The sequence below is a fragment of the Ceratotherium simum genome, chromosome 4 (assembly GCF_057802395.1).
Source record: "Ceratotherium simum simum isolate JZ-2026a chromosome 4, ASM5780239v1, whole genome shotgun sequence".
Lineage (NCBI taxonomy): Eukaryota > Metazoa > Chordata > Mammalia > Perissodactyla > Rhinocerotidae > Ceratotherium > Ceratotherium simum.
In genome coordinates, this window is record NC_141903.1 from 42,863,635 (window position 1) to 42,935,723 (window position 72,089).

Here is a 72,089-nt window from a genome sequence, read left to right on the forward strand (position 1 = left end):
ACCAGACGGCTTCCCTGGTGAATTCTACCAAACATTCAAAGAAGACTTAATACCTGTCCTTCTCAAACTCTTCCAAACAAGTGAGGAGGGGGGGAAGCTCCCTAACTCATTCTACGAAGCTGACATTACCCTGATACCAAAACCAGACAAGGACAACACAAAAAAAGAAAATTACAGGCCAATATCACTGATGAACATCGATGCGAAAATCCTCAACAAAATACTAGCAAATCGCATACAACAATACGTTAAAAAGATTATACACCATGATCAAGTGGGATTTATTCCAGGTATGCAGGGATGGTTTAACATTCGCAAATCAATCAACGTAATACACCACATTAATAAAATGAAGAATAAAAATCACATGATCATCTCAATAGATGCAGAGAAAGCATTTGACAAGATCCAGCATCCATTTATGATAAAAACTCTGAATAAAATGGGTATAGAAGGAAAGTACCTCAACATAATAAAGACCATATATGAGAAACCCACAGCTAATATCATCCTCAACGGTGAAAAACTGAAAGCTATCCCTCTAAGAACAGGAACCAGACAAGGATGCCCACTGTCACCACTCCTATTTAACATAGTATTGGAAGTCCTAGCCAGAGCAATCAGGCAAGAGAAAGAAATAAAAGGGATCCAAATTGGAAAGGAAGAAGTGAAACTGTCACTATTTGCAGATGACATGATTTTATATATAGAAAACCCTAAAGAATCCACCAGAAAACTTTTAGAAGTAATAAACGAATATGGTAAAGTTGCAGGATACAAAATCAACATACAAAAATCAGTTGCATTTCTGTACACTAACAACGAAGTAGCAGAAAGAGAAATTAAGAATACCATCCCATTTACAATTGCAACAAAAAGAATAAAATACCTAGGAATAAACTTAACCAAAGAGGTGAAAGATCTGTACACCGAAAACTATAAAACATTTCTGAAAGAAATTGAAGAAGACACAAAGAAATGGAAAGATATTCCGTGCTCTTGGATTGGAAGAATTAACATAGTTAAGATGTCCATACTTCCTAAAGCCATCTATAGATTCAATTCAATCCCTATCAAAGTTCCAACAACATTTTTCACAGAAATAGAACAAAGAATTCTAAAATTTATATGGAACAACAAAAGACCCCGAATAGCTAAAGGAGTCCTGAGAAAAAAGAACAAAGCTGGAGGTATCACACTCCCTGATTTCAAAATATACTACAAAGCTATAGTAACCAAAACAGCATGGTACTGGCACAAAAACAGACACACAGATCAATGGAATAGAATCGAAAGCCCAGAAATAAACCCACACATCTATGGACAGCTAATCTTTGACAAAGGAGCCAAGAACATACAATGGGGAAAAGAAAGTCTCTTCAACAAATGGTGTTGGGAAAACTGGATAGCCATACGCAAAAAAATGAAAGTAGATCCTTACCTTACACCATACACAAAAATTAACTCCAAATGGATTAAAGACTTGAATGTAAGACCTGAAACTGTGAAAGTTCTAGAAGAAAACATAGGCAGTACGCTCTTCGACATCGGTCTTAGCAACATCTTTTTAAACACCACATCTGACCGGGCAAGAGAAACAATAGAAAAAATAAACAAATGGGACTACATCAAACTAAAAATCTTCTGCACAGCAAAGGAAACCATCAACAAAACGAAAAGACAACCTAACAATTGGGAGAAGATATTTGCAAACCATACATCTGATAAGGGCTTAATCTCCAAAATATATAAAGAACTCATGCATCTCCACAACAAAAAAACTACCAACCCAATTAAAAAATGGGCAAAAGACCTGAACAGACCTTTCTCCAAAGAAGATATACAGATGGCCAACAGACACATGAAAAGATGTTCAAAATCACTAATTATCAGGGAAATGCAAATCAAAACTACAATGAGATATCACCTCACGCCCATCAGAATGGCTATAATTAACAAGACAGGAAACAACATGTGTTGGAGAGGATGTGGAGAGAAGGGAACTCTCATACACTGCTGGTGGGAGTGCAAACTGGTGCAGCCACTATGGAAAACAGTATGGAGATTCCTCAAAAAATCAACGATAGAACTACCATATGATCCAGCTATTCCACTGTTGGGTATTTATCCAAAGAACTTGAAAACACCAATTTGCAAAGGTACATGCACCCCTGTGTTCATTGCAGCCTTATTCACAATAGCCAAGACTTGGAAGCAACCTAAGTGCCCATCAAGGGACGAATGGATAAAGAAGATGTGGTATATATACACAATGGAATACTACTCAGCCATAAGAAACGACGAAATCCAGCCATTTGTGACATCATGGATGGACATTGAGGGTATTATGCAAAGTGAAATAAGTCAGAGGGAGAAGGTCAAATACCGTATGATTTCCTTCATTAAGTAGTAGATAATAAGAACAATAAACAAACACATAGAGACAGAGATTGGATTGGTGGTTACCAGAGGGGAAGGGGGGAGGGAGGAGGGTGAAAGGGATAATTCGGTACATGTGTGTGGTGATGGGTTGTAATTAGTATTTTGGTGGTGAACATGATGTAGTCCACGCAGAAGTAGAAGTACAATGATGTACACCTGAAATTTTTACAATGTTATAAACCAATGTTACTGCAATAAACAAAGAACTCAGTCCATCTGAAAAAAAAATAAATAAATAAAAATAAAAAAAATAAAAAGTTTTTAATATACATATAAATAGCTAATGAATCAGTAATGATATCATTATAGAAATTATAAAATATTTAGAATGGAATAAATATAATAAAAATATTATATATCAGATCTTGAGGGATGCATCTGGATTGTCCTGGAGGGACATTTATGGCCTTAAATGCCTAAATTACAAAGGAAGAAAGGCTGGAATTAATGAGCTAAGCTTTGCTAAGGTAAATGATAATTCTGCATTGTATTTTAGGGCTCAAATACTGCAATCACTTTATTTTTTAATTGTAAAATTGGTTTTACAAAGATGAATGTCTTATCTATGTTCTGAATGTTAAGAGAATCTTTACAATTCTTTTAAGCAGTTTTGTTGATTAGCACATGAAGACAATATCTTTATTATCAGGAAGATAACAAATCTCTTATGATAAATACAGTTGACATCTTTAATAAGCATACACCCTTTCTACAACAATTGTTTTTAAAATCTTCGTTTCCTATAGCAAACACTTATAGTCTCAAAGTTATAAATTAAACAAACTTTGGAATTATTAAAACAAATATTTCAACATTACTTAGAAACGTGGTTACATGTAATGACAAGATAAAGAATAAGTATAGATATAAATTAAACTTTGTATGAATAGGTATTGAAGATTTGGTAATCTTTTCCTTATCCATCTAACTAGTTGTAATGATAATAGTCTTTTCAAAATACCTTTAAGAGTCTTCTGTGCTTTCACAGTTTGTTCAAGCTGTTAACTGAGACTTGCCAACCCTTGACTTCATTTATACTTTTCTAGACAAATCAAGTTAGCAACTGTGGGGCTTACAGTTTTCTATTTCCATAGTGTCCAAGTTAAAGAGTTAGAAAAATAACAACAGAGGAAACCCCCAAGAAAGTAAAATAAAGGAAATAATTAAGATAAAGCAGAAATTACTGAAGTAGAAAAAAAAGATGCAATTTAGAGAATCATTAAAACCAGAAGTTTGTAATGTTTGTGAATATTAAGAAAATAATCCTCTGGCCAAGTTGCTCAAGAAAAAAAGAAAGAAAAAATACAAATAAATATTAGAAGTAAAAATTGGGCTATAACTATCCATACAGTGAGGTTAAAAATGAATAAACTGATTCAAAAATGGGCAAAGGACTTGAATAGACAAAGACTTCTTTCTTCAAAGAAGATATGCAAATGGCCAACAAGCATATGAAAATATGTTCAACATCACTAATCATTAGAGAAATGCAAATCAACCACAATGAGATACTACCTCATACCCATTAGGATGGCTGCTATTAAAAAAAAAAAACAGAAAATAACTAGTTTTGAAGAGGATTTGGAGAAATTGAAACTCTGTGCAATGTTGGAGAGAATGTAAAATGGTACAGCTGCTGTGGAAAAGAGTATGGCAGTTCTCAAAAATTAAAAATAGAATTACCCTATGATCGGTCATTTCCAATTCTGGGTATATATACCCAAAAGAATTGGAGGCAGGGTCTCAAAGACTTATTTGTACTGTTATGTTCATAGCAGCCTTATTCACAACAGTCAGAAGGTGGAAGCAATGCAAGTGTCCACTGACAGATGAATGGATAAACACAATGTGGTATATATATACAATGGAACGTTATTCAGCCTTAAAAAGGAAGAAAATTCTGACATGTGCTACAATGCGGGTGAATCTTGGGGACAACACTAAGTGAAATAAGCCAGTCACAAAAAGACTAAAACTGTAGGATTCCATGTATATGAGGTATCTAGAATAGTCAAATTCACAGAAGTAGAAAGTAGAATGTGGTTGCTAGGGGCTGGGTGGGGGGAGGAGAAAATGGAAAGTTGTCATTCAATGGGTATAGAGTTTCAGTTGTTTTTTTTTTTTAGTATGAGGAAGATCAGCCCTGAGCTAACATCCAATGCCGATCCTCCTCTTTTTTGCCGAGGAAGATTGGCCCTGAGCTAACATCTGTGCCCATCTTCCTCTACTTTATATGGGACACGCCACAGCATGGCGTGACAAGCGGTGCATCAGTGTGCGCCTGGGATCCGAACCTGCGAACCCCAGGCCACCGAAGTGGAGCGCGCGCACTTAACCACTTGTGCCACTGGGCTGTCCCCCTAGAGTTTCAGTTTTGCAAGACATAAAAGTTCTGGAGATTGGTTGCACAACAACGTGGATATATGTGACACTACTGTACACTTAAAAGTGGTTAGGATGGTAAATTTACCACAATTGAAAAAATTTTAAATTAATAAAGGATTTTACTCACAACTTTATGCTGATAATTTTGAAAAGTTAAATGAAATGGATAATATCTTAGAAAAATATAAATGACCAAAACTGAAAACATGAATAGACCTATAATTATTAAAGATGTTAATTCAAAATTTAATTCTGCCATGAAAAGATAGTAACCACCATTACTTGGTTCCCACATTTTGTCGTGACTGGCCTCAGCCCTTCTCATCTCTGCCAGTGAGAGCAGTGAGGGAAGAGTTGATGGGTAGGATGGAGGCTATGTCCCTTCTCTGTGTGGTCCCTAGCCACTTGGAGCTTTAAATCCCATTGCTTCCCTACACCCACCCTCTGTGTTAGCCAATCTAATCTCTTCAGTCTTTCCCCAGTAGTCCCTGTTTTGGAATTGTCTTTGTACAACTTCTGCCTGGAAACCTTTGTTTTCATTTATTTTTTCAGTTGTGGTCCATTTAAAGTCTCAGATGCTCAAAGGTGTTGATAAGACTTTAGGAAGCTGTGCCACTAGCCTAGCCCTTGATGGTTCATGCTCAAAAAATGTGGATTTGACATTTCACATGCTTACTTTGAAATTGCTCATTTTGCCCTGTCCTGTTTTGGACTTTCCCCTTTGTCAACTGTTCCATATATTCCCCCTGGTGTCATGGGTGGTAACTGGAGAGGTAGGTGGTGAATCCAGGGTTCCTGAGGTTGGGGGAGACGGCGACAGTTACTTTGCTAAGAATGCTCACGTTTTCAGCTAGCTGCAGAGGACCAGACTCCAGTGCAGGCTGTGTGTCTATATATTGCTTCTCTGGGGTTCTAATCACACCCTGGATGCCCAGTTCACAGCACTCTTCCTGCACCGTACACTCAGCTGCCTGACCTATTAAGACACATGGATAGTTTCCTGGCTATCTTAAGTTTCTTATTTCTCAGATAAGGTTGATTGAGAGGTATTTTTGGAACAATGGCAATGATTTCATCACTCCCCCGCGCCATTTACCCATGCATTCAACATTCAACAAATATTTAGTGAGTACTGACCATCTGTCAGACACTGGTTTTTGGAGCTAGGCTACAGCAGTAAAAAACAAACAAAAAATAGATAATTCTAGCCCTAGTGTAGCAAGGGGACACAAAAAAACAACAAACATAATAAGTAAATTATTTAATACTGTAGAAAGTGTAAAGAGGTATGGAAAAAAGAAAAAGTAGAACAAGATAAAGGGGATCTGGGGTGCTGGAAGTAGGGACTATTTGTACTACTAAATAGGATGGTCAATGTAGTCCTCCTCAAAGAAGTGGTATTTAAGCCAAACAGTGATGTGAGGAAGATAGCCAGGTGGCTATACAAGGAAAGGATGTTCTAGGTAGAAGGAACATCTACAGCAAAGATCCTAAAGAACGATTGTATCTGGTGGGTTTAGGGAATAATGGAAAGCTAGAATGAGGAAGGCATAGAGTGAGCAAGGGGGAGAGTAGTAGAAGATGAAGTCAGAGAGGCAGTGAGGAGCCAGATTAGGTAGGACCTGGTAAACCGTAATTTTTGCTGAGTGAAATTGGGAGCTTTTGGAGGATTTTGATCAGAGGAGTAACATGGTCTGCCTTTGTTTTCAAAGGATCGCTCTGGCTCCTATTTTGAGAATAGGCTTTTTGGGAGCAAGTGTAGAGGCAGGTTAGCCTGTTAGGAAAGCTACTGGAAAAATCTAAATAAGAGAAGATGGTAGCTTGGACCAGGGTGGTGATGGCAGAGTTGGTGAGAATTTTGAAGTTTAATTTTGAAGGTAGAACCATTGTTATTTCATGATGGAGTAGAGAGGGAGAGAGAGACAGACAGAAAGACAGAGAGAATGAGTCTAAGGTTTTTAGCCTTAAATAGAGTTGAAAGAATAGAGTTGCTGTCAACTGAGATGGGGAAGGCAATGAGTGGGTGGAGCATGTTTGGGGGCAAAGTCTAACAGTTAAATTTGAGTTATCTGTTATACTTCTAAGTAGAGTTGTAGAATTCATACATTCATATTGTAAACAAAATTAAGACTATACAAAAATATTTTAAATTAGAGATGCTTTTGGCAGAAAGTAATAGCTTAAACAATGAGGAAAATGTAATACCACATATAAAAAGAAATCTCAGGATCAGGCAGTTTTAGGGCCGGTTGATTGAGAGGCTCAACAATGTTATGAACTCACATTCATCTTTTCTTTCTGTTGCTGTTAACGTATCTCCTTCCCAGATTAGCTCTCTTCAACTAAGATGTCTTTAATAGTTTTAGGTGTCATATTTAGACACAGCACAATATTCAGCTAAAGAGCCATTTCTTACTTTTATTTATAACACTGAAGAAACCTTTTCTGATGTCTTGCAGTAAACTTATGTCTCCTTGGCCTAAATTGCATTACTTGCTCAAGCTGAAACAAATCACTGACAAGGGGCACAGGACCACCATGATTAGCTTAGAGCCTTAGACTACTCACTACATGATCAGTGGATGGCCCTAGCTTTCCTTGAAGCAAATTGCTGTGTGGAAGGGGGTGGATACCTGAACAGAGTTTTTTTGTGTGAGGAAGTTCTGCCCCGAGCTAACATCTGCCAATCCTCCTCTTTTTGCTGAGGAAGACTGGCTCTGTGCTAACATCCACGCCCATCTTCCTCCTTTTTATATAGGATGCCGCCACAGCATGGCCTGACAAGCGGTGTGTCGGTGCAAGCCCGGGATCCGAACCGGCAAACCCTGGGCTGCTGCAGCCGAGCACGCACACTTAACCGCTTGCGCCACCGGCCGGCCCCTGAACAGAGTTATTTTTATAGGAAGCAGGAAGGGGATTACCAACGTGACAGCAGAGTTGACAACCAACATGACAGTTGTAGGAATAAAGAAGCAGTAAAACCCACCCATAATTTCCCAATGGAGATAACCATGATGTCGGTATGTTTGCAGGCTTTTTTTTTTACATACACTGGCACAAATAAATATATTTCTTTTAGCCAAATTTAGTTAAATTAAGTTTTAACCAAAATTGAATCATAATATTTACTATTTTATAAAATGGCTTCTAGCTAATGCCTTTTTGTTAGTAAATATGGATTTCATCATCATTTTAATGGTACCATATTCTATTATGTAGCTGTATCATAATTAATTTAATAAATTCCCTTTTGTTGAACATTTTAAGTATTTGGAAAAATTCTTCAGTGAACAGTGTTGGTTTTACTTCCATCTTTGCACACTTTCTGAAGGTAAAGTCATAGAAATGAAGTTGTTAGAATCCAGACTACAGGGTTGTCCTTCAGAAAGATTATATCTCGCCAACTGTGTGTAGATTTGTCTTCTTTCCTAACCTATTCAATAAGATATTGCTGATATGTTTGCTGATTTGGAGGTAGCTTAGTGATTAAAATCATTGGTTTTGGGGTTACACCTACCTGGGCTTATATCCTGACTCGATTATTTACCAGTTATATGACTTGGGGAAGTTACTCTCTGAGCTGGTTTTATCTGTATAGTTGGGGTTGGGAGGGGGAGGTGTTAATACTTGATTTGGGGGATAATTGGGAAGATTATTGGAGATAATGTTTTTAATTCCTTATTCTAGGGCTTGATACATAGTAAAGTCACAATATTTGAGAGATGCTTTTTAAATTTTTTATAATAAATAAAAATCTCTTAATTTTGATTTAATTATTTTTGTGTTCTTATTTTTTTCCCCCAACAAATCCCATAGCTGGACTGAGAAAAGAGATGCACTGAACCTTGTAATCCCGGAAGATAAGGAAGACTTGGGAAAATTAGTGGATGTGTACAAGGTGCTGAAGCATCTAAATAAGGATTGGTCATTAGTTGAGAGCTTTGTCCTCCAGGACCCATCTACTGGTGAGCTGAGCTGTACGTTTGTGTGTGTATGTCAGTGCACACACATGCATACATGTATGTGTGTACATGGGTGTACACACTTGTGTATGTGAGCTTTCCATCATATTTCTGAATCTCTTTCTGAGCTTGTGAGGATATTTGAGGATATATTCCTTGAAACTTTATTAGATCTCACAAATAAAACTATCAAGACCTGGGGAATGTTTTAGAGACAGATATTTGATGTGTTATCATTTCTTTAATGTTTATTGGTCTATTTAAGCTTTCTCTTTCTTTTTCTTCTTTTTTTTTTGGTGAGGAAGATTGGCCCTGAGCTAATGTCTGTTGTCAATCTTCCTTTTTTTTTTTCTGAGGAAAATTGGCTCTGCAGTAACATCTGTGCCCATCTTCCTCTATTTTGTATGTGGGATGTTGCCACAGCATGGCTTGATGAGCAGTGCATCGGTCCGTGCCGGGATTCAAACCTGTGAACCCCGGGCCGCCAGAGCAGAGCACACGAACTTAACCACTACACCACTGGGCTGGCCCATAAGCTTTCTCTTTTTTCTTGTGCCAACTTTTGTCATTTTGTTTTTTCTAGTTTTTAAAATGTGTTGGCCTATACTTGTTCATATTTGTTCCTTTATGATATTAAATATCCTTTGTAGTGTTGATTATTTTCCTTCTTAACTCACTATTTGCTGATTTATATCTTTTTTCTTGACCATTTTGACTATTTAAAAATATTTTTAAAGAATCAGCTTTTGGTTTTATTTTTTTCTCTATTTTTTATTTTATTGTAAAATATGCATAACATTATTTATTATTTAACCATTTGTGAGTGTGCAATTCAGTGCCATTAAATACATTTGCAAGATAGTGGTGTACCCATCACCACTATCTATCCCCAAACCTTTTTTTTTTAAATCATCTCTTACAGAAACTGTGTAACCATTAAACAATGACTCTCCCTTCTCCCCTTCCACTAGCCCCTGGTAATTGCTATTCTGCTTTCTGTCTCTGTGAATTTGCCTATTCTAGGTACCTCTGTGTCTGGCTTATTTCAGTAAGCATGTTTTCAAGGTCCATCCATGTTATAGCATATAACAAAATTGCATTATTTTTTATGCCTGAATAGTATTCTACTGTGTATATATGCCACATTTTGTTTATTCATTAATCTGTGGACGCTTGGGCTGTTTCCATGTTTTGGATATTGTGAATAATGCTACTATGAATATCGATTGGTCTATAGATATCTGTTCGAGTCCCTGCTTTCAGTTCCTTTGGATATATACCTAGGAGTTGTATTGCTGGGTCATATGGTAGTTATATGTTTAACTTTTCGAGAACTGATAAACAGTTTTCCACAGTGGCGCCACCATTTTACTTTCTTTTTTTTTTTTTTTTAAAGATTTTATTTATTTATTTTTTCCCCCCAAAGCCCCAGCAGATAGCTGTGTGCCATAGCTGCACTTCCCTCTAGTTGCTGTATGTGGGACGCGGCCTCAGCATGGCCGGAGAAGCAGCGCGTCGGTGTGAGCCCGGGATCCGAACCCGGGTCGCCAGCAGTGGAGCGCGCTCACTTAACCACCAAGCCACGGGGCCGGCCCCCACCATTTTACTTTCCCATCAGCAATACATGAGGGTTCTAGTTTCTCCACATCCTTACCAACACTTCTTATTTTCCTTTTTTTTTTCTTTTTTTGGTGAAGAAGATCGGCCCTGAGCTAACATCTGCCAATCCTCCTCTTTTTTTGCTGAGGAAGACTGGCCCTGGGCTAACATCCATGCCCATCTTCCTCTACTTTATACAGGACGCCGCCACAGCATGGCTTGACAAGCGGATCCGAACCGGCGAACCCCGGGCCACTGCAGCGGAGCACGCGCACTTAACGCTTGCACCACCGGGCCGGCCCCTCCAGTTTTTTGATTATAGCCATCCTAGTAGGTGTGAAGTAGTGTCTCATTGTGGTTTTGATTTGCATTTCCCTGATAACTAACGATATTGAGCACCTTTTCGTGTGCTTATTGGCCATTTATTTCTTTGACCTTTGATCATACTCATGAAATTTTTGCCAAATCTAACATCATTAAGATTTTTCCAAGTGTTTTCTTCTAAGAGTTTTATAGTTTTAGCTCTTAAGTTTAGATCTTTGACTAAACTTAACAGATTTTGAGTTAATTTTTGTATATGATATAAGTTAAGAGTCCAAGTTCATTCTTCTGTATGTGGATATCCAGTTTTCCCAGGACCATTCGTTCTAAAGACTGTCCTTTCCTCATTGAATGATCATAGCATCCTTGTTGAAAATCAGTTGACCATATATGTGAGGGCTTATTTCTGGGCTTTCCAAACTTCCATTGGTTTATATATGTGTCCTTAGGCCAGTTACATACTGTTTTTCTTTTTAATTTTTAGTTATGTAAAATACATATAAAATTTACCATCTTAATCATTTTTCACTTTCTCTTTTGCAAGATAAGATTTCTGGAGACTGTGTTTGCACAAAATGCGAATGTATGTGACACTTCTGAACTGTACGCTTAAAACTTGGTATGCCTCTTTCCATAAATGTAAAAACTTTATAACACCATGCCTCCATTTTCTCCTCCTCTTCCTTTTTGCTGTTATAGTAATACATTTTTCTTGGACATATGTTATGAACATATGTTATAGTACCTTGCTATTATATGTGCTTTAAACAGTCATTTTTTAAAGAAATTAAATAATGAAGAAAAATCTTTTTTATATTTATCCACATAATTACCATTTCCAGCACTCTATTCCTTTGTGTAGATGCAAGTTTCCATCTGGTATAATTTTCTTTCTGCCTAAAGAACTTTAACTTTTCTTGTAGTGGAGGTCTGGTGATGAGTACTTTTAACTTTTGTTTTTCTTAAAAGTCTTCATTTCACCTTTATTTTTCAAAGATATTTTTAGGAATTATAAAATTCTATGTTGGCTTTTTCTTTCAACAATTTAAAGATATCATTTCATTTTCTTCTGGCTACATACTTTTATAGTTTCAGTGAGATATCTGATGTCATTTTGTCTTTGCTCCTGTGAACATAATGATTTCATCTTCATGTCTGTTTTTTTAATAATTTGGCTGTGCTGTGTCTTCCTGTGGTTTTCTTTGTGTTTATCATACTTGGGTTCCTTGATCCTCTTGAAACTGTGCATTTATAGTTTTATCTTTTTGAAAAATTTTGGCTATCAATTCTTCAAACTCTTTTTTTCACGTTTTCCCACTCCTCTTCTCTTTCTGGGAATTTAACTGCACATATATTAGACTGCTTTGTATTTTCCCACAGGTCGCTGAGGCTTTGTTCCTTTGTTTTTGGTGTTTTTTTTTAAATCTCCCTTTTTACATTTGGATTGTTTCTGTTGCTGTTTTCTCATCTACTGTTCTTTTCCTCTGCAGTGTCTAACATGTTGCTGATCTCACCTAGTGATAATTTTATTTCAGATTTTGTATTTTTCATCTCTACAAGTTCCACTCAGTTCTTTTTTTTAATAATCTCTATTTCTCTCCTCAAGTTTTTCTTTATATCCTTGTATTTATTCAGAATAGCTGTCTTAACATCCTTGTTTGGTAGTTCAAATCTGTCGTTGTTGGGTCTGTTTCTATTGATTTATTTTTTTCCCTGATTATGGTCTACATTTTCCTGATTTCTTCATATGACTAGTAATTTTTTATTGGATGCCAAAATTGTGAATTTTACATTGGATTTTGTGGTATTCTTTTATTTTTTATTTTTATTTTTATTTTTTTGAATGTAACAGTTTATTTATTTATTTATTTATTTATTTATTTATTTATTTATTTACTTATTTATGAGGAAGATCAGCCCTGAGCTAACATCCATGCCAATCCTCCTCTTTTTGCTGAGGAAGACTGGCCCTGAGCTAACATCTGTGCCCATCTTCCTCCACTTTATGTGGGATGCCGCCACAGCATGGCCAGACAAATGGTGTGTTGGTGCGCACCCAGGATCTGAACCTGGGCTGCCAGCAGTGGAGCACGCGCACTTAACCGCTACGCCACGGGGGCCAGCCCAGGGTATTCTTTTAAAGAGTGTTTTATTTTGTTCTACCAAGTATTTAAATTACAGATCAGTTTTATCCCTTTGAAGCTTGTGTGGGGGAGGAAGAAATTTTCTTCTACTTTTCTAGGTTCTTCTGGCTGGTCTAAGAATTAAATTGACATGAAACAGATTAATAGGAGAAAATCAAGATTAATTGCATTTGCATAGGAACCCCACATACATGAGAGAGTCAGAGGCCCCACATACTTGAGAGGTTCATAGAGAAAAAGGTAAAATGAGGTATACATGCCATTTTGAGCTAAAGAATGGGATGCGGCCTCTGGCTTCAGAGGGGAGGAGGGTAATTCACAGGGTGATAAGAAGAGCAGATGTTCAGTAATTAGACATTTGCCCTGCCATACAGGTATTTCTGGTAATAACTCTTATTGTGGGCAAAGCCCCCAATTCAAATTCTTTAAGGGAGAGGTAAAAGTATCTCTTGAGCACATAGGTTCTGGATTGCCCTTAGCTCAAAATACTCCAAATGTCAAAGTGGCACATCTTGGGGAGGCCTGTTCTGAACCCCTTCACTTGCTTTTAATTTTTGTTACAGTGCATCTAGAGTAGTGTGTATTCTATGCATTGTTTAACCCATCTTGCAAAGCTTGTTTTTGGTGGAATCTTTACTGAGTGTCCCATATATTCAGCATAGTTTCTCCACTTTGATGGTGGAAATCAAGTGATTCCCTGCCTTGTGTAAATGCTGAAAATTGTTTGGCTTAAAGTTTCTTGATAATTATTCTTTCCCTCACAGTATTTATTTGTTTAGCTTTTGGATTTTCACCTTTCACCTTATACATGTGCAGAATGGTATTCAGCCAGACTAAAGGAGACCCATTTGCAGATTTCAGGTTCTTTTATGTATGTGATTAGCTCCCTCCTCTTTGGTACTGAGTTCTGTAATTTCTTGTAGCCTTGGCATTCCCAAACCCTGATCTATGTCTTCTCAATTTAAGAAGATCGCTGAGCTCTGTTTGGGTTACCTCTCCCTACAGTGATGTCCAGAATTTGTCTCCAAGCAGAAAGATGGGGCTGTGGTAGGGCTCACCCTGTTCATTTCCCTTTTCTTAGGGATCAGTCCTGCTTTGCCTTTTGTTCAATTTCAGAAAACAGTTGTTTGATTTATTTTGTCCAGTTTTCTAGTTATTTATGTTGGGAGGGAAAGTCTTGTAGCACTTAATATTTGTAGGCAGAAGCAGAAAGAGTATCATTTATTTTTATTTTCTAAGTCTAATATAATGAGTTATTATGAGTTCTTTTAAAAAATCTTTCTAGATCCTTCATTTTCCTGTTCAAATAGATCTTATTCGTTCTTTAGTCCTACTTCAAGCATGCCAAAATTGAAAGTAGTTTTCCCTCAGAACTTTAGTGCTTCTAGTGTCCAGTGTTGCAGTTATATTGAATGTTTATTTTAATTGATGGCTATTTAGATGTTAGGCGTTAAGACCATCATATATATTATTTATTCAACAATTTTTTATTATGTGCCTATGGAAAAAAATTAAGCAATTTTTTTCAGTTCTTCACCAAATCTTTATTGTGCTCTACTTTGATTAATTCATGGAGGTTTTTTTTTGATAGTTTGCTAGTTTACTGCCTGTGAAAAGTTCCTTTTTGCCTGTATTTTGGCATAAGTAGCATTAATGTTTTGCGTCCACTGTGTTTCTGGCTCAGTAATAACAAAACGTGTAAAAATGAATAATATATGGCCCTGTCCTGGAAGAGTGTGGTCTATTAAAGGAAAATTAAAAACATAAATAAGTAATTTTAATATAGCAGTGGCATGTGCAAGATTTGGTGGCAACACAGAAGAAGAGGTAGATTAATTCTAGGACGAAGAAGGATGAGCATTCACAAGGAAAAGACTCTTGAACTGGAGTGCCATGTGGACGATGTAGTAAAAGAAGCTTTAGGCTGAGACCACAGCATGTGCAAATGTACAGTGAGGAAAATTATACTGTATTTTGAGAGCAGGAAGCATTTTTTATATTAGTGGAGCATAAAATTTGAGAAAAGAAGCTATGGTGTTCAGGATTTTAATGTCATGGAGGGCCTGGAAGATCATGATATAGAACTTGGACTTGACTTTGTTAGGCAATGCTTCTCAACTTTAACGTGCATGGGAATCACCTGGGGGTGTTGTTAAAATGCAGATTCTGATTCAGCAATATTGGGGTAGAGCCTGAGATTCTGTGTTTCTAACAATTGCCCAGCTGATGCTAGTGCGCTGGTCCATGGGCCCCACTATGAGTAGCAAGGCTACAGAGAACAGGAACCAGTAAGGGGTTCAATAGGGAGTAAGCTGGACATTATAGGAAGATGGATACAAGAGAGAGGCTGTTTTTTCCAAGCCCATGTAAGCTGAATTGTCATTGTTGTTCAAGTTCAGTGTAAGGGTGGCATCTGTCATAGGGCTTGTGGATGTGAGAAGGGATGTTCCTGGGAGAGAAGAAGGCATTGAGTGATTTGTGTTGTCATTTATGCCAATCAAGAAAAGGGCTTTTGCTTCCTTTCTGGTGGGAGAGGGAGGTGGGCCTAAGGAGTGAGGCCAGTGCCTGCAGCCGGAGGGGCCTGGGACTTAGGTCATAGCTTGTTGCTCTGTGCTCCCCAGAAACTGCAGAAGCAGAAGAGGCTTTTCTGTAGGTACCACCATGCCAATGGGACACCACAGCTGCTCAGTGCCCCCTTCAAAGAGGAGGACGAGTGGGACAGCCTGCACGTTGTCAGATACTATGATGTCACGTCTGACAAGGATATCAGGAAGATCAGGTAGATTTCGAAAGCCAAAGTTAAGTTTTGCAGTTTGTCCTGACCACGTTTCCCTCTGCCACCTCCTGGGACTTACCCTACTGTCATTGTTTTGGGGAAACTTAAGGGAAAAGCTGGTATTAGATTTCTTTTTTGAAAATTTTATTTTTTTAGAGCAGTTTTAGGTTTAGAATAAAATTGAGAGGAAGGTGCAGTGATTTCCCATTTACCGCCTGCCCCCACACATACACAGCTTCCCCCATTATCAGCATCACTCACCAGAATGGTACATTTTCACCAAGGATGAACCTATACTAACACATCATAATCACTCAAAGTCCATAGTTTACATTAGGGTTCACTCTTGATGTTGTACATTATATGGGTTTGGACAAACGTATAATGACATATATCCATCATTGTAATCTCATACAGAGTATTTTTACTGTCCTAAAAATCCTCTGTGCTATACATATTCATCTGCTCCCATCCTTGGCAAACACTGATCCTTTTATTGTTTCCATAGTTTTGCCTTTTCCTGAACGTCATATAGTTGGCATCATACAGTGTGTAGCCTTCTCAGATTGGCTTCTTTCACTTAGTTATATGCATTAAGGTTCCTCCGTGTCTTTTCATGGCTTGATAGCTCACTTCTTTTTATTTTTATTTTTATTTTATTTTATTTTATTTTTTTAAAGATTTTATTTATTTTTATTTTTTCCCCCCAAAGCCCCAGTGGATAGCTGTATGTCGTAGCTGCACATCCTTCTAGTTGCTGTATGTGGGACTCGGCCTCAGGATGAACGGAGAAGCGGTGCCTCGATGCGCACCCGGGATCCGAACCCGGGCCACCAGCATCGCAGTGCGTGCACTTAACCACCAAGCCACAGGGCCGGCCCAGCTCACTTCTTTTTAGTGCTAAGTAATATTTAATTGTCTGGATATACCACAGTTTATTTACCCATTCGCATACTGAAGGACACCTTGGTTGCTTCCAAGTTTTGGCAATTATGTATAAAGCTGCTGTAAACATTTGTGTATAGGTTTTTGTGTGAATATAAGTTTTCAACTCCTTTGGGTAAATACCAAGAAGCACGATTGCTGGATTGTACAGTAAGAGTAAGTTTAGTTTTATTAGAAACAGCCAAACTGTTTTCTGAAGTTGCTGTACCATTTTGCACCCTCACCAGCAATGAATGAGAGTTCCTCTTGCTCCACATCCTTGTCAGCATTTGGTGCTGTCAGTGTTTTGGATTTTGGCCATTCTATTTTCTTTCTAGAAATTTAGGTTCTTTTCTTTTTATTTTTTTTTTATTTTAAAGTCTTTTTTTTTTTTAATTTTTTTTAAATTTATTTTTCCCCCAAAGCCCTGGTAGATAGTTGTATGTCATAGCTGCACATCCTTCTAGTTGCTGTATGTGGGACGTGGCCTCAGCATGGTCGGAGAAGCAGTGCATCGGTGCGCGCCTGGGATCCGAACCCGGGCTGCCAGTAGCAGAGCGCGCACACTTAACCGCTAAGCCACAGGGCCAGCCCTGGCCATTCTAATAGGTATGTGGTAGTATCTCATCGTTGTTTGAATTTGCAATTCCCAGATGACATATGATGTGGACCATCTTTTCATTTGTATGCTTGCCATCTATATATCTCTTTGGTGAGTTATCTGTTAAGATCTTTGGCCCATTTTGTAACTGGGTTGTTTGTTTTTTTATTGTTAAGTTTTAAGAGTTATTTGTATATTTTGGATAACAGTCTTTTATCAGATTTGGATTTTGCAAATATTTTCTCCCAGTCTGTGGCTTGTCTTCTCATTCTTTTGGTATTGTCTTTCAGAGCAGAGTTTTTAATGAAGTCTAGCTTATTATTTATTTCTGTTATGGATATATCTTTGGTATTCTATCTAAAAAGGCATCACTAGACCCAAGATCACCAAGATTTTCTCCAATGTTGTCTTCTAGAAGTTTATAGTTTTGTATTTTACATTTAGGTCTATGATCCGTTTTGAGTTACATTTGGTGAAGGGTGTAAGGTCTGATTCTTTTTTTTTGCATGTGAATGTCCTGTTGTTCCACACTATTTGTTGTAGAGACTCTTGTTTCTCCATTGTATTGCCTTTGCTCCTTTGTAAAAGATCAGTTAACTATATTTATGGGGGTCTATTTCTGGGCTCTATTCATTGATCTATTTGTCTGTTTTTTCACTAATATCACACTGTCTTGATTACTGTAGCTTTATAGTAAGTCTTGAAGTCAGGTAGTGTCAGTCCTCTAACTTTGTTCTTTTACTTCAATATTGTATAGGCTATTATGGGTCTTTTGCCTCTCCATATAAACTTTAGAATCAGTTTGTTTATATGCACAAAATAACTTGCTGTGATTTTTAGTGAGATTGCATTGCCTCTATAGATTAAGTTGGGAAGAACTGACAGCTTGACAATATTGACTCTTCTTATCCATGAACATGGAATATCTCTCCATTTATTTAGTTCTACTTTGATATCTTTCATTAGAGTTTTGTAGTTTTCCTCATATAGCTTCTATATATTTTGTTAGGTTTAGACCTAAGTATTTTAGCAGATTTTTTATGATCTGGTCCTCCAAGAAGAAATATGTATCATTGTATGTTATCTTTTAATTTAGTCTGTCAGAGGAGATTTTTTAAAACCTGTTTAAATTTTGTTTACTCATTGGTAAAATTTTATTTTAGTTTTTTATTTTAAAGTTTTTATATGGCTTTTTTTAGTTAATTACATGAATGAGTTATGCAGCAGATTCCAAGTGTTTACCTCATGCAAACTATACTAACTTGTGACCAAAGACAGAGGAAACTTTTTCTGCTCTTTCTGTGGAAATCTTATGTCAGCTTCAGAGAGCCCCAAGGTTTAAGACTCTTGTCTTCTATTCATCCTTCGCTGCTCTAATATCTAATATGTTTTTTCTGCTGGCATCTGGAGAAGAATTATTTCTTCATATTCTAGATGATTGATGACAGGCTCAATGGAAGCAGTTTTTCTTTCTAAAACTGCTTTATTAGTTTCTTTTATCACAGATATTGGTGATCCTTTGGTAATTAGAAAGAGTCTTCTATATTTTTACTTTCCTGCCCCACATTTTATGTCACAGTTTACGTCTTTTTATCTGTGTATCCATTAACAAATTTTTGTGGTTATAGTTATTTTTACTACTTTTGTCTTTTAACCTTTGTACTAGATTTATGTGATTAACCCACCACCATTAGATTATTTAATTTTAACTAGATATTTATCTTTACCAGTGAAATTTATACTTTCATATGTTTTCTTGTTACTAATTAGTGCCCTTTCATTTCAGCTTAAAGAATTCTCTTTAACATTTCTTTTTCTTTTTGGGGGGGGAGTTTGGAGCTAGGCAGAGGGAAAGTGCAAAAAAGTTCCTCTTTTTGCTTGAGGAAGATTGGCCCTGAGCTAACATCTGTGCCAGTCTTCCTCTATTTTGTATGTGGGTCACCGCCACAGCACGGCTGACGAGTGGTGTAGGTCCACGCCCAGGGTCTGAACCCACAAACCCCAGGCCGCCAAAGTGGAGCACGCCAAACTTAACCACTATGCCACAGGGCTGCCCCCCCGCCTTTAACATTTCTCATAAGGCTGGTCTAGTGGTGATGAACGCCTTAGCTTTTGCTTGTGTGGATAACTCATTATCTCTCCTTCAATTCTGAAGTACAATCTTGCCAGGTAAAGTATTCTTGGTTGGCAGTATTTTCTTTCAGCACTTTGAGTATATTGTGCCACTCTCTTCTGGCCTGCAAAGTTTCTGCTGAAAGATATGCTGATAGTCTGATGGGGGTTCCCCTGTACATAACTAGTTGTTTTTCTTTTGCTGCTTTTAAGATTCTTTGTCTTTAACTTTTGACAATTTAATTATAATATGTCTTGGTAGGGTCCTTTTGGGTTCATCTTATTTAGAACTCTCTGGTTTCCTGGATCTGGATATCTGTTTCCTTCCCCAGGCTCGGGAAGTTTTCAGCCATTATTTCTTCAAAAAATTTTTCTGTCCCTTTCTTTCTCTCTCTTCTTCTGGGACCCTTATAATGCGAATATTGGTCTACCTGATGTTGTCCCATAAGTACCTTAAGCTGTCCTCACTCTGTTTCATTCTTTTTCCTTTTTACTGCTCTGATTCAATGAATTCCACTGCTCTATCTTTGAGTTTGCTGATCCTTTCTTTTGCTTCATCTAGTCTGCTGTTGAAACTCTGCATTGAATTTTTCAGTTCAGTTGTTGTATTCTTCAGCTCTGTGATTTCTGTTTGGTACTGTCTTATATAGTCTGTCTCTTTGTTGAAATTCTCGCTTTGTTCATGCATTGTTCTCCTGACCTCATTGAGCATCTACATGACTGTTATTTTTAACTCTTTATTAGATAAACCACTCATCTCCACTTCATTAAGGTCTTTTTCCAAGGTTTTGTCTTGTTCTTTCGTTTGGAACATATTCCTTTGTGTCTGCATTTTCCTTGACTCTCTGTGTTGGTTTCTATGCATTAGATAAACAGCTACCTCTTCCATTCTTGAAGGAGTGGTCTTGTGTAGGAGAGGAACCTTATCATTTAAACCCTTCCCTAGCTCTTGGTTGTCTCAATCACCCTTGTGATTGTCCAAGCAGCCTTATTTGTTCTTAGTGGCTTCCAGTAGTTGAGGGTATGCCGAGATGTGATAGTGTCTCAAAGGGGAGGATCTGGTCAGCACCTAGGTGCAGGCTGATTGTAAGCTGGACCCGCAGGCAGCAGCTTTTAAAGTATGCAAATATACCTCTTTCAGGCAAGGACTGGGAGATGGGTGTTTCTGTTTGCTCCATCTGCACTGAGTCCTGGGGTGATAGCCAGTTAAGAACTGTTTCTTTGTTTGCTACTGTCTGTTGAACTCTTGAACATAAGCCCCTCTGGCCACCAGAGCCAGGTGTCCCCTGGGCTGCAGCCACAAAATCTGGGGCACCAGCCGTGTGCACCATCTCTTTCTGGGAGATACTGGCCACCTGGAGCTAGGCAGAGAGAAAATGTGAAGATAGTGCCCACTGACTTCCCCAGTCTCTGGAGAGTTTTATGGGTCGGCCCCTTTTGTGTTATGTTAGAAACCTGCTCCTCAGGTTGCAGCTATTAAGGTAAGCAAATAGACCTCTTTCACCATAATGGGGGTTTCAGTCTGCTGCCTCTGCTGGGTCCTGGGGGATTAGCCACAGTGAGTCCACGCAAGCCCTTTAAGAACTGTCTCTTAATTCACTATAGCCATGGATCTCGTGGATGCCAGCTCTGTTGGCTTTCAAAGCTAGATGTTTTAGGGGGCCATCTCTCAGGTGGATGTCTTTAAAGTTGGGATGCTAGTTCTGGGGTCCAAATCCATCACTCCTCAAGGAGAATCTGGGAATTGTGAGTTCCCTCCCTGTTGTGTGCCACTGTGCGAGGGTTGGGGCTTATGGTGAGATTGTGTCTCAGCCTCTGTTATTACCCTTTTTGATGTGGGTTTTTTCTCATTTGCCCAATGTGTTGGAATTGCTCAGTTTCTGAATTTCTTTCAGAGGGAATTATTTCACATTGATAAATAAAGGGCAAGCAATAGGATATATTGGAGTATATGAGGAAGCCATCTGGTATAAAACTAATTCAGCCTGACCTTGTTTTTCCAAAAGGGCCTGATGTGGCCTTTGAGCATGCTTAAAGCTCAAAGCATTTACCATGTCCCAAAGACAAGAACAAATGCCCTTAAGATAAGGATGCAACTTCCCCCACATTGGCATTTCCTTAAGGATAAGCATTTCTCCCTAGGCTAGGAATTGATTGCTGCACTCATCCTGTGACAACAGACCTGCTACCTGCTGTGCCCATCGAGACAGCAGACCTCATACCTGCTGTGTCCATCAATCACTGTGCCAACAGGGTAATCTTGTGACTATTGTAAAAGGGATATTGCAATCATATGTGATACATGCTCTTTGATGATAGTATAACCACTCTGTACACCCCCACTTCTTTGGAGTGCTCCATTCTTTTGTGAAAGGACTCTCCCAGGCTATATGGTCCTCAAAATGGCTCATAATAAACTCACCCCAATTTTGATTTATAGAGTGGTTATGGATTATTTGCATTGACAATATGTAGCTGTAGATTTGGTGTGTCCACAAGAGGAAGTGAGTTCAGGAGCCTCCTACATCGCCATCTTGAAACAGACAATCTGGTTTTTTTTTTTCTTGTTTTGGGTGAGAAAGATTGGCCCTAAGCTAACGTCTGTTGCCAATCTTCCCCTTTTTGCTTGAGGAAGGTTGTCGCTGAGCTAACATCTGTGCCAGTCTTCCTCTGTTTTGTACGTGGGATGCCGCCTCAGCATGGCTTGATGAGCAGTGTGTAGGTCTGTACCTGGGATCTGAGTCTGCGAACCCCAGGCTGCCAAAGTGGAGCACACGAACTTAACCACTACTCCACCAGGCCAGCCCCTGTTGTTTTTAGTAACAGGCAATTATCTTGGTTGGATACAAACTGCAAACTGGGTTTTTTGTGCAGTTCAGTTCTTTTGTTCTTGGCTGGGCTGCTTGCAGTCTAACCTACACATGCATTGTTTAGAGGTCTGCAAGAGTTTTGGGTAGAGCTTATACATAGAATTTGGAGGTACCTCTCTCTCTTTCATCTTACTGGGATTTACTCTTTGCTTTTTAGCACCTGTGGTTGCTCCAAACTCTATAATGTGATTCTTCAGGTTAGAACAACTTTGGATTTTCTGTCAGAATTTTAGCTGCCTTGTGCTATGTCAGCTTTAGTCATCCTGAGGCTAACAGTCATTATAAAAATAGGAAACTACCCTGTACCATTCCCTTCTTTCAAGGGTTGGCTTCTCTTTATAATCTGCGTGCTTTTGCTTACTCTGTGGTGCCTTCAGTAATTATTTTTTGCATTTTGCCCAGAGTTATACTTATTATCTGGGGGAGGGTCAGTCTGATAGGAGTGTACTCAGCTATATTTAAAAATCTTTTATTCTTAATAAAAATAATTTATATTTATCCATGTAAATAAATACTTTATTCATGTGATTGATATATTTGGTCTCGGTTTTGACATATTACTTTAGGTTAATTTACTGTATTTATTATTTTATATTTGCCTGTTTTACTAGTATATGTCTTGGAATTGACCATGTTAAGTCAATTCCATTCTTTTATTTATTTATCTTTTAAGGACTCCACTGATACCCATGTTGCTCTTCTTTGTCAGTCTTTTATAATTATCACTATCTCTGATCCTGTTTACCTTTATCTTCATTTTTGCTTTATTTTGTTTACTTTTCTCATTCTGTCCTCTGTGTCTCTTAGTACATTTTTGATCATATCTCTTTCTTGGGCACCTTATAATTCAGTCTTCATTTCTGAGATAATTTTATTGTTTTTTTCAATAGCTTTCCTGAATATGATCAGTTTCTATTTCACATCTTCTTTTACAGTATCTTGTTATAATTTTCCTCTGTTTCTTGGCTGGGTTGTTTTGTTGTGTTGTCAACTCCTGAAAAGTTTTGATTTTCATTTTATCTTTTTCTATTTATAGTAACTTGTGTGGACACTGAGTTCTTTTTTATTTTTATTGTTCATAGTTATTTTTGTTGTATTTTCCTGGACCAGTGATCTCATGTTAAATGTTTCCTCTCCTATTCCTACAGTGAAATGCAGATTCTTTAATTAATGGTACTTTTTTTTTTTGGTCTATCTTTGAATTGTTTCTTAATGTATAGTTTTAATCAGGCCCTACTTGTAGCCACTTCCTTCTTTTCTTCGCCACCAAACTTATAAGGGACATCTCACTCTCCAAGATTCCTCCTTCACTCTGGGAATAGTGCTCTCCCTATACCATCCGCGATTCAGTATACTTTTGAAGCTCTTGTGGTTAAAATATCCAAAAGCCAGTGCTCTGATCCATTAAGTCTCAGATGTTCTCTCAGTATTTTCCCACTGCGAGGTGTGCCTTTTCCCTTGGGAAGCAAGACCCTAGATGGCATTATATGATATTTTACCATTAATAGTGTTTCACTACCATTAAGACCACACTGCACTTTTCACCCTTTCTGTAGCCTCAGACAGCTTCTTTGCTTAGAAATCTCTGGAACACTCTATTGACATCTGATGTTTATTTACTCACTTGAAAAAAAAATCAAATTTGTAGTTACTCTGTTTCTTAGTTATATTTTAGGCATGAGTAGTGGGTGATTTTGTTTTCTTTCTTTTCTGGTGGTTTTCAGGAAGATATGTGGAGGGAATTGCATTTAGAAGTATACTTTTATTCTTTGACACCCTGTTACATTTAAAATAATCAATGTTATTTTATCAATAACAGTCAATCAGCCTGGACTTTTTTAGCTATTGGAATTTCCTTTTCTTTTTAGTGAATGACATATACTAGGGATGAATGTTAAGAATAGTTAAAAAGAATTGCCTATATTTAAATAACAAATCCACCATTTTTCATGTAAATTTTCTTTATCAATACTCATATAGCCCTCACTAGATCATCTCTAGAGCGGTGCCTTCTTCAAAAATAGTCAAGACACAGAAGAGGCAAAGTCATGAAACAAAAATATATACAATTACACTGTCCTACTTTACAAATATTTTTGTTCAAAACATCCCAACAAGGGCCAAAATACCCTATTTCTAAATGCCGTACTTCATACTTATCAGAAATATGTTAGATACCGGAAGCCCTACTGTGAGTTAATGGTTGCCTTGGTTAACCTAGAGGAGGCTTCCCCAAAACAGTATTTCATGTTGTCTGTTTTTTTGATGCCCTGGAAGTTTTCATACCTGAGGGGAATACACCACAGTAAAATTATAGGTGTATGAAGAGTAGGCCTTTCTTTTGAGTATTAGGGGGAAAGACTATTCGAAAAGAGAAATTGAACAAAGCTATAAAAAAGTGTATATAGAAATTGAGGATCTGGAAGTCAATTCCTGTTTATTTCTTGCTACAGTTGTGCACACCTTAGGGGCACACATAGTTTGAAAACCACTACCCTAGTGAAACATTTGAATATGTGGACAAGGAGATGTAATAGAAGGGTCATTGCAACCTTGTTCTAATAGTAAAAAGTTGCAGAAATCTGAATGTCCATCAAAAGGGAATGGATAAACAATTTGTGGAATAAGCATACAACTCATTATTCAGCTTTAGTGGAAATGAGTGAACTAGAACTACATGTTTCTCATGGATAGCTCAAAAAACATAATACTAAGTCAAAAAGCAAGTTATAGAAACCTGTGTTCAGTGTGATACAATTTATGTAAAGTTTAAATGCATGGAAGACAATACTATTTACATTTACTTCTTTATATGTAAATAGTAAATGTATAAAAACATGCTCCAGACTAAAGCAGCACTAATTTTGGAGTAATGATTATTTTGGTGGAGCTGTAGAGGAGAATGAGATTAGGAGGCGCTATATAGAGAGTTTCAACTTTATCTGTATTGTTTTATTTATTTTTGAAAAAATTTCACAGTAAATAAATATATCAGTTGAGAATTACATTAGGCTACTTGGAGGAGACCCAGTTACAGTGACTTAAACATATAAAAGTTTATTCTTTTATATAAACAGACTTAAAGAGAAAGATGGTCCAGCATCATTCTAGCGGCTCCACAATATCATCAGAGACCTGGATCCTTCTTTCTGTTTCATCTTTTGATGTGCATGGCTTTCTTCCTATGTCACAGATGGCTGATAGAACTATACATGGGTTTGAGACCAGAAGCAGGTGGAAGGGGGGAAGGGCCAAAAGATAGTCTGCTCCAGCTAGCTTTTCCCCTTTAGTGAGCTTTCCTGGAAATCTCCTATCCCAACAATAACTTCTGCTTGCAAATAGTTTTCCTTAAGGCAATCAGGGTCATACCAAGATACAAGTGAGATGAGAAGGTATAGCCTTTTCTGGGCACATTGGTCTCTTAAATAAAATCAGGATTGTCTTATTAGTGAAAAAAGAGAGAAAGAACATCATATAAGTAGCTAGTCTCTGCCTCATCTGGCCAATGCTAAAATTTGGCAGGCCTGAGTTAGGGGTACCTATGAATTTGTGGTATTATTCTCCACAGTTCTCTGTATACTTGAAATAGTTCAGATTAGGTTTTTTTTTTTTTTTTTTGCTAAGGAAGATTCACCCTGAGCTAACATCTGTTGCCAATATTCCTCTTTTTGCTTGAGGAAGATTCACCCTGAGCTAACGTCTGTACCAGTCTTCCTCTATTTTGTATGTGGGTCACTGCCAGAGCATGGCTGCCAATGAGTGGTGTAGGTCCACGCCTGGGAAGTGAACCCAGGCCACCAAAGCAGAGCGCACTGAACTTAACCACTAGGCAATGGGACCAGCCCCAGATTAGGTTCTTAAAAGAATGAATGAATGAGTCAGTTAATGATAGTTCTGTGTCTAGGGTCTCTGGACATAAGCAGATAGTTAGGGGTGAAGTGAGATTGTATTCATTCTCAGATTCTATTTCCTAGATGAGACGATCTAGAGTCTTTAATATCACTTCAGCTTCTGCCCACCCATCCAAAGTCAGGGTCAGCCAAAGGTAATCTGGGTTGGGATGGTTTGGCATCTCTCCCTATCACCCTACTCATATATGTGAGATTTTTCTGACTTGGATGTTCACTAGGTGTCTCTCCATTTGTTTATTGTTTGTTTCTCACACTATCCCTAGGTGTGACTCTTTGTGCCTACCTCCATGTGGGTCTATGTGTAATTGTGTGCATGTGTGTATGCGTGTGATTCATGTTTGTTTATGGGCCCCAGGAGTGATTTTGTCCTAGCCTGAATACACTCCTTTTTGTTATGGTTTGACCAGTTTTGAGTTTTCTTAAAATTTTTGGAGGGGCTTGTTATATCACAAAAAAAGGCACAGGACTAAAATCTTGAAGACTTGAGTTATAATCTCAGCTCTGCCACTTACTGACTTTATAAACTTGGGAAATTTACTTCCTCAGTGTTGTCTCAGTATTGTCATTATCAGATGAGAGGGTTGGAAGGGATGAGTTCCAGGATCCTCTGAATGCTGACATTGTGAGGATTCTGAATGTCCTCATATGGCATTTCTAAGCCAGAAATGACAAGTTGTGGCACAGTGTCCAGAGGCAAGAGTAATGTTCTCTGAACAGCTTCAAACCCTCCTCTTATTTTCTACCCCATCTCTTTCTTCTGACTCACATTGGTCTCCTTTTCTCCTCTCCCCATCCCCTCCTATTCTACCTAATTTTCCCCGTCCAGTGTGTTTCTGACGGAAGAGGAAGACCTTATGATTGGCCAAGTGAATCGAAGGATTCAGCTTATGACTGGGCTGTCAGATGAAGCAGCAGAATCTCTCCAGGTATGAGGTGTCTGAGTCAACCTGAGCGGGGCATCTTGGTCTGTCCCCCTTTCTTGCCCTTTCCCATCTGGCATTTGAGCCATAGTTACCTCTACCCTGAAGCTTTCCATTCTCCAACTCGGGGACACTGGCCTTGAAATGTCTTGAGCCCCACTTCTGTGCCCCTTCCCACAGAAGCCTACCCAGTGTGATTGTTGGTTGCCTCTTGCTTCTTTCTCTGGGTCCAAAAATAGCTGAAGGTTTAAAAATATGAGCCCAGGAATCAGAAAGCCTTGTTGTAGATCCAAGCTTTGCTACTTTCTAGCTGTGTGACCTTGGATAAGTTCCATATCCTGTCTGATCCTTAGTTTCCTCGTCCAGATGCAGGTGCTAGATAAACTGCTTGTTGTGTCTTCATTTAGGAGCAGGCCTGGGAAGGGAGAGTTCCTGGGCTGATTTGAAGGCTGCCCACCTAGCTAACCCTGTCTGTTTTTTCACTGCCAGGTTGCTGATTATGGTATTGGAGGATTCTTTGAACCTCATTTGGATTATTTTTTTGTAAGGGCAAACTGTTATTTCTTTGGGCTGTGTTTCAAGTGGCAGGAGAAGGTCACAGTTCATACGGGAGGTTTGGCTTCTAGCTCAGGGGCCTCTAAATTTTCAAGCATAAATCTCTGGGGACTGTTTTAAAATCAGACCGAGGAGAGAAAACAGCTTTTACCTCCTTCTAATGTGTTTCTGTCTTCACCTGACACCTGGAATTGAGATGAATTCTTGGGATGGAAAGTGATGGATAGAGAACCACACAGAGTCCTTTGCTCCCACCTGGGGCCCCACTTGTACTAGGTTCCTCTGCCTCTCTCTTTGGGCAGATGTCACTTTTCTGTGAACAGGAGGAGCACTTGAGTCTATTGCCCTGAGCTCCAATACTTTAGCCCAGCACGAGCTCCATTGTGGCTCAGCCAAACAGAGAGAAAAGATAGACGTTTTGTGCTTTGGGGAGACAAGCTGAATTAGCAAACTAAACAAGATATGTTCCTTTAGCACCTTTGATTTGCTGGTTACTATCCTGGGAACTAGGGATAGGAAGGCAAAGAAGACAGTATCAGTTCCCATACAGAGACCATAGTTTTTTGGGAGTTACACGTATGAACAGCTACTTTCAAAATAATTGAGTAAGTGCTATAAAGGAGGTATGTACACAGGGGTCCTGGGACCCAGTGAACAGGCATACAGCCTGAACATTCAGAGAAGGCTTCCTGGAAGAGCTAGCTCTGAGCTAAGATTTTTCCTTTAAACCTGTCCCTTCATAACAAGATGTTCCTGGAATCAAAGCCCCCTCACTGCTGCCAGAATATAGTCTGAGGAGCAGCCATCTGTACAGTCAGAATTGACCCACTGGTTACAGGAATATGGGAAAGCACGTTCTTGATCCTGCAGGAATAGCTTTCACTGAGGAAATCACATAGACCTTGAAAGCAAAAGCCAGACTCTTTCTCGGGATAAGCCCCCTTTGTGATTCCACTCTGAATTGCTCCTGACCTGGCCAGCCCTAGGATCAAAAGTTTTCTAGGAGTGGCATGCATTCCTTTTTAGCCATGTTTTCTGACCCCCTTCCTGTGTTGAGTTTTCTGTCTCCATCATGGACAAATGCATGGATTGGTGATTTGTTCTGTGAATGCAACACTTAGTTCCGGTATCTTCCCTTCCTGCCTGGGTTCCAGTCTCACCTGTTTGTCTGCTCATGTCCATACTGAAGGGATGGGATGACCTCCATTTGGTTGTGACAGGTTTCTCATTCTCATGTCACATCCTTAATTATAATGGATGGGAAAGCAACTGTTTTTCACGCTTCTTAACTACTTGAGCCTAAGACCTGCATATTCAGTTGCACTTAAATTTCACAGGGATTTGAGAATGAGTCTTTGGAGCCTGATGAGACAGTGAATCGTGTGGCCACATTTATGAGCTATGTAAGTATGGTCGATACTGGATTGCCCCATAGGCACACCAAGCATGGGCTGGAGGGGTCCCCACTGAATCAAAATATTGAGAGTTGGGATCCAGGAATTTGTATTTTTAAAAACAGCCCGGGAGATTCTTTTTTTTTTTTTTTTTAAGATTTTATTTATTTTTTGCCCCCAAAGCCCCAGTAGATAGTTGTATGTCACAGCTGCACACCCTTCTAGTTGCTGTATGTGGGACTCGGCCTCGGGATGGACAGAGAAGTGGTGCCTCGATGCGCACCCGGGATCCGAACCTGGGCTGCCAGCATTGCAGCGCGCGCACTTAACCACCAAGCCACAGGGCCGGCCCAGCCCGGGAGATTCTAATGATCAACCTGGTATAGGAGCTATCACTTATTGATTAGAAGTGCAGAGAGAAAGAGGGGAAGGGAAGAGTCGCAGAATCACCTGGGGGACTTTTTCGTATTACACAGCGCCTCTTCATTCTATTACTCCTTACGCTGCCAGTCTCTCCATTGAGGGGTAAAGATCTAGTATCATTTGTTTTGCCAATCAGGTATGATTTCTTCATCTGGCCTAGGCGCTAATTTTTTAACTCTTAAAGTACTTATTGGATTTTTAAGCTAATTTTTTTTTTTTTTGTGAGGAAGATCAGCCCTGAGCTAACATCCGTGCTAATCCTCCTCTTTTTGCTGAGGAAGACCGGCTCTGAGCTAACATCTATTGCCAATCCTCCTCCTTTCCCCCCACCCCCAAAGCCCCAGTAGATAGTTGTATGTCATAGTTGGACATCCTTCTAGTTGCTGTATGTGGGACGTGGCCTCAGCATGGCCAGAGAAGCGGTCCATCGGTGCGCGCCGGGGATCCGAACCTGGGCTGCCAGTAGCGGAGCGCGTGCACTTAACCGCTAAGCCATGGGGCCAGCCCCTAAGCTAATTTTTAAATAAGCAATAAAGGGGAAAAAAAATCTCAGGATTCCTAGATACATATACCAGGCATTTTTCTGCTGTCTTTCTTTCTCTACCCAAAATTGTATTACCACACTACTTGTAAGATTTCTTAATTCCAAAATTATAGCAGATTTAGACCTCCACTTCTGTGGGGGACAGTCCCAGAGAATTTTGCTCGTAACTAGTGACGGCTTCAAAGGGGAAAGATTTCTGTCTCATTCTTATTCATTCCTTTTTTTTTTTTGTGAAGATCAGCCCTGTGCTAATATCTGCCAATCCTCCTCTTTTTTTGCTGAGGAAGACCAGCCCTGGGCTAACATCCGTGCCCATCTTCCTCCACTTTATATGGGACGCCGCCACAGCATGGCTTGCCAAGCAGCGCGCCGGGGATCCGAACTGGCGAACCCCGGGCCATTGCAGCAGAGTGCGCGTACTTAACCGCTTGCGCCACTGGGCGGCCCCAATCATTTAATCCTTTTAATCAAACACCAGGCTAACCCACAGTGACGGACACTCTACAAAATAAATGACTAGGACTCTTCAAAAATACTGTCATGAAAGACAAAAAAAAAAAAAGAGAAATCGTTCTCGATTAAAAGAGTCTCAAGAGACATAACTGAATGCAATACATGATCTAGGATTTTCTCTTGCTATAAAGGATGTTATTCAAACAATTAGAAAAATCTAAATAAGATCTATAGGTTAGATGATAATATTGTATCAGTGATAATTTCCTGATTTGGGGTTTATACAAAAGAGTGCTCTTGTTTTTAGGAAATACATACTGAAGTATTTAGGAGTAAAGACACATCATGTCTGCAACTTATTCTCAAACAGTTCTGGAAAAAAGTGTGTGTGTATATATATGCATAAATGGAGAGAAAAAGAGATAAAACAAATATGATAAAATGTTAACACTTGTGAAATCTGGGTGAAAGCTATTTGGGGATTCTGTATGCTATTGCTGCAACTTATTTGTAATTCTCATTTTATACCAAAATAAAAAGTTAAAAAAAGAAGGATTTAAGAAATTGAGACTTTTTTTTGTGTGTGAGGAAGATTAGCCCTGAGCTAACATCCATGCCAATCCTCCTCTTTTTGCTGAGGAAGACTGGCCCTGGGCTAACATCTGTGCCCATCTTTCTCTCCTTTATATGGGACGCCGCCACAGCATGGCGTGACAAGCAGTGCGACGGTCCGCACCCAGGATCCGAAGCTGCAAACCTGGGGCATCGAAGCAGAGTGTGCAAACTTAGCTGCTACGCCACCAACCGGCCCCCTTATTTATTCATTCCTTTTGAAAAGAAATAACAGGCAATATTGAAATTCTGTCATACTCCTTTACCCAAATTGAGGCTGGTACAATATGAAGATCCTTCTGTGTTCTTTTAATAACAGCGTCATTGATGAGCACAAAAAAAAAAAAAATTGCTTGATTTAGACAGAGGTTTTTTTCAGGAATTTTTTGAGCATGACTTGTTCTCTTTGTTGCAATGCCTGACTGTAGTTTGGAAAATGGACATGGGTGGTCTACTTTAGTACAATGGACAGTAGTCATAATGTGTAAATTTCTTGTTTTCTCTAAGATAAAGTAGAGAAAAAATCATTAATTACAAGATGACTGTACGGCATTTTAGGCCTCTTTAAGTATTCTGCTTCCAGAACACTATTGTTCTAGGTACAGATTATCCACAGCAAAACCCTACATCTTTTCTCCAGCATGAACATTGGAGCAGTGTCTTTATGGTACCTCAAGAAGCATCAGTAAAGAATTTAGGAGAGGATAGTGCAGAAATGTAGTTTGGGTTCTCTTGTGAATTGAATACGTTCCTGGTTCTCCCAGTCTTTGCTGCTGCCGTGGATATTTGAGAGTGGTTCTGTCTGCTTTTCTAAGAATTACACAAATAAGAGGTGGTAAGTATAGTAATTAAAGCTGACACTATAGTTCACTTTCTTTGCCTTCTGCTATGCCTTCAGTGTTGCTTGCCACATTCTTAGAACAGTTGCAGTATTTGTCATTTACTTTTGTATCAGTGATTCAGTGGAAAGAGCAGGGCATTTAGTACCCCAAAACCATGATTCTGATGCTGAATCTGCTGGAAACTAGCTGCATTTATTTGGCAAGTTATTTCCATTAGGTTTTTTCTCCCCGTTGGCTTATCAGTTGAAGGTATTGAAATAACCTTTCCCTAACTTCCAATCTAGTTTTGTTAGTCTCTGTAACAGTCATTTAGCAAATATTTACTTGATACCTACAATGTGCCAGACATTGTTTTAGGTGCTCAGGATATTACAATGAATAGAACCACCAGTTTCCACCCTTGTGAAGATTAAATTCCAGTGGTGGAATCGAACAATAAATAAGAAAAATTAAAAATCAATAAATAATATGAATACATATTTTAGAAGAATTATGAAGGAATTAATTAGAATGGTATAAAGAAAAATATCTGTGATGGATGAGTTTGTTGGTCAGGGAAAAACCTCTTTTAAGGAGGTGACGTTGGAATGATAATGAGCCAGCTGTGTGGAAGATCTGGAAGTGCATATTCTAGGCAAAAAGAATAGCAAGTGCAAAGGCTCTGAGGCAGGGGAAAACTTGGCGTAAAATATTTTGAAGGTAGCCCTTTCTGTTTTAGCTACCATTTTTCCAAAGTTGCAGGAATCCAATCTCAGACAATCCTGGTCTCCCAACCTTTAGTTATGGCAGTTGTTTCAGTGTTTCAAAGAGACTTGCATAGTAACAAAGCCTTGGAGTATGCTCATTTGGACCTTGAGTCAACGTCATATTACTACACAGGAAATTGCTCAAGTGTCCTTCATTCTTGTGTCAGGCTTGCACCTCTGCTGGAGTAGGCGGCATATCTGTTAGGCTGACCCAAACTCTCATCCTTGAGGAGTCTGAGCCCCTATTTATCCCTAACTTTTGAGACCGTGGATGATAAACTTGTCCATTTACCATTAAAACTTAATAGGAGAGTTCTAAAAAACGCTCCACTGGATCACCTCAGTGCCATACTCTTTCCTATCTCCATTTTGTAGCAGCAACACTCTCTCCTCTTGATGATCAGTGTCAATGACGCCTCCCCGTAAATTGACTCCTTTCATTGCTTGCTGGTCTCTTGGCATGAAGTGCTCAAAGTGGCAGTGCATTGGCTATAGCTTAAATTTCAGTGAACTCTCTGTATCTCATGGTAGAAGCATTTGTTTCTGGAAACTAGTTCCTGTAGAGCAGTGCTGTCCCATAGAACATTCTGCAATAATAGAAATGGTCCATATTTGTGCTGTTTAATACGGTAGCCACTTTCTCATGTGGCTGTTGAGCACTTGAAATGTGATTAGTACAACTAAGGAACTGAATTTTTAACTTAATTTAATTACATTTAAGTTCAAACAGCCACACATGGCTAGTGGCTACCTTATTGGTCAGTGTAGCTCTAGATCCACAGAGCCTAAAATGTAGAGATAGGAAACAGAAATTCTCCAAGTAGGTACCTCTGAATGGCAGTGAGTGTGCCCATTCCTATTTCCACCTCTAGGTTCCCAGACCCATGTATTCTACATATTATAGTTTTCGATTTGGGGTGTATAATGCATCCTGGAAGATGGCCCTGTCTTTCTAGAGTTTAATATTCAAGCTGATACTTTACCTGAATCTTCAAGAGACCATTCCTCTGCTATATCAGGCTACCAGTTTCTGGGTGGTAGACTGTGTGATAGGACCAGTGGACTCTTTGGTCATAGCTAGATTAGTTTCGGTGAGTTATAAGCTACAAAGGATGAGAACTAAACCCTGTGAAAATTCAGGGTTTTGCCATATTGGTGAAGTCTCTAGGAATCCCATAGTTGGTCCAAAGCAGCATATTCCATAATTCGGGAAACTGCTCCTTTCCATTTACCGGCTAAAACAGAAGGTGGCCAACTTTAGATGGTCCTATGGCAGGAATGGGCCTCCCAATAGATTGAGGCTGTGATACAAGCAGCTCTTCCATACAACCAGGAATACCCCACAGCACTAGAGGTATGTGGTGGCAAACGAAGCTGTGTGGATTAGATGGCAAACCAAAATAGAAGAATCATCCTTTGGGTTCTGGACTAAGGCCACGTCCTCTGTAGCAGCCTCATTCAAAAACTATATACCATTCAAAATCCACTCTAGCCATGCTTCTGGCCCTGGTAGAAATGGAGTGTTTAACCATGGAGCATCAAGTGATTATGCAACAGAGCTGCCCATCATGAGTTCGAGTCTGTCACATCTACCAAGTCATAAGATGGGGCAGAACCAGCAGCAGTCCTCATAAGATGGGAGTAGACAATGGCTGAGATGGATTCATGGATGGGTTAGTTCAAAATATGGGTGCAAACTGAAAATGTACTGCTACTGGAAGGAGTCCTGAAAAGCAGTGTTTTGGGAAATCTTTCTTTTTTTTTTTTTTAATTTTATTTATTTATTTTTTCCCCCAAAACCCCAGTAGATAGTTGTATGTCATAGCTGCACATCCTTCTAGTTGCTGTATGTGGGATGCAGCCACAGCATGGCCGGAGAAGTGGTGCCTCGGTGGGCACCCGGGATCTGAACCCAGGCCGCCAGCAGTGGAGCACACGCACTTAACCGCTAAGCCACAGGGCCGGCCCTTGGGAAATCTTTCTAATGGTCAGAGCTCTGAGTGGTTCACATTGTGTGAAAAAAGTGTGGGCCGAGGTAAAAATAAACACAGATTCACACCAGTTTTACATGTCATGAGGCGTCTCCCCACACCCCTTGCCTTGAACCACATCCTTAGGATCCAGACCCAATAATTAGATCCTGATGGAACGTGTTGACTAGGTCTTGTAGCTTTTTCAGTATATAGTCTCTTTTTTCCCTTATTAGGCCTAACACTTCTTCAGTTGGATTATATTGTAACTTGACCACACTTATTGGTATAGTGACCAGAAGGGGAGATGGAAGTAGATCCTGAGGGGTGTGCACATGGTTTTGCAAGGCTGAGTGAGACCTCTCCATCATCTTCAGAAATGGGGTAGGTCTTGGGGCCGGCCCAGTGGCATAGTGGTTAAGTTTGGTGCGCTCCGCTTTGGTGGCCTGGGGTTCATGGATTCAGATCCCAGGCGTGGACCTACACCACTCATCAAGCCACGCTGTGGTGATGACCCACATACAAAATAGGAGAAGATTGGCACAGATGTTAGCTCAGGGTAAATCTTTCTCAAGCAAAAAGAGAGAGATTGGAACATGTGTTAGCTCAGGGCCAATCTTCCTCACCAAAAAAAAAAAAAAAAAGCAGTGGGTCTAAACTTTTAAAATTTTTATTTTTTAAAATTGAGATGTAAGTCACATGCCATAAAATTTAACCTTTTAAAGTGTACAATTCAGTGGTTTTAGGTATATTGCACAGCAAGGGTGTGCAACCATCACCACCATCTAAATCCAAGATCCAGATTTCCACTAATTCCACTATCTAATTCTGGTTCCCATCAGGCCAAAAATAAGCCCCGCATCCATTAGCAGTTATTCCCCATTCTCCTCTCCCCCTGACCCTGTCTCAGTCCCTGGCAAGCACTAATCTATTTTATGCCTGTGTGGATTTGTTTATTATGGACATTTTATACAAATAGAATCATACAACATGTGGTCTTTTGTGTCTGGCTTCTTTCACTTAATATAATGTTTTCAAGGTTCATCCATTTTGTAGCAGGTATCAGTGTTTCATTACTTTTTATAGCTTAAAAATATGCTATTGTATGGATATGCCACATTTTTTTAATCCATTCATCACTTGATGGATATTTGTGTTGTTTCTACTTTTTGACTATTGTGAATAATGTTACTATGAACATTTGTGTACAAATTTTTGTGTGAACATGTTTTCAATTCTCTTGGGTATCCTAGGAGTAGAATTACTGAGTCATATGGTAACTCTAAGTTTAACTTTTAGAAACTGTTACACTGTTTTCTACAGCAGTTGCACCATTTTACATTCCCACCATCAATGTATGAGGGTTCTAATTTCCTCACACTCTTGCCGATGCTTATTATTTTCTGATTTTTTTTATTATAGGCATCCTATGGTGTTTGAAATGTTACCTTATTGTGGTTTATATTTGCATTTCCCTAATGATCAATGATGTTGAGCATCTTTTCATGTTTTTCTTGGCCATTTGTTTATCTTCTTTGGAGAAATATCTATTCAAATCCTTTGTCCATTTTTAAATTAGGTTGTCTTTTTGAGTTATAAGATATGTATATACTGAGTTATGAGATAGGTTCTTTTTATACTCTGGATACTAGATTCTTATCAGATGTATAATTTGAAAATATTTTTCCCATTCTGTGGATTGTTTTCACTTTTTTAGTGGTATCCTTTGATGCACAAATGTTTTTAATTTTGATGAAGTACAGTTTATCCTTTTTTTTCCTTTGATTGCTTGTACTTTATGTGTCACATCTAAGAAACTGTTGCCTAATCCAACATCACAAAAATTACACCTGTGTTTTCTCCTAAGAGTTTTATAATTTTAGCTCTTACATTTAAGTCTGTGATACATTTTGAGTCAATTTTTGTATATGGTGTGAGGTAGGAGTCCAACTTTATTCTTTTGTGCTTGGATATCCAGTTGTCCCAGCACCATTTGTTGAAAAGACTATTCTTTCCCTATTGAATTGTCTTGGTATCTTTGTCAAAAATCAGTCAACCATAGATGTGTGGGTTTATTTCTGGGCTTTCGATTCTATTCCATTGATCTGTGTGTCTGTTTTTGTGCCAGTACCATGCTGTTTTGGTTACTATAGCTTTGTAGTATATTTTGAAATCAGAGAGTGTGATACCTCCAGCTTTGTTCTTTTTTCTCAGGATTCCTTTAGCTATTCACGGTCTTTTGTTGTTCCATATAAATTTTAGGATTCTTTGTTCTATTTCTGTGAAAAATGTTGTTGGAACTTTGATAGGGATTGCATTGAATCTATAGATGGCTTTAGGAAGTATGGACATCTTAACTATGTTAATTCTTCCAATCCAAGAGCACGGAATATCTTTCCATTTCTTTGTGTCTTCTTCAATTTCTTTCAGAAATGTTTTATAGTTTTCGGTGTACAGATCTTTCACCTCTTTGGTTAAGTTTATTCCTAGGTATTTTATTCTTTTTGTTGCAATTGTAAATGGGATGGTATTCTTAATTTCTCTTTCTGCTACTTCGTTGTTAGTGTACAGAAATGCAACTGATTTTTGTATGTTGATTTTGTATCCTGCAACTTTACCGTATTCGTTTATTACTTCTAAAAGTTTTCTGGTGGATTCTTTAGGGTTTTCTATATATAAAATCATGTCATCTGCAAATAGTGACAGTTTCACTTCTTCCTTTCCAATTTGGATCCCTTTTATTTCTTTCTCTTGCCTGATTGCTCTGGCTAGGACTTCCAATACTATGTTAAATAGGAGTGGTGACAGTGGGCATCCTTGTCTGGTTCCTGTTCTTAGAGGGATAGCTTTCAGTTTTTCACCATTGAGGATGATTTTAGCTGTGGGTTTCTCGTATATGGTCTTTATTATGTTGAGGTACTTTCCTTCTATACCCATTTTATTCAGAGTTTTTATCATAAGTGGATGCTGTATCTTGTCAAATGCTTTCTCTGCATCTATTGAGATGATCATGTGATTTTTGTTCTTCATTTTATTAATGTGGTGTATCACGTTGATTGATTTGTGAATGTTAAACCATCCCTGCATCCCTGGAATAAATCCCACTTGATCATGGTGTATAATCTTTTTAACGTATTGTTGTATGCGATTTGCTAGTATTTTGTTGAGGATTTTCGCATCGATGTTCATCAGTGATATTGGCCTGTAATTTTCTTTTTTTGTGTTGTCCTTGTCTGGTTTTGGTATCAGGGTAATGTCAGCTTCGTAGAATGAGTTAGGGAGCTTCCCCCTCCTCAATTTTTGGAAGAGTTTGAGAAGGATAGGTATTAAGTCTTCTTTGAATGTTTGGTAGAATTCACCAGGGAAGCCGTCTGGTCCTGGACTTTTATTTTTGGGGAGGTTTGTGATTACTGTTTCGATCTCCTTACTGGTGATTGGTCTATTCAAATTCTCTACTGCTTCTTGATCCAGTTTTGGAAGGTTGTATGATTCTAAGAATTTATCCATTTCTTCCAGATTGTCGAATTGGTTGGCATATAGCTTTTCATAGTATTTTCTTATAATCTTTTGTATTTCTGAGGTGTCTGTTGTAACCTCTCCTCTTTCATTTCTGATTTTACTTATTTGTGCCTTCTCTCTTTTTTTCTTGGTGAGTCTAGCTAAAGGTTTGTCAATTTTGTTGATCTTTTCAAAGAACCAGCTCTTGGTTTTATTAATTTTTTCTATTGTTTTTTTGGTCTCTATTTCATTAATTTCTGCTCTGATTTTTATTATTTCCCTTCTTCTACTGATTTTGCGCTTTGTTTGTTCTTCTTTTTCCAGTTCCTTTAGGTGCATTGTTAGATTGTTTATTTGAGATTTTTCTTGTTTGTTGAGATAGGCCTGTATCGCTATAAACTTCCCTCTTAGAACCGCTTTTGCTGTATCCCATAAATTCTGGCATGTCGTATTTTCATTTTCATTTGTCTCTAGGTATTTTTTGATTTCTTCTTTGATTTCTTCGTTAACCCAGTCGTTGTTCAGTAGCATTTTGTTTAATCTCCATGTATTTGTGGCTTTTCTGATTTTCTTACTATAGTTGATTTCTAGTTTCATACCGTTGTGGTCAGAAAAGATGCTTGGTATTATTTCAATCTTCTTAAATTTATGTAGACTTGTTTTGTGGCCTAATATGTGATCAATCCTGGAGAATGTTCCATGTGCATTTGAAAAGAACGTGTATTCTTCGGTTTTTGGATGGAATGCTCTGTATATATCTACTAGGTCCATCTGTTCTAGTGTGTCGTTTAAGGCCAATGTTTCCTTATTGATCTTCTGTTTGGATGATCTATCCGTTGGTGTAAGTGGAGTGTTCAAGTCCCCTACTATTATTGTGTTACTGTCCATTTCTGTTTTTATGTCTGTTCATAATTGCTTTATATATTTAGGTGCACCTACATTGGGTGCGTAGATATTTACAAGTGTTATATCCTCTTGTTGGATTGTTCCCTTGATCATTATGTAATGTCCTTCTTTGTCTCTTTTTACAGTTTTTGTTTTAAAGTCTATTTTGTCTGATATGAGTACTGCTACCCCAGCTTTCTTTTCATTGCCATTTGCGTGGAGTATCTTTTTCCATCCCTTCACTTTCGGTTTCTGAGTGTCTTTAGGTCTGAAGTGTGTCTCTTGTATGCAGCATATATATGGGTCTTGTTTTTTTATCCCGTCAGCCACCCTATGCCTTTTAATTGGAGCATTTAGTCCATTGACGTTTAAAGTAGCTATTGATAGGTATGTACTTACTGCCATTTTTTAACTTTTTTTTTTTTTTCTCAGTGTTGTAGTAGTCCTTCTCTGTTCCTTACTTCTTCTATACAGAATTGATGGTCACTTTAGTTTGACCTCTGTCTGAAAGCTGTACTCTTTAACTCCCCTCCTCCCTCCTTTTGTTTTTGATATCATATCTAACCTCTTTTTTGTGCATTTGTATCCATTACGTTCTAATCATGGATATAGATAATTTTTCCTATTTGTGGTCTTCTCTTTACCCCTTAAATCAGTCCCTTTAACATTTCTTGTAGCACTGGTTTCTTGGTGACAAACTCCTTTAATTTTTGCTTATCTGGGAAAATTTTGATCTCTCCTTCCATTTTGAATGATAACCTTGCTGGGTAGAGTATTCTTGGCTGTAAGTTTTTTTCTTTTAGCACTTTAAATATATCGTGCCATTCTCTTCTAGCCTGTAAGGTTTCTGCTGAGAAGTCAGCTGATAGCCTTATGGGGTTTCCTTTGTATGTAACTTGACATTCTCTTGCGGCTTTTAGGATTCTCTCTTTATCTTTAATTCTGGACATTTTGATTATGATGTGTCTTGGTGTGGACCTCTTTGGGTTTATCTTGTTTGGGGCTCTCTGTGCTTCCTGTACCTGGATGTCTGTTTCCTTCCTTAGGTTAGGGAAGTTTTCATCTATTATTTCTTGAAATAGATTCTCTGCCCCTTGTCTCGCTCTTCTCCTTCCGGGACACCTATAACACGGATGTTAGTGCGCTTGATGTTGTCCCAGAGGTCCCTTAGACTGTCCTCACTCTTTTTAATTCTTTTCTCTTTTACCTGTTCACCTTGGGTAATTTCTTCTAGTCTTTCTTCCAGCTCACAGATCTGTTCTTCTGTATCCTCTACTCTGCTTTTGAGTCCCTCTAATGAATTTTTCATTTCCAGTATTGTATTCTTCATTTCTGATTGGTTCTTTTTTATATCTTCCATTTCTTTGTTGACATTCTCACTGAGTTCATCTATTCTTCTCCCCAGATCAGTGAGCATCCTTAACACTCTTTGTTTGAACTCTCTGTCCGGTAGGTTGCTCATTTCTGTTTCACTTAGTTCCTTTTCTGGGGTTTTGTCCTGTTCCCTTACTTGGAATGTATTCTTTTGCCTCCTCATTTTGCCTCTTTCCCTGTGCTTGTGTCTACGTATTAGGTAGGTCAGCTACGTCTCCTGCTCTTGGATAGATGACCTTATGTAAGTGATGCCTTAGGAGGTTTCCAGTGTGCTTCCCTCAGTTCTCGATGTTCCTGGGGTGACCCCTATGTGGGCTACGTGTGTCCTTCTATTGTGGCCTGTTTGCTCTCCCTATAGGCGCCCAGGGAGGCTGAGTTATGCTCCTGGCCAGCTGTTGTAATGCTCAGCTGTCTGTAGTTATTGTGGGCCCTTCAGTCTCTTTATCAGGTGTGGGGAGCCCCAGCACAGTTGGCTGTAAGTTCTAATACCACATTTGTGTTGCAGTATTTCTTTTAACTGAGTAGGCCCCCAGCGTGGCAGGTTGTTAGGCTCAGGGCCTTACAATTGCTGTAAGCCTCTAGCCTATTAGGTCTCTTGTCAGCTCTCTGAGGATTGCAGCTGGGTGGGGCTGGCCTCAGGCACAGGAGCACCCAATTGTTTCAGGCTTTGGAATGTGGGGCAAGCCTCCTATGTGGGTCTTTGAGAAGCACAAGTCTTCTGCAGCTGACAAGCCCTGTTGCCCACAGGTCCACACACACAGTCAACACAGTCCTGCCCGGTGTGAGCGCCCTGACCCCCAAGCAGACCCAGTCTCTCCACGGCAGGAGCCCCACACACTCCACCACCACCCCACACTCTCCACCCGCTCCTTGTGCACACCCTGCCCCACTCAAGTCGGCTCAGTTGCCAGGCTGCAGAGAATCCAGTCACCAATCTATGCAGGCCCACATGTTGCCTGAGGGCTTGTTGTTGGGTGGGGCCAGTCTCTAGGGTGGGCTGCCTGCCCTGGCTGAGCTGGATTAAATCGGTGCTCTAGCGGGTGGAGCAGACCCTGGGCTAGCAGGCCTCAGGGAGAACTCCAATGGCGTCTGTGTCAGCAGGCTCACACCAGGCCACAACAATGGCCGCCGCCAATGTCCCAGTCCCTGGAGAGGTCTCACCCCTCACTGAGATGCACTCAGGGCCTATTAGGTGAGTCTCTTTTCACCCCAGCACTGTGCACCTTTCTTTCTGGTGATTTTAGGATGCTTTCTGGAATGGGTGAGTTTGTGCGTGGCCCTTTAAGAGCCAGTTTTAGTTTCTTTGTGAACCGGGTTTTCTGGGGGTGCTCCCCAATGCTTTAGTAGCAGGCAAAGTCAGATATTATGCCGCTGGTGTCGATTGTGCTGGGTCCACAAAATGCCCACAGCAGGGGCGCTCCCTGGCTCCGGACCCCGCTCCTCCAGGGAGGCTGCGTACCTGTGAGCTGCTCCCGGCGGCCGTGAAGCTGGCGGCTTGTGACGGCGGCGTTTTTCCTCTCCGGAAGGGAGTCTTCTGCCTCTTCTACCCCAGTTAGGATTGTCCGTTGTTGCAGGAGTTCCTCTTATCCAGTTTTCAGTTCTGTCTCAGGGGTAATTTTTCCACGAGTAGTTGTAAATTGGCTTTGTCCACGGGAGGAGGTGAGTTCAGAGTCTGCCTACGCCGCCATCTTGACTCCACCTCTCCTCTTAACTTGCTTTTCGATGTTCATTGCTAATGTGTAGAAATACAACTAATTTTTGTATGTGCTTGGATTTTGATTGAGATTGTGTTGAATCTATAGAGCAATTGAGGGAGAATTAACATCATATCAATATTGAGCCTTACATTCCATTACAAGCCTTAAAATAATAGTCTCCATTTTTTAGGCCTTTGATTTTTTTATCAGATTTTTTTGTTATTGTAGTTTTCAGCATACAGAACCTTTACATATTTTGTTACATTTATCCATTTATTTGTGCTATTATAAATGGTATTCTTTTGAATTTCAGTTTCCAGTTGTTCGTTGATAATATATAAAAATACAGTTGATTTTTTATTTTGAATTTTTGTCTTGTGACCTTGCTTAACCATTAGTTCATTCTAGTAGCCTTGTTATAAATTCTTCATAATTTTATATGTAGACAAGCATGTCTGCAAATAGAGAAAATTTTGTTTCTTAATTTCTAATCTGTAGGCCCTTTATTTCATTTTCTTACCTTTTTGCACTGGGTAAGCCCTATAGTATGATGGTGAATAGGAATGGTGAGGGCAGATTACTTTGTCTCATTTTCAATCTTAGGAAGAAGCCTTCAGATTTTTACCATTAAGTATGATATAAACTAAAGGTTTTATGCAGATGACTTTTGTCAGGTTATAAATATTCCTTTCTCTTCCTAGTTTGCTGAGAGTATCATGAATGGAAGTTGAATTTTGTCAATTGCTCTTTCTTTAACTACTGGTGTAATCAATCATATGGGATTTTTCTTCTTTAGTCTGTTGATGTCATGAGTTACATTAGTTGGGTCTTAAACGGGGAATTCACCTTGCATTCCTGGGATAAACCTCACTTAGTCATGATGTTATCCTTTGGATATATTGATGAATTTGATTTGCTAATATTTTGTTGTGGATTTTCGTGTCTATGTTCATGGGCAATGTTGGTCTGTAGTTTTCTTTTCCTATAATGTTTTTCTCTGGTTTTGATATCAGAGTAATGCTGACCTCATAAAATGAGTTGGAAACTGTTCTCTTCTCTTCTATTTTCCAGAAGAGTTTGTGTAGAATTACTAGTTTTTCTTCTTTAAATGTTTGGTAGAATCCACCAGTGAACCACTTTGTGCCCTGAGTTTTCTTTGTTGGAATACACTTTAATAAGTATAGGATTATTCAGGTTATCTGTTTCTTCTTGAATGAGCTTTTGGTAGTTTGTATCTTTCAAGGAATTTTTCCGTTTCATCTAAGTTGAATTTATTAATGTCAGAGTGGTCTGTATTGATAACCTTCTTTCGTCCTTGATATAGGTAATTTGTGTTTTCTTTTTTTCAACATAAGTCTGACTAGAAGTTTTTGTTTTATTGATCTTTTCTAAGAATTAACTTTTGGTTTCATGGATTTTCTCTTATTGTTTCTCTGTTTCCAGTTTCATTGATTTCTGCCCTTACCAAATAATTTCCTTCCATCTGCTTCCTTTGCATTTAATTTGCTCTTCTATTTCTATACTCTTAGTGTAGAAGGTTAGGTTATTGACTGGAAACTTTTCTTCTATTCTAATATAAGCACTTAATGATATACATTTCCTTGTAAGCACTGCTTTGGCTATATCATGTAAAAATTTAATAAAATTTTTTATATTTGGATAATTTTAGATTTATACAGCAGTTGCAAAGATAGTACAGAGAGTTTCCATATATGTGTTTCACCTAGTTCCCCCTAGTGTTAACAATTTACACAACCATGGTATGTTTTTCAAAACTAAGAAATTAACATTGATATATTACTATTACCTTAAGATCCAGACTTTGGTCAGATTTTACAAACTTTTCTAGAAATGTCCTTTTTCTGTTGGAGGATCCAATCCAGGTTACCACAGTGCATTTAGTTGTCATATCTCCTTCATTTATTCTTTCTTTCTTTTCAGTGGTGTTAACAATTTTAAAGAGTACTTGTCATCAGCTTAGGTTTGTCTGATGTTTTTCCTATGATTAGACTAAAGTTGTGGGTTTTGGAGAAGAATGTGCCCTTCTTGTTGCGTCGTTTTAGAGGCACATGACATCGACATGACTTATTACTGGTGATGTAAACCTTGATCACTTGGTCAAGGTCATCACATAAATTTTCATATGTTGTGTTTTCATTTAAATTAAATTCAAAATATTTTCTAATTTCCTTTATGACTTCCACTTTGACTCATGAATTGTTTAGAAGTTTGTTGCTTAATTACCAAATGTTTGGGGATTTCCAGATATCTTTCTGTTTTTTATTTCTAATTTTATTCCATTGTGGTCAGAGAACATTCTTTGTATGATTTTGGTTTTAAATTTCTTAAGAATTGTTTCCAAAGAATATGGTATATCTGGTGTTTGTTTCTTGTACACTTGAAAAGAATGTATTTTGTTGTTGCTGAATTGAGTGTACTATAAATGTCAACTAGGTCAAGTTGGTTGATAGTGTTGTTTAGGTTTTCTATATCCTTACTTATTTTCCATTTTTTCTGTCAATTCTACACTGAAAGTGGGTTTCTTGTAGACAGTCGATTACTGAGAAGTGTTGAAGTCTAACTATAGTTGTGGATCTGTCTATTTCTACTCAGTTCTGTGAGTTTTTGCTTCATGTATTTTGAAACTCTTTGTTAGGTGCATATACAATTAGGATTGTGATGTCTTCTGGGTTAATTTACCCCCTTATTATCTCTTATACCTGGTAATATTTCTTATTCTGAATTCTATTTTGTCTGATATTAATGTAGCCACTCCAGCTTTTTTTTGATTTGTGTTTTAATCATATATCATTTTTCATCATTTTATTTTTTTTAGTTTAATAGACTTTATCTTTTATTTTTAGGTTTACAGAAAAACTGAGCAGAAAATACAGTTTTCTCATTTACCTCCTTTCCCCACACACACAGTTTCTGCTACTATTAACATCTTGCATTAGTGTGATACATTTGTTACAGTTCATGAGCAAAATATTGACACATTATTATTAACTAAGGTCCATAGTTTACAATAGGGTTCACTTTTTGTCTTATACAGTTCTATGGGTTTTGACAAATATATAGTGACACATATCCTCCATTACTGTATTGTACCGAATAGTTACACAGCCCTAAAAATGCCCCGTGCTCCACCTATTCATTCCTCCCTCCTCCTTGAACTCTTGGCCACCATTGATCTTTTTACTGTCTCCATAGTTTTGCCTTTTCTGGAATGTCATGTAGTGGGAGTCAGACATTATGTAACCTTTTCATATTGGCTTCTTTCACTTAGCAGTATGCATTTAAGATTCCTCTATGTCTTTTCATGGCTTGATAGCTCATTTCTTTACACTGATGAGCAGTATTTCATTATATGGGTGTACCAGTTTGTTTATCCATTCACCTATTGAAGGACTTCTTGGTTGCTTCCAATTTTTAGCAATTATGAATAAAGCTGCTCTAAACATCTATTTGCAGGTTTTTGTGTGGACATAAATTTTCAGCTCATTTGGGTAAATACCAAGGAACACAATTTCTGGATCATATGATAAAACTGTGTTTAGCTTTGTAAGAAAACTGCCAAACTGTCTTCCAAAGTGACTGTTCTGTTTTTCATTCCCATCAGCAATGAATAAGAGTTCCCTTTGCTCTACATTCTCACTAGCATTTGGTGGTGTTGGTGTTTTGTTTTTTCAGCGTTCTAATAGGCATGTAGTAGTATCTCATTGTTTTAATTTGCAATTCCCTAATGACATATGATGTTGAGCATCTTTTCAGATGCTTACTTGCCTTCTGTATATCTTCTTTGATGAGGTGTCTGTGCAGATACTTTGACCATTTTTTTAACTGGGTTGTTTGTTTTCTTATTGTTGAGTTTTAAGAGTTCTTTGTATATTTTGAATAACAGTCCTATACCAGATATATGTTTTGCAAATAGCTTTTTTCAGTCTGTGGCTTGTCTTTCATTCTCTTGACATCATTTTACTTTTAACCTGTCTTTACATTTAAAGTGAGTTTCTTGTAGACACCATATAATTTTCATGCTTTTTCATCCAATTTGACAATCTCTATCATTTAATTTGTGTATTTAAATCATTTTATTTAATGTAATTATTGATATAGTTAGATTAAAATCTGCCATTTTTCTAGTTGATTTTTATTTATTTCATCTGTTCTTTCTTCCCTTTTTCCTCTTTATCTCCATTATTGGCTTATTATTTGTACATCTTTTAAACAAATTTTAGTACTTGTTCTAGAGTTTACAATATACTCCTTTATTTAATCACAATCATCCTTAAAATAATATTATACTACTTCACGTATAGTTTAAGAACCTTGTAATAATACTCTCAATTTCTCCCTCCCAATTTTCTGCTATAGTTGTCATACGTTTTACTTTATCATATGCTATAATTCCATACTACTTTGCTACTATTTTTGCTTTAGACAGTCAATTATCTTTTAGGCTATTAAGAATATGAAAACATATCTTTTATGTTTACCTTCATTTATCCTTTCCCAGACATCTTTATTTCTTTGTGTAGATCCAGGTTTTTGTAGGGCAAGTCTGTGGGTAGTGAATGATCAGCTTTTATTTATCTGAAAAGCTATTTTGGATTTCTGGTTTCCAGCCCAGCATATAAGGACCTTAGAACTTGTCATTCCATTCTAACAAGTAAAAAAGCTGAACAAACTGAAAAATCAATAACTTTTTAGATCCGTCAGAGAAATGAGGTCAAAGGGCAAACCTCTGACCCATAAATTAGAGAGACAGATGGGTAGAGAGAGAGAATCACAACTTAACTGGAGCAGAATCCCACCTCCATGGGAGTGAGTACTGGAATAGAAAAACTTAACTGTGATTAATACATCATCGGAGGCTCAGTGTGGACAAGCTTGAGAGATAAAAAATCCATGGGGATCCCAGTCGTAGAAGGCTCTCACACTTTTATGTGTTTTACCTCCAGGAACTCTACCAGGTTCTCACAGTGAAGATCATAGAAAAATATTCTCAGGCTTCCAGCAGGGGTAGAGAAAAAGGAACCATTTTTAATTATGCCAGAGCATTCTGTTCTTCTTAACAAGGCCTGCCCTCGGGAGAAACTCTTTTACCACAGCATAACCTGCTGGGGTTTTATCAGAGCCTAACCAACCTGGGGAAAGGGAAATACCCAACTTGAGCTCACACGAGCCTTCTATGTGGGGAAAGGGAAATAACAACTCCAGCCCCTCTAGCATCTTCTCCCACCTAAGGGGTGAAAAACTGAGAAGTGCTGGTGTGAGGTTGACAGTCCAGCGCACAGGCTTACCAAAAGACTGAGACTGTAAAATGCTTTCACTCTTTCCGTATCTTACCAGTATATTACTAAAGGCCTACTAACCACCATTCCTTTTACCCAATACATCATGTCCTCCTTTTAACAAAAGACTACAAGGCATACTAAAAGGCAGAAAACACAGTTTGAAGAGAAAGAGCCAGCACTAGAACCAGACCCAAATATGGCAGGGATGTTGAAATTATCAGACCATAAACTTAAAACAACTATGGTTAATATGGTCTCTAATGGAAAAAGTAGACAACGTGCAAGAACACGTGGGTAATGTAATCAGAGAGTTGGAAACTCTAAGAAAGAATCAAAAGAAAATGCTAGAAATGAAAAATATTGTAACAGAAATGAAGAATGCCTTTGATGGGCTCATCAGGATACTGGACATAGACGAGGAAAGAAATAGTGAGCTTGAAGATATGTTAATAGAAACTTCCCAAAATGAAAAGCAAAGAGAAAAACATCTTAAAAAAATAACAGAGTATCCAAGAACTGTGGGACCAACTACAAAAAGTATAAAATACGCATAATCACAATTCCAGAAGAAGAAAGAGAGAAAGGAGCAGAAGAAATATACAAAGATTTAATGACTGAGAATTTCCTCAAATTAATGTCAGACACAAAACCACAAATCCACGAAGCTCAGAGAATGACAAGCAGGATAAATACCAAAAAAACTACACCTAGACATACCGTGTTCAAACTGCAGAAAATCAAAGATAAAGAAAAAAATCTTGAAAGAAGGCAGAGGAAAAAAATACCTTACTGTGGAGTAGTACAGTGTTATTTGAAAGTGGACTTGGTTAGTTGTAATGTATATTGCAGACTCTAGGGCAATCACTGAAAAAAAGTAAAAGGCACAAAAAAAAGTAGTATATCAATTACATCTCAATAAAGCTGTAAAAAAAGTATAATTGATATGCTAAGATAGGAGTGAAAATGGAATTATATAAAATGCTCAATTAAAACCACAAAAGGCATAAAAAGAGTGATAGACAAAAATAGGAACAAAGAACAAGGGCAACAAGTGGAAAATAGTAATAAATATAGTAGATATTAATCAAACTATATCAATAATGACTTTACAGCCACTGGGTCAGACAGTCTGGCAGTTTCTTACAAAACTAAACATAGTCTCACTATGTCATCCAGCAATCACACTACTTGGTATTTATTCCAATGAGTTCACAGTTTTATACCCACACAAAAACCTGCACACAAATGTTTATAGCAACTGTATTCATATTTGCCCAAACTTGGAAGCAACCAAGATTTCCTTCAGTAGGTGAATTGATAAACTGTGGTACATCCAGACAGTGGACTATTATTCAGCACTAAAAAGAAATGAGCTATCAAGCCACAGAAAGACACAGAGGAACCTTAATTGCATATTGCTAAGTGAAAGAAGTCAATCTGAAAAGGCTACATAATATATGACTCCAACTACATGAAATTCTGGGAAAGTCAAAATTATGGAAACAGTGAAAAGATCAGTGGCTGCCGGAGGTTGCGAGGAAGGAGGGATGAATAGGCAGAGCACAGAGGGCTTTTAGGGCAGTGAAACGAGTCGGTGTGATACTATAATGGTGGATACGTGTTGTTATATATTTTTCCAAAACCGTAAAATGTACAACACCAAGGGTGAGCCCTAATGTAAACTCTGGACTATGGGTGATACTGATGTGTCAATTCAGGTTCATCAATGGTAGCACATGTGCCACTGAGGTGCAAGATGTCAATATTGGGAAAGGTTGTGCATGTGTGGGGCAGGGGATATCTGGGAATTTTCTGTACTTTCTGCTCAGTTTTGCTGTGAATCTAAAACTGCTCTAAAAAATCAAGTCTATTTTTTGAAAGCTATTTATTTTTCCTTCAGTTTTAAAAGTTTGTTTCACAGGGTGTTGAATTCTGGTTGACAGCTTGTTTCTTTCAACCCTTTGAAGGTATCACTCCATTGTTTTTTGGGATACATAGTTTCTAAATATGTGTGCTATACTTCTTATCTTTGTTTCTCTGTATGTAATGTTTTTTTTTTCTCTTGCTGCCCTCATGATTTTCTTTGTCTTTGGATTTCAGCAATTTGCATATGACGTGTCTAAGTGTGATTTTGGAGGGGTAGTATTTATCCTGTTTGTGATTTCTGAGCTTCTTGTATCTCTAGTCTGTGTTTTTTGTTATTTTCTTAAAATTCTTCACTAACCTATCTTTAAATGTTTCTTCTTTATCTTTAACTATACTTCCTCCTTCTGTGATTCTAATTACATGTATGTTAGACGATTTGATGTTGTCTCAGTTCCTGGATACTCTGTTCCGGTTTTCTTTACACACTTTTTTCTCTTTGTGTTTCAGTTTGAATAATTTCTATTGCCCTATCTTCAAGTTTCCTGATTCTTTCCTTGGCTGTGCTGAGTCTACAGTGAGCCCATCAAAGGCATTCTTCAGCTCTCTTACTGTATGTTTTATTTCTAGAATTTCCATTTAATTCTTATGATTTCCATATGTCGGCTGAAATTCCGACAAATTTCATATGTCACCCATTTTTTTCACTCAAACCTTTAACTTATTTATCATAGATATATTAAATTCCCTGTCAGATCATTCCAATATCTGGGTTTTCCCTGATTCTGTTTCAGATACAGGCATTTCAGATACTCGTTTCATTGTGCTTCACTTTATTGCACTTCATAGATATTGCATTTTTCGCAAGACTCTCCACCAACAAAAAGATTACAACTCCCTGAAGGCTCAGATGATGGTTAGCATTTTTTAGTAATAAAGTTTTTTTTTGTGTGTGTGTGAGGAAGACCAGCCCTGAGCTAATATCCATGCTAATCCTCCTCTTTTTTTTTTGGCTGAGGAAGACTGGCTCTGAGCTAACATCTATCGCCAATCTTCCTCCTTTTTTTTCCCCAAAGCCCCAGTAATAGTTGTATGTCATAGTTGTACATCCTTCTAGTTGCTGTATGTGGGACGCGGCCCCAGCATGACCGGAGAAACTGTGCGTTGGTGTGCGTCCGGGATCCAAACCCGGGCCACCAGTAGCGGCGCGCACGCACCTAACCGCTAAGCCACGGGGCCAGCCCCTAAATTATTTTTTAATTAAGGCTTGTACATTGTTTTTTAGACATCTGCTGTTGCACACTTAATAGACTACAGTATAGTGTAAACATAGCTTTCATATGCCCTGGGAAACCAAAAATTTGTGTCTCGCTTTATTGCAATGTATGCTTTACTGAGGTGGTCTAGAACCAAACCTGCAATGTCTCTGAAATATGCAGTAATTGCTTTGTCTCTTAACAGCACTTTATTTTCTTGCTTTTGTGTGTGTCTTGTAATTTTTGTTGCATACTTATGTGTAAATAGTATGTAAGATCATGATGTAAATATGATTTTTTTCTAGAAGTGTGCACAATTCTTCTCCTAAACCATTAATGTAGAAAGTTGAGTCAATTTAGTTAGTATGTGACCTGAGTTTGAGATTTGTTTTGTTGTTGTTATGTTTGCTTTCAGTGTACCTCCAGCTTCAAAAGGTTTTGCTTAGGGCAGGGGCTGAGTTTCCAGAGGGTTTTGTTTTGCTTTTTTAATATTCCTACTTCACCTCCAGCTTTGAGACTTCTCAGTGCGCTTGTACCTCAGAGGGATTTTCTCAATGCATTCCTACCCGCCCCCCCACCCCCACCCCACCCCGCAGTAATCTTCTGTTGTTTGGTACTCATGCTTGCTAGCCTAGTGGTGGGGACCAGTGAAGTTCCTATGTTGTCCTGGTCCAGCCTCAGTCTTAGGCTACAAACCCTGTTGCCCTGTGGGAGGGTCAGGAAGTAATCTGGCCCCAGATCTTTAGAGCTGTTCCACCACTGTGAGAGGGGCATAATACTCTCTCCTGCCCAAGACCAATCCAAGATACAAGGAAGAGTTTGACTGTCGTGGACAGGAGGGTCAGGATCACTGAGAAAGTCCCAGGGACAGAGGGCCAGTCTTTCTTGAGGGTACCCAGTGAAGGTCTATGGAAAAGAGTATGTGGGAGGTGTGCATTTCCCTTGAGTCTGTGACTCCCAGGAGTCCCATAGTCTCATATAGCCCATACTTGGCCTTTAGCAATTTGTTTAAAAATTTTTGCGTGAATTCTTTTTACCTGCTTCTGTGGTGCCCAGTGTATCTTCCTTTTGTTCTCTGCCACAGGTGAACTTCTGCTCATGTTCCATGTCTCAGTCGTGGCACCTGTCTTTCCTTAGATTTTAGGCTTTTTGATTGCCCTGTGACCTCAGATCTCTGATACGTTCAGGAAAAGTTACAGTTCTGTGGTTTATCCGGCTATTGTTGTTGTTATTGTTAGGGTGTGAGTAATACTCTTCCCAGCTTTCTACATCCTGGATTTGTTTTTTGTGTTTTAAGGAATTTTTTTCCACAATCCGTCCCATACGTATTTAATAAGTAGCATGATAATTGATGTTTCCTTTTATTTATTTGCCGTTTTGATTTCCTCTTTGAACTACAGTTATTTAGTGAATTTTTTTAAAATTTCAAAGTGGTTGAGATTTGTATTTAATCTTTTGATCTTTATTTCTATTTTTTTGATTATGATCGAAGAATATGGGCAATTAAATTTTCACTTTGGGAAATATGTTGAAGTTGTTTTTATGACTTTTTGACCAGAATGTATATTCAATATTTATGGGATATAGTATTTAATATCTCTATTAAGCCAAGTTTATTAATTATTAATAATAGTCAAGTTCTCTGTATCCTTATTTGTTTGATCTATTAAAGATTGAAAGAATGTTAAAGGTGTCCATTATGATAATGGTTTTAGCAAATTTCTCTTGAATTACCTCTCTTTCTTCCTGGTTGTTTTAGTTACTTTGTAAGCTGTTATTCAGCCCAGAAATATTTATAAATATCTTCATTTTGGAATATCATAACCAAATAGCCCTCTGATTTCATTCAGTTGTGTTTTACTTTTTTTAATAATTATTTTATTGAGGTCACATTGGTTTATAACATTGTGTAAATTTCAGATGTACATCATTATATTTCAGCTTCTGTATAGACTGCATCGTGTTCACCACCAAAAGTGTCGTTTCCATCTGTCACTGTACGTATGTGCCCCTTCACCTCTTTTGCCCTCCCCATTCCCCCTACCCCTGCTCTGGTAACCACCAATCTATTCTCCTTCTCTATGTGTGTGTTTGTTTTTTTTCCACATATAAGTGAAATCATACAGTATTTGTCTCTCTCTGTCTGACTTATTTTGCTTAGCATAATTCCCTCAAGGTCCATCCATGTTGTTGCAAACGGCATATATATATATATATATATATATATATATATATATATATATATATATATATATATATATACATATCACATTTTCTTTATCCATTCATCCATTGATGGGCACTTGGGTTGTTTTCACATCTTGGCTATTGTGAATAACGCTGCAATGAACGTAGGAGTACATAGATCTTTTTGAAGTAGTGTTTTCACGTTTTTTGGATAAATACCCAGCAATGGAATAGCTGGATCATATGGTATTTCTATTTTTGATTTTTTGAGAAATCTCCATACTGTTTTCCATAGTGTCTGCATCAGTTTGCACTCCCACCAGCAGTGTATGAGGATTCCCTTTTCTCCACGTCCTCTCCAACACTTCTTATTTCTCGTCTTTTTAAAAAGGGCCATTTTGATGGGTGTGAGGTGATATCTTGTTATAGTTTTGATTTGCATTTCCATAATAATTAGTGATGTTGAACATCTTTTTATGTGCCTGTTGGCCATCTGTATATCTTCTTTGGAAAAATGTCTATTCATATCCTCTGCTGGTTTTTTGATCGGGTTGTTTGTTTTTTTGTTGTTGAGTTGTATGAGTTCTTTATATAATTTGGAAATTAAGCGCTGATCAGATATGTGATTTGCAAACATTTTCTCCCAGTTGGTGGCTTGTCTTTACGTTTTGTTGATGGTTTCCTTTGCCCTGCAGAGGCTTTTTGGTTTGTTTTTTCTTTTGTTTCCCTTGCCTGCTGAGACATGGCAAGACATCAAAAAGATACTGCTAAGACTGATGTCAAAGAGTGCACCAACTATGTTTTCTTCTAGGAGTTTTATGGTTTCAGGTCTTACATTCAAGTCTTTAATCCGTTTTGAATTAATTTTTGTGTATGGTGTGAAATAATGATCTACTTTCATTCTTTTGCACACGGCTGTCCAGTTTTCACAACACCATTTGTTGAAGAGATTTTCCTTTCTCCCTTGTATGTTCTTGGTTCCTTTGTCGAAGATTAGCTATCCATAGTTGTGTGGTTTAATTTCTGGGCTTTCAATTCTGTTCCATTGATCTATGTGTCTTTTTTTTTTTTTTTTGGTGAGGAAGATCAGCCCTGAGCTAACATCCATGCCAATCCTCCTCTTTTTTTTTTTTTTTTTTGGCTGAGGAAGACTGGCCCTGGGCTAACATCCAAGCCCATCTTTCTCCACTTTATATGGGACGCCGCCACAGCATGGCCCGACAGGTGGTGCATGGGTGCACACCCAGGGTCCGAACCCGGGCTGCCAGCAGAGGAGCGTGCACACTTAACTGCTATGCCCCGGGGCCGGTCCCTCTATGTGTCTGTTTTGTGCCAGTACTATGTTGTTTTGATTACTGTAGCTTTGTAGTATATTTTGAATTCAGGGGGTGTGATACCTCCAACTTTGTTCTTTTTTCTCAGGATTGCTTTGGCTATTCAAAGTTAGTCATTTTTTCTATTGCTATTTTTGATTTCTTCTTGCTTCGTGTATCTTTGTCCATCTCTTTATTTTTAATTATTCTGCTTGTGTCCATATCTACTGCAAAAACTCAAGTCCAAGTTTACTGTCATCCCTTCTCTAGAGTAATGAAACAGGTTCTTTATTGTTCCACTTGTTTCTACTTTTACCTTACTACAATCTGTTCTCCACTCAGCATCGAAAGTGATCATTTTCAAGCTAAAATTTCTCCCATGGCTTCTCTCACACTTATATTTCTTACCATGGCTTATATTATACAATCTATCCCTAGCCTACCTCTCCAACCTCGTCTCATACCACTCTCCCCTTTGCTCACTGTGCTCTAGCCATACTGGCATTATTTCTTTTCCTTGACCATGCCATGCTTTTACCTCAGGGCTTTTGCACTAGGTAGTCCCTCTACCTAGAAGGCTTCTTCTCATGACTAATGGCTTCTTTTCATTCCAGAAGTGCATTTGTACCCTCAGAGAATTCTTTCCTGGCTACCCAATCTAAAGTAGCCATTCTATTACCAAGTCACTCTATTACGTTGTTGTATTTTTTCCTTAAAGTATTTACTAATATCTGAAATATTCTTTTTTTTATTGCATTAACATTGGTTTATATCATTATATAAATTTCAGGTGTACACCGTTATATTTCAATTTCTGTGTAGATTACATCATGTTCACCACCCAAAGACTAATTACAATCCATCACCACACACTTGTGCCTAATTATCCCTTTTGCCCTCCTCCCTCCCCCCTTCCCCTCTGGTAATCCAATCTCTGTCTCTATGTGATTGTTTGTTGTTGTTTTTATCTTCTACTTATGAGTGAGATCATACAGTATTTGACTTTCTCCCTCTGACTTATTTCGCTTAGCATAATACCCTCACGGTCCGTTCATGTTGTCACAAATGGCCAGATTTCATCTTTTTCATGGCTGAGTAGTACTCCATTGTGTGTATATACCACATCTTCTTTATCTGTTCATAGCTTGATGGGCATCTAGGTTGCTTCCAAGTCTTGGCTATTGTGAATAATGCTGCAATAAACATAGTGGTTCATGTATCTTTCCACATTCATGTTTTCATGTTCTTTGGATAAATACCCAGCAGTGGAATAGCGGGATCATATGGTAGTTCTATTCTTAATTTTTTGAGGAATCTCCATACTATTTTCCATAGTGACTGCACCAGTTTGCACTCCCACTAGCAGTGTATGAGAGTTTCCTTTTCTCTATATCCTCTCTAACGCTTGTTATTTCCTATCTTGTTAATTATAGCCATTCTGTTGGGAGTGAGATATCTTATTGTAGTTTGATTTGCATTTCCCTGATAGTTAATGATGTTGAACATCTTTTCATGTGCCTGCTGGCCATCTGTATAGCTCCTTTGGAAAAATGTCTGTTCAGGTCTTTTGCCCATTTTTTAATTGGGTTGTCAGTATTTTTGTTGTTGAGATGCATGAGTTTTTTATGTTTTGGATATTAACCCCTTATCAGATTCATGATTTGCAAATATCTTCTCCCAATTGTTAGGTTGTCATTTTGTTTTGTTGATGGTTTCCTTTGCTATGCAGAAGCATTTTAGTTTGATGTAGTCCCATTTGTTTATTTTTCCTATTGTTTCCCTTGCCTGGTCAGGCATGGTACTTGAAAATATGCTGCTAAAACCAATGTTGAAGAACATATTGCCTATGTTTTCTTCTAGAAGTTTCATGGTTTCAGATCTTACATTCAAGTCTTTAATCCATTTTGAGTTAATTTTTGTATATGGTATAAGATAATGGTCTACTTTCATTCTTTTGCATGTGGCTGTCCAGTTTTCCCAGCACCACTTATTGAAGTGACTTTCCTTTCTCCATTGTATGTTCTTGGCTCCCTTGTTGAAAATTAGATGTCCATAGATGTGTGAGTTTATTTCTAGGCTTTAAATATTCTTGATTACTTATTTGTGTACTCAGTGAGAGTGGGTACCTTGTATGAATTGTTTACTGCTCTATCCCTGGCATCTGTAACCCTGCACATCTCAGGGCAGTTTTCTTCAGCTATTTCTTTGATCATTAGGTCTTCATCTGGTCAGTTCTCTCCTTCTAAAATTTCTTTTATACTCTCTTTATCTTGTCTGGGGTTTTCTCCCAGATCTCACAATTTTCTTCTTTTTATGTTTTTCCTTCAATTTCTCAGAATTTCTTTCAATTTTACTCACTAATTAGTGATTCTGTTTTTCTATAGTAGTCAAGTGTTGCTTAACAAAAAGGATAAGTTCTGAGAAATTCATTGTTAGGTGATTTTGTCATTGTGCGAACATCATAGAGTATACTTACACAAACTTAGATGGAATAGCCTAGCACACATGGGCTATGTGATACTAATCTTATGGGACCACCATTGTATATGTGGATCCATTGTTGACTGAAACATTGTTATGCAGCACACAACTGTATATAGTCTTCTGTTCACTGCTTCCATTGGGATTTTAATCTATACTTCTGCAATCACGTGTTTTTCTCTCCACACTTTTTTTTTTTCCTGATTATATTGTTCCTCTTGACAAAATGTCCTTTGGAATTATGTTGGGAAATTGCTCCTCAGGTTGGGTCACTCTTTTGAACTGCTAAACTTTTTTTGTTTGTCTCACATTTTAATGCATTTGTTTGCTTCTCATTATAGAGGGAGGCTTGAGTTTGCCCAGTACTAGAAGTTGAGGTGGATTTTGCCATAGATTATATCTATCCTCCTTGAACACTTTCAGGCTTCTGAGATGTGCAAGAGCATTATGGGAAATGAGGTTGTGGTTAAGGGAAGAGTCAGGTCTGATATAGGGAATAGTCTTTTTCATCCTTGGAGAGCCAGAGGAATTGGGGACTGATCTAACTGTGTCTGAAGATGGGATAAATGTACCAATAAACTAGAGCCACTTCTCATCTATCTGTATCAACTCTGGCAGGAACACCTAGCATGGGTCTTGGCACAGAGTTAGTACACAGAATATGTTTGTTGAAATGAACCAAAACATACTGAGTGACTACTGTATGCCTGGCTCTGTGCTGGGTGCTATCAAAAATTCAGAGGTGATGAAGGCACATCTCATTTCTGCAATGGGCTCCATCTAGTAGGCTATATTAGCCCTTTGAAGAGTTAAATAACAAAGGAAGAAATTTATTAAGAAATCTAGATGTACTAAATGAAGAGAGAGCTCCCTCTGAACTGGTTAGTTGGGGAAGTCTTCCAGAAGGGGACAGTATTAGCTGGATCTTAAAGAAGTGGTTGGAAAAAGGAAGGATGTGGTTAGGGTGGACTAGGTGGTGGGAGTAGCTGATATAAAGATGATGCAGAGGCCCTAATCAGCAATATGTGTGTGGTAGAAGTAAAAGGATCAGTTTGTCTGGGACAGACAAGGTATGTAGGATATAGAGTAGGTAGGCCCTGACCCAGTGAGCCTGGGCCTTGATTGCTAAGCATAGGATTTTAGCCTTTACCTTTTGCTATAGGAAGGTGTTGGAGGCCTTTGAGCCAAGAAGAAGGAACTATGGTTAGAACTTCTTCAGAAGCTCCATCAGTAAATTTCCATTGATATGAGATGAACAGGATGCAAGATGTCTCCTCTTGTATTTTTTTCCCATCACCTCATTTGTCTCTTCTCTGTCTTCCCTTCCCCCAACCTGGATCAGTCACCTGAGATATTCCCTGGAGTGGCTTACTGATTCCTACCATCCCCAGCAGTAACAAGGTCAACACCATACACTTTACTTGCTAGTAGCTACTACAATCTGGGCCCTGGCTAGTATGCCAAGTATATAGCAGAGGTATTAGAGTTTTCCAAAGGGGAATTCTACATCCTGAACTCTGACCTGGGAGATCAGGTAGATGTCATATGGCTTATGAAAATTGGCCTTAAGAAAAGAAATAACAAGTAGAAGGAAGATTATATTGTCACTCCATGCCTTGGGGATGGATGGGGAGGAGGGACTATTAGGCTCACTGATTGTCTAAGGTTGTAAGATTTTTTGCACCATCTGAAGAACCACCTTGCCTAAAGGGCCCAAGAGATCTTCATATAGTCTAATGATTAGAAAGTTGAGGCCTCCCTCAGCCCATCACTCTGCCTCCTGAGTCACTGCCTGCAGAAGACAGGGATGTCCAATCCCAACTCTATGTCCAACCTGGTGCTTCCTTTGGCCACTTGCCAAAGTGAGGCTTCTCACTAATGGGAATGGAGATGAAGGTTTCACCCAGATATTATCAGGATTACACTGTTCTACCATTCCGAGTTTGCTATACCTGTTCCACATCACTCCATTTCACTATTACACCCCCTTTCCTTGAACTCTTCTGAAAATATCACTTGTACAAGGTTTTTGTGTGTATAGCAGATGCTTGAGAAGATTTGAGGTGCCAAAGGTGTTTTATGCTGCCATGGTGGTTGCTCCTAGCTTCATCTCTCATGAGGGCTTTGTTTCTCATGTGTTTGGTAGTGTTTTCTGTTACCAACCTGCACTGTGCATCTTCTACCCTTTGACAAAATCTGCCCCAAACAAACAGGACAGATTCAACCTAGAACTGTGTTGTCCAGTGCAATAGCCGCTAGCCATATATGGCTATTTAATTAAATATGACTAATTAGTTAAATTAAATAAAATTAAAAATCCTCAGTTGTCTTAACCATATTTCAAGTGCTCAATAGCCACATGTGGCTAATGGCTCCTATATTGGACAGTGCAGATATGTAACATTCTCATCATCACAAAAAGCTCTATTAGACATGCTAGTCTAGAATAATACTGCCAAATTCCAGCAGGACTGTCCAGGTGGATGTGGGTACTCCAAGGCAAGTTCAGATTCTTCATGGCCACTGTGTGAAGCGGATGTACCTCTTCATTATTCCAGTTGTCCATCTAGTAACTGTTAGATTAGACAAACACACACACACACACGCGTGCACACACACATGGACACAGAGTCACCTATTGATTCTTACAGACTTGATATTTTAAACCCATGAGGAAGAAGAGAAACATTTTATAAAACGCTCCATAGTTTTCCTTAACCACAATAAAGTTAATACCTCACATTATTATGCAAAGAAGTCCCCCTCTTTCAAATTGTACCTCTTTGGGCCTGTCATAAATAAGAAAATAAAGCCATTTTTTGAACTTCTCTCACTTAAGGGCAAATTACTCAGCTCTAAAAAGACGCAGTAGAAGCTTTTCTTATCTACTCCTTTTAAGAGCCCAAGGAAGTGGTCACATTCTCCCCAGTCTCTGAAGCTCTAGAGGTAGAGGTAGGGAGTCTCAGCCTTGGGAAGGCCTTCTTAGATGCTATAGTCTTAGTCATTTCACACCTTAACCTCAAAGGAAATCTCTTTTTCCTGGGATGGAGCACTTTAGTTCCCACAACTCTTCTCTGAAGTCATTGTAGAGTGGGTGGAAGGAGGTGAGGGCGATGCTTTGGTCTGAACTTTTTGGGTAAACTTAGGAGTGGATCTATGAAAACCAGAGGGTTTTTTCTTTACCACACCACCCCCAGGATTCCATTTCCTGCAGATATGGCATCAGCATCTCTAGCCATCTTGGCCCAGGCCTTTGGACCATGCCTTGGGAGGGCTCTGCCCTCTGCCTTGAGTTCCATTTGTAGCTCTGCAGTGGAAACAATGACTTTCTTTGCCCTGGCCTGATGGCTCTTCTCTTTTGGTTAACTAAAGTGGGAATTAGGGTTATGACCCCTGTGGGAAAAGACATTTTGCTCAATATCAGAGAGATATGTAATGGTTTCATCTGCCACAGTTACTACCCATGGATATGAATAGAACCTCTGCTCCTGATGCAGACCCTTGCCTCTGTCTCTGGTGCTTTCTCAGCTCCCATTCTGTTTTGATTTCTACTCACTCCTTTTTCTGGCCCTGATGCTATCTCAGACAATTCTCTGTCCCTTACCCTGCCATTGTTCTAGCCACTGCCCCAAGGTAAGCTGGGGTTGGGGGGCAGTCTCTTGAAGTCTGGGCAAAGAGCCTCAAGGGTAGAGGTGCTGCTGAGAGGTGAGGTGAGGACATGGTGAGAGGCACATAGGCTCTCTGAATGCTGACACCTGCCCACCAGGGTTGGACCTTCCATGATCTTCCCTCCTTCCTGTCTTTGAACTTCTTTCAACAGAGGAGACCTTATCAGTCAGCCCCCTGGCTGTCCAGTACCTTGTGTCTGCCCCCTATCCCCTGTTTGTGGGCATTCAGCTGTGCTGTGGGAGAGAGCTGGCCCCTGCCCCCACCTTCAGGGGCCAGGGAGGTCCATGAGCATAGCAGCAAGGCCTAGGCAGAGACATAGCAGGTGAGCAGAGACATCTGGAGTTAGGTCACTCGTGGTCTGCAAGGCCCCCTACAGAGGGAGCAGGCTCCAAACTTTAGCCTTTTCTTGGCCAACCCCTAATTTTATAAAACTTAGTTTTGTTTTTTAATTACCCAAATGATGCAAGAGTACATTCTCTTCTTATAACATGAGAAGAGAATATTCTTTTCCTGTAAATAAAAGAAAGTTATTTAGCCTTATGATTGTAAAATCATAACCCTAAATAAAGTGCCCTTTGACTGCCTCATCTAATCCCAATCTCCTCTCCCTGTTCCCACAAGTCACCACAGTTCTCAGCTAGGAGTGTACATCCTTTTGGATCATTTTCCTTTTTTTTCTTCTTTTTTTTTTTTTTGTGAGGAAGATCAGCACTGAGCTAACATCTGATGTCAATCCTTCTCTTTTTGCTGAGGAAGACTGGCTCTGAGCTAACATCCATGCCCATCTTCCTCTACTATATATAGGACGCCGCCACAGCATGGCTCTAGAAGCAGTGCGTCAGTGCGCGCCCAGGATCCAAACCGGCGAACCCCAGGCCACTGCAGCGGAGCACACGCACTTAACCACTTGCGCCACCGGCCAGTCCGCCAGATCTTTTTCTATATATTTACTTACTGACTCTGTATATCTATACAAAATAGATAGGATTGTTTTGTGGTTTTCATCTTTTCTTTCTTGCTTTCCTTGTTTCATAAATGATGTAATATACCTATCCCTCTGCAGTTATCAGTCAGTGACATCTCTTAGATATCTCTCCATGTTGGTTCAAAGAGAGCATGTGCATTTTGGAATTGCTACACAATATTCTCTAGCATGGTCACAGAGTCAGTTTATTTATTCATCTCCAGTTGATGGACATTTTATGTGTCTCCCAAATTTCACTTTTACAAATAGGCTGCAATGAATATTCTTGCAGTGCTTCATTAGGCGCATGAGCAAGTGTCTTTCAGATAGATACAACATAAGACACTACAGACTCATAGAGTACATATATTTACACTTAGTGGAGTCTGTCAGCTTGATCTCTAGAGAAAAGTTGGACCCACTAACAGCCACTAACATTACACACCCACTAACAGCCTGTTAAAACCATTGTCTTGATATTATCAAATGTAACAGAATTTGACTGTTGCATTTCTCAAGTTTCTTAGTGATGCTAAACATCTTTTTACATATTTATTGGGCATTTTTGTTTCTTCTTCTGTTAATTACCTGTTCCTATCTTTTATCTATTGAGTTGTTGAGATTTTACTTGTTAACTTTTTGATATTCCTTATATACTCTGGATATTAATTCTTTGTCTATTACAAGTGTTACAAATATTTTCTCCCAGTGTCTCACTTGTCTTTTATTATACCAAAGTGTTTCATTTTGATGGAGTAAAATGATCAATTTTTTAAATGACTTGATTTTTTTTGTGTCTTATTTAAAAAGGTTTCCTTTCCCCTGAATCATAAACATATTATCCTATATTTTTCTACTATGTTTATTCTTTATATTTAGGGCTTTAGCATATCTGAATTTATTTTTGTGAATGGTGTGAGGAGGGATCTAGCTTCTAGTTTCCCTCTCAAGGGAAACTGTGTGGAAGCTTTGTTGAATGTCTCCCCAGTACTTATTCTTCCCTCCTCCCTTGCTAATAGTATTCTTAATTTCCCAGCTTTGTGGTTTGTGTGAGGATTGTTCTCACTCTCACCTCTTAAAGTGGATCCTACTTGGCTTAAGCCAATCAATGCATGCCATCCCCCTGGCTATAGAGCATAAATGATTTAGATGGGTAAATGACCCTTTAAGGGCCAGTGGTGCATGAAATAATGTTTGCTAACAGCTTCTGAGAAAGAGGCTTTGTTTTTACAATTGGCTCAGTTGCCACTGACAATCATCTTACTCCCACAAGGGAAGCTAGCCTTAGGATGAACCACTATAGTGGAAGGCAAAGAAAAGAGGGCAAAAGAAATCAAATTCTTGCTGACAGCATTGATCAGCTGGATCAATCTTGTTCTGAAATCCAGCCTACCTCTGGACATTTTTTTACGTGAGCGAGTACATTTTCTTTATTGTTTAAGCCAGTTTGAGTTGAATTTTCTTTTACTTAAAACTAAAAGTATTCCTAAGCAATTTAATAACAATTGCACCAGTACTGTTTATTGAAAAATTCATCTGTTTCACATTGGTATGAAACATGATTTGTGGTAGGCTCAGGCCTGCTTAATCAAGGTAAACATGAACAGAAAATTCCAAGACTCTACAGCTAGATAGGGATAGATTGCCCAAAACACTGACAATAAAAGTTTTCAAGGCCTAGGATATATATATTAGGCCTGTATGATGTGGCTTACTGAGGAGCAGAGTTATTGCTTTATTTGATAGTGTAAGCTGTTTCTGTTACTGACATGAGTGGGACTGTAAAAGGCAATGAGTGCTTTTCTGGGCTCTTCTGACCTGGTGGACATCTCATTCTATGTAGGCTGCCAAGACCATTGAACTTGGTGGATGCCTTTGTGAGAAAGGAAGAAAGGCAATGGGGAGCCACAGCCCCACATGCATTCTCATCTCACGAATATCCTTTGTACTCCTAGTTATTAACTACCTCAAGAGTAAACCAAAATAAAAACATCCTTGAAGAGAGTCTAAGTCAGCATTATCACCCATCCCTGAATCTAGACTTTATCTTGCTCCACAAATCCCATAAATATATGGGCCTGTTTTTGGACTCTTCATTCTACCTTAGTGATTGATTTATTTATATACCAGTACCACACTGTTTTAATTCTTGTTGCTTTATAGTATATTTTAATATCATATAGGGCAAATCTTCCACCACAGCTCTTCTTCAAAATGATCTAAAATATTCTTCCATATGAATTTTAGAATCAATCTGTCAGGATCCATGAGAAATTCTGTAGGGATGCTGATTTTGATAGAATTGGGATAGAATTTATAGACTAAGTGGAGGAGAATTGACTTTTGTGGTATTTGGGAAAGCTGCTGATTTTTTGTTTGTTGATCTTATATCTGGCTACATCATTCAGCTCCTGGGTTTTCCGTGTAGAGTCTCACATCATTAAGAGGTAATGTAGTATAGTGATTAAGAGCACAGACCCTGAAGTCAGACTACCTGAGTTTAAATTCTGGCTCTGCCATTTATTAGCCAAGTACCTCAACATCTCTATTATTTAGTTTTCTCATGTGTAAAAATGGGTTTGATACTAATACCTACCTCATAAGGTGGTCATTAGGGTTAAATGAGTTAAGATATGTAAAGCATTTAATATAAAGAAAGCAGTGATAATCATCATCATCATCATTATCATCATTTATTTAAAAATAACAAGTTTAACTGGTTTCTTTTTCAGTCCTTATACCTATTTTTCTTAATGCACTGGCTAGGACTTCAATACAGTATCAAATAGTAGCATGGATAACAGGTGTTACTGTCTTGCTCCTGACTTGAATGGAATTTCTTCTAATATTTCAGTATTAAAATATATTTGATGGGCCGGCCCCGTGGCTTAGCGGTTAAGTGCGCGCGCTCCGCTGCTGGTGGCCCGGGTTCGGATCCTGGGCGCGCACCGACGCACGGCTTCTCCGGCCATGCTGAGGCCGCATCCCACATACAGCAACTAGAAGGATGTGCGGCTATGACATACAGCTATCTACTGGGGCTTTGGGGGGAAAATAAATAAATAAATAAAATCTATAAAAAAAAATATATATATATATATTTGATATAGATTTCTGGTATAATCCTTGATCTTTTTAAGGATGTTTCCTGGTAGTCTTAATATACAAAGAGTTGGCTGAAACAATGGCAAAGGCGAAGCTCTAAGCACTGGGCTAACCTTGCTCAGAACCCGTTAGGCATAACATAGCCAGGGCCACAAGAGAAGTGGACATAGAAACAGACAGGGCTGCCGGTGCTCCAAGCAGGCTAGACACCCACTCTCCTCTCTTGATGAGTCCATGCTCAGAACCGGCATGGCAGAGACGTGCTTGGGCTGTGCATGTGGTAGTCTCTCTACAGCAATGGAGAAGGCTCTGGCTTGTGTGCACAAGCACATATGCAGGGGTGTGTACGGGTGTGCATGGGTGCACATACGTGCTCATGCTGGTCCTGGTCCCTGCAGCAGCAGCCTTATGGGGCCCTGCTTAGCTATCCTTTCTGCAGTAGTGGGAGAGGGGCTCCTGACTGTTGTGTCTTTTGGACTGTCATAGCTTTCTGTGTGCAGCCCTCCTATATCTCTTGCCCCCACCCTCTAGAGGCAGGCAGGGTGATGACTGAAGCATCAGACCTGTGGTTTCCGTAACAGGAAGTGATTTAGATGCTGAAAGCTAATTTTAGATGAGTTGATATGGGGTTTTCAAAGAATGTTTCAGGGGTGGTTTCAGGCTCAAGTCTCAGCCCCTTGCTCCTCTCAAGTACAAGAGACTGCCAGTTTCCCACTGTCACTGTCACTGTCAAGCTGGGTGAGGTCATGCCCAGCTGGGTAGGGCTCTTCGGTGGAAAGCCAGGGCTAGTTTTCCATGGATTCCAGGCTGCCTGAGTCATTGTTTTTGGCCTCGAGCTCCAGGCAGACTCTTGTGACTCAGTACAGGCTGGCTCTAGGCCAGGCTGACACAGGGCCTCTTATCCCTGGTGAAGACTGCCTAGAGGCTCTGAGGGTCTGTCAGGACAGGGCCATCTATCCCCCGCCAGGCTGAGGCCTGGGCCAGAGATGAGATGAGGCTTATGGGCCAAGAAAAGTCTCATCTTGGATGGCAGGCAGTTAGGTGAGCTGTCTTCTCCAGGTCAGCCCCTTTCTGAGCCTCTTAGAAGGGAAGGCACTCAAACCCACAATGGTCACATTGGGGATCCCATCACCACTTCAGTCCTGGAGGTTGGGACTCCTGGTGGTAGCAGACACAAAAGAAGCAGAAGAATAGGCACAGAACTTTCAGCAAGTCCTATCTCCTGGAGCTGAAGCCCCACTAGTTGGCACCCTCAGAGGTGAATGGTTCCTGTTGCTGCTAAGGCCTGAATACAGGAAATAGAAGACTGGGGCTCCCTGCTCCCCTCCATCAGGGTCTACAAAGCCCATTTTCATCTCTGTCCCATCCTGTAGGGCTTCCACAGCAACCCCTGCAACAGAGAATGCCTCCCCCATTCTCATAGAAGAAGCTCGGCCTCACCCTACTAAAGGAGATGGCCCAGGATTACACAGTTAGTGCAGGTGGCATCAGAGCCAGGCTAGGTGCTGGCCCCTGCACCGTACTGCCAGTAGGATGCCCAACCTTCAGGGAAGGAGCCATGCAAGTCTGATCCAGGCAGCAGCCAGCCATCAGCCCCTGCCACAAGCCCAGGGCCTCTGGAAAGCTGGTAAAAGCATAACTGAAGTCTCCGCCAGTACCTAGTCTACCTCTTGCCCTGCTTTTAGGTGAGGTATAGCCTGAGAGATGAGGTCAGGCCTCTAGGTCTTGGTGCAAAAGACGTAGTGCAAAAGACAATTCTGCCCTGGAGAGGCTGTAGACAGATGTTTGCAGGGGCAAATAGCAGGCAGCCTTCTCTTTGGCCTCTGTGGCCAATCAGTCCCCTGAGAAGGACCAAGCAGAGTAGGACTGATGACCAGTCCAGAGCCAAGGCTGGGGGGCTCAGACCCAGAGAGGAGGAGAACATTCTCACAAAAGCTCCGGTGTTTGCAGCCTAATGACATCGAGTTAGATGGTTTGAGCTAAACCCTGCATTGAGAGTTCCATAGAAGATGTCTTTGACCTATTTTCAAGGGCTGTGGTGACAGGAGGAATTTTTGGCCACATCATAAAGAGTTTTGTGGCCACCTCTGATAGACCCAGCTCAGGAAGTTGTAATTTTCCACGATTAGGTTATTAGTCACGAAAATGATCCCTGCCCCCAGCTCCTGGCTCCTGTACTGCGGCAGGCTGACAGAGGTGGCACTCCTATGCGGCAGCCCTGCCTCCTCAGGTTGGGCCTCAGCGTCAGGCTAGAACCCCTGGAGGCCTTGAGCACTGAGGTTGGGCCCTCCGTGTACCTGCCTTGTTTTTGGAACCTCACAGCCCCATTCCAAGATTTATCCGACTTCTTGAGCGTTTTGTCCTTCTCAGGAGATTTAGTTTGGGCAAGAAATCCCTTCAGATCTCAAGGAAGGGATGTGAGTAGCTCCCAGAAAATCCACTCAAGGAAAGACCCATGTACTCTGTGGTATCAATAACTGTGAGGGCCCAGTCTATGACCTTTCTGAGGCATTTTCATTTTAAGAAGAGAAAGTCTTAAACCAAAGGAATACATTAATGGAGGTATTTCATATAGTACTTTCAGGAAATCATGCAGGGCTTGGAGCTCCTTGCCCGTTAGAAAGATGGGGCTGTGTGATGTTCACACCTGAATCCCCAGCATAGGCTTCACTCAGAGAGGGAGAATTGGGTGTGGCCCACTCCTCTGTGGCGATTTTGCCTAGTTAGCCCCTTCTTCCAATCTCCTAGGTTGTCTCATCCCAGCTCCTGGGATCAACTGGCTGCCTCTGAGGAACATTTCTATTCCTGGAATTGGTGGAGCTAAGCCAGGCTGAGGGCTGAGGAGAACTGGCCCCTTAGCCCTGCCCCCAAAGCTGTGGGGACAGTCATGCGTCTCAGTTGCAAGCTGGTGATATTTTCCTAAATGGAAAGAGCCAGAGTGGGGGTCCCCTCTGGCCTCAAAGCAGGCCTCTCCTCCCCAAGCCTGCAGCTGTCTCCAGCTTGGCCTCTGTGATGCTCTATCAGTCAGGGCATGTGTGTGGTAGACTAGAACATAGGGAAGCAGGAGTTTCACCCCTTGAGATAGGCAGGAAGGGATGGGGCTGCAGGAATTGGGCTTTTCCTGGTCTTGTTTCTATCACAGTCTTAATATGGCCACAAGGGTTTGTTTGTTTGTTTGTTTGGAAATAGCCCCTCTTTTTCTGAAGTCCTGGATGCTGCCTTGTTCCTGGAGGGGCCAAGGACTGGTCCAGTGTCCCAGGTGTTTGGGAGCTTCCAAGGGCCATTTTCATGCCAGTGAGGTGACACGACCCACCACCCACCCTACTCAAGCCCCTGGTGCTAATGCGGGTCAGAGGAAGGGACTGAGAAATAACTTAACCTCCAAGCTTTGGACTGTCTTCTCAGGGTAGAGAATTCAGGAAGAGGATGGCTTGCTACATGTAGGGAAGAGAGAGTAGCAAACGAGCAGGTGCGGTAACCAGGGCAGGTTTAGAGGAGGCTTGTCAGGAGAATGGTGGTTCATGTTCAAAGTACAGACAAGAAATCGAGAGGACAACTGAGTAGGAGTGAGGTGGCCCCTCTGCCCTCAGAAAAACAGGAGTCTGACTTCATAGGGAAGTGACTCTTTTAAATAACACAGGTGGGCAAGCCCCGGACATTACCGTAACCTTCTTTCACAGACATCCTTTTCACAGTGTTTCTCACACTTCTCCACCTTAATCAACAATGCTGACCACAATCGATGCCTTTCGAACTGACTCAGGGTCACTACTCAGGCTGGCCATTGTTCGTTGAATCCAGGTGAGGATGCAGGTGCAGCTGGAGGTAGGACTAGCCCTGAATGGGCACCAATCCCTAAAGAGTACTCAGACTGTCGTTTAGATCAAAGTCTCACAAGTCAGTTTGCTTTTGGATCCTTTGCTTCACTCTTTCTGAGAGGCATTTGGTAGAAATAACCTGATCTTTGGAGTCTACGAGACCTGGCTCCACTTCCTGACTCTGCCACCTACTAGTTGCCAGACCTTAGACAGTTTCCTAACTCCTCATTTTACCCCTGTATTCATTCATTCATTCATTCATTCATTCATGTATATTTCTTGAGCATCTTTTGTGTACCAGGTACTATTTTAGGTATTTGGGAGTCATCAGTAGAGGAAATAGAGAAGTATTACTATCTTCAGAAACATGTATCATAGCGTGGGAGGCACAAAATAAACAAGCCTGATAACATGTTAGAAGGTGATAAGTTCTAAAGAAAATATAGAGCAAGATAAGGAGAATTTGGGGTGCTGGCAGTGGTGGTAGAAGGGGCTGCAGTCTTAAATAGGGTGGGAAGGGCAGATATCTTTGAGAAAATAACATCTCAGCAAAGACTTGAAAGTGGTGAAGGAGTTAAGCTGTTGCAGACAGAGGGAAGAGCCAGTGCGAAGGCTCTGAGACTGGTGTATTCAAGGAATAGCAACGGGCCAGCATGGCTGGAGCGGAGTGAGTGAGAGGGGAGGGCCCAAGGGAAGAAGTCAGAGAGGTGATGGAAAGATGAAGAGGCAGATGACGTTGGGCTTTGTAGGCCATTGTGGGAACTTTGGCTTTTGCTCTGGCAAAACACAGAGCCACTGAAGAGTTTTGCACAGAGTTGCATGATCTGACCTAGATTGTAACAGGATCACTCTGGCTGCTGAGTTGAGAATAAACGATAGAGCAGGGCACAGGTAGGAGCAGGGAAATTAGCTAGGCATCCTCTGAGGTATACTCTAGGCAGAAGATAATAGTGGCTCGAACCATCATGGGTGCAGTGGAAGTGATGAGAAATATTGGATTCTGGATATATTTTGAAAGGAGAGCCATCAGGATTTGCTGATGGATTAGATGTGGAATATGAGAGAGAAAGCAGAGTCAATGATGACTCCAAGGGTTTTGCTCTGGGCAGCTGGGAAGAAGGACTTGATGTCACCTGAGATAAGGAGGGCTCCAGATGGGGCAGGTTTGAAGGGGAAGATCAGTTCACTTTTGAATATGTAAAATGGGATAATAATATCCACTTCGCAGGGCTGTAGGGAGGATTAAGTAAGATAATATGTGAAAGGGCTCAGCACTAGCACATAGCTAGCTCTCAGTAAATGTCACTTTCTCTTTTCCTCTCTCATTCAGGTGGGCGTAGCATGAGCAACTGGGGGTCCTCCAAGCCACTTTGACTAATTGCTTTTCGGTAGGAATAATAAGCCAATCAGATGCCGAAGCAGTCTCCTCCCAGGTGGTTTTCTCACCCTTCAGAAAACTTTCACTGTTGCTAACAGGGTCTTTTGATTTGTCAAAGTTTTCTCAGCGATGTTGACATATCGGTGTGATGATGAACTTCTGCATTGGTGGCACCTCAGGGCCCAGGCAGCCCCTCATCTGTGAGCTCACCTTTTCCATGTTGGTCACTCTGCAGGTGTCCGATGAGCAGGAGGCAAGACCTTCTCATAACAGTGAACAGAGATTAAGGGAAGGAGTTTCTCCAGAAGCTACACTTTTTATGATCAAGAGGTAGTTAGCTGATATAGCATTAGGTCGCAACTTGCTCTTAGATCTTTGAATCATTTGACTCTGAATAAGATTGCTGTCGTGTGGCACATTACAATTGCTTAATGAACAAAACAAAAAAGGTGATACCATACATAGTAAGAAACTTTTTCACAAAGGGTATAAATGTATACTTGACTCTATGAATGGGAAAGAGAGGTGCCTGAAGGATGCTAACCAAAGGGCCGTCTCTGGATATGGGATGCTTTTTACTTTACTTGTTTGGATTTTTAACAATAAACTTATATCATTCTTAAGACAGTAGAGTAATTTTTAAAAAGTTTCTGAAACATTCAAGTAAGATTTGTGTTGTACCCGTCTGATGGATCGGCTTTCTCATGAGATGTTTTCAGTGGTTACATTGCTTCATCTGAGGGACAGCCTGACCCTGCTGTAACCACAGTGAAATAGGCCAGGCAGGGGCATGTGAGGTGGCAACAGCTTAGGAAAATAGATAACCTTCCTCAGAAGTGCCCAAACTTCCCTTTTCCGCTGAGGTTGGTGACTGCCCAGACCCAGAGCCGTGTTCACTCTCGTTTCCCTGCTCACTCTTGGAGAGAGCCTTTGCTCCAGGCAGAAATGTATGAACAACTCTAGGTTTTTACTATGCATCTATACATTGGTTGATGGTGCTTACTCCCAGGTAAACATGAGACGTCTTTGACAGCTCCAGGATGACAAAATCTTTGTGTCCAGATGTTCTACTTGAGGGCCACCCATAGGACTGTCATCTATGAGAACAGTGATCTCATCCTTATTCTGTTTAAATTCTGGAGATTTGGTTCATGGGCACCTGCCAGTGTGGGCATTAGCAAGTGAATCCTAAAGGTACAGGCTTCACTGGTCTGTAAAATAGTTCAAGAGACAGGCTAAGTTCCCACATGGTCTCTCAACAAAGCTATCAAATTGTTTAGAAGGAGAGTGTTTGAGCCTTTGAGCCTTGGAGTCCTCTAGATTAGAAGCCCTAGTATTATCCTGATCCAACAATATTTCCCTGGGCTCATTCTTAGATCTCAGATCAGTCCAATTCTTGAAAAATGACACAATTCTTATACTCTCTGACTCTTGGGATCTCACAGCAGGGTGCCAAACTGGCCAGGGGGAGTATCACTGGATGGGTCACAGACACCCACCCTGCCCCCACAAGCCACTGAGGTCTACTGATGGGAGTGACTTCAAGGGACCACTTTTACCCCAATGGTGAATGCCCCACAGGGCCTCTACCTCATCCCTGATGTTGCCATTTATGCTGCACCTGACCTTGCCTCTGTTTCTGCTCCTTTCCTCTTGACACTCCAGCCCTCCTGCTTTGGTATCTTTGGTGCTTAGATGCCAAGTGGAGAGGAGAGCTCTCCTCAGTGGTAGGCAACAGTGTGAGCAGGTGGTGAGCAGTGAGCCTCTGCTGACCACTGAATGTTCCTCCTCCTGGCAGCTGCCCTCCACCTGCCCTGTGTTGCTTACCTCTGTCTAACACTTCCCTCTTCCCTCCCATGGCAAAGAGCTCAGAAGCTGTTCCAGATGGGGAGGATGCCAGCTTGGGCACCTGATGCCCAACATGCTACAGCTTCAGTGAGCATCACCCTCTGGGTGTCAGACTGGATCATGGCCAGGTCAAGGTGCTGAATGGCAGACAGTTGATGGGCAGCAGCTGTGGCATCCACTCCTCCAAATTTGAGGTACAGGAGCATCAGGCAGAAGGGCACTTGCTGCTTCTTGAGTCTAATTCCTCATATGACCAGAATCAGGGTGCCCTGAGGGTAAAGACAGAGCCCAGCTGGATCAGGGCCCAGGGCTCCCTCACCATCTGTTCCCACTTCCTTCCGGATACTTCAGGCTCTGTCCAAGGGTATTTGGTAGAGGCCTCCCAAAGCCCAGGCCAGCCAAGGAGCGGAGGCTGGGAAGGTTGAGGCAAGCAGCCTCCACCTGCCAGGGCCTTGAGTCCTGTGCCCTGCCTCCCTCCTGTTCTCCATCCTTTTTCCTCTGTTCCCTGTGACCCCTTTCCTGACCACTTCTCCCCTTCCTTCTCCCCGCTGTGCAGTTCAGGCCATCATCTCCGGCAGGGCAATTATAACAACCTCCTCACTGATCCCTCTACTGATGCTTTTGGCTGGCACAGTAGCCTGAGTGATCCTTTAAAAATGCAAATCCAGCTGCTTCTTGTCAGTCAGGGCTCAGCCAAATGTCACCTCCTCAGAAGGGCTCCCACTGATCACTCCAAAGTCTCCATGCCATCATCTGTTTTATTATCTTCATTGCTCTTGTCTCTGACATGGTCTGGGGAATTATTTGTTTACTGCTTTACTGTTTGTCTCCCCCCGAGAATGTAAGCACCAAGAGAGAAGAGACTCTGTCTTGCTTCCCACTTGTCTCTAGTACCCAGGACAGTGCCTGATACACAGTAAGTAGGCACTCAATAAGTATTTATTGAA